This window comes from Nomascus leucogenys, chromosome 13 (assembly GCF_006542625.1).
Source record: "Nomascus leucogenys isolate Asia chromosome 13, Asia_NLE_v1, whole genome shotgun sequence".
Taxonomy (NCBI): Eukaryota; Metazoa; Chordata; class Mammalia; order Primates; family Hylobatidae; genus Nomascus; species Nomascus leucogenys.
This window is the reverse complement of record NC_044393.1, coordinates 55,292,778-55,364,866: the sequence shown is the minus strand read 5'-3', so window position 1 is coordinate 55,364,866 and position 72,089 is coordinate 55,292,778. Positions and strand designations below refer to the sequence as shown.

Sequence of the window (72,089 nt, the reverse complement as noted above, 5' to 3'; positions counted from 1 at the left end):
GAGTGGGTTTGAAACCCACCACCTCTTAACTGATTTTAAACAAGTATGTAGACTTTCTGTACCTCAATTTTATCACCTGTAAAATTAGGATAATAGAATCTATCTTGTATAACTACCAAGTATAAGTTACATACAACTTGTATACATAATATATAAATTAATAAATGTAAAGCACTGAGAAAATGCTAGCTATTACTGTGGTTTCACCTATTGGTAAAATAGGATTAAGGGTCATAGACTGGGCCACAACACCAGAGTGGTGCTGGGTAGAAATGGGCTCTTTAATTGCTTTAAATTGAGAAAGAGAATGGTGCTTTATCAGCAACCAGTAGTGGAGTCTGGGCACACCCACACTGGGCTAAGAACGGAGAGCGTATGACAGCACCATAACCACACCAAGTCCCACAGGCAAATTGTATGCATTTAATGTGAGGACTTATCCTTACTAGAATGGACCTTCAGATCAAATATAAATAATTGAAAAAAGCATCCTTTAGGTGGAATTGGTATGTTTCCAAACAAAAAGACCTTGGAAGCTTGATACGGGGGAGAAGCCAGAAAGAAAGGGGAAAATGACGCAGAATGGGGAGCCTGGAAATCTGTGTTGCCTGCTTCACAACTGAGCCACTAATTTAAATGTGCACTTGAAAGCAGGGTCAGAAGAAACTGATGTGTGCAGTGTGGCTACCCCAGGGCTAGGGGTGAGTCAGACATAGAAAAGCCTTGACGCTGACCAAGTGAGGGAAGGGATACCAACATGGAAGCGGGATCTGAGAGGGCAAGAGGCAAGAGTGGTCTTCAGCACCAAGAGAGGTGTTGATGTAGTTTTGGATATTTGTCACCTCCAAATCTCATGTTGAAATGTGAGCCCCAGTGTTGGAGGTAGGGCCTAGTTGGAGGTGTTTGGGTCATGAGAGTGGATCCCTCATTAATGGCTTGGGGCTGCCACATGGTAATGAGTGTGTTCTCACTCTTATTAGTTACCGTGAGATCTGATTGTCTAAAAGCCTGGCATTGCCCTTGCTCCCTGTCTCACTATGTGCCAAGCCTGCCCTCCCTTTGCCTTCCACCATGAGTAAAAGCTTCCCTGAGGTCTTCCCAGAAACCAAGCAGATGCTGGAGCCATGCTTGTACAGCTTACAGAACCATGAACCAAATAAACCCCTTTTCTTTATAAATTACCCAACCTCAAGTATTCCTTCTTAGCAATGCAAAATGGACAAACACAGGTGTTTTTATAAAAACTGGAAAATTCAATCATCAGTCAGTGAGCCTGGTGTCTGGATTGGGCTTTTGCTGAGATGTATTGGCATTGCATAGAAACATCTAACAAGTCCCTTCTCATAACCCAACATGAGAAGACAGATTTGGAAGGTTTGGCTGTGGTTCAACATTTTATTTTATCAGCCTATAAAGTTCAAGACTGAATAATTGCTCAGTAAGTCCAACATAACCAACTTTTCCTCTGGCACAGAGAGACACAGGACCATTGCATGTGGTGGGGGAGCCTGTGTGCAGCCTGCAGAAGGGCTCCAAGCTGGGGATGAACAGGGATGGATTTAGCCTCTGTTTGCCAAGATGTAGAAAAGGAGCTTTCTAGTAACTTGTATCACAGTACTAAATGCTTTAATTGTGATTATGAGGTTTGGCTCTGTGTCTTGTCTTCACCTAAATCTCATCTTGAATTGTAATACAGGAGGGACCTGGTAGGAGGTGATTAGATCATGGGGGCGGTTTTCTCCATGCTGTTTTTGTAATAGTGAGTGAGCGCTCACAAGAACTGATGGTTTAAAAGTGTAGCACTTCCCTTCGCTCTCCCTCTCCTGCCACCATGTAAGACATGCCTTGCTTCCCCTTCACCTTGTACCATGATTGTAAGTTTCCTGAGGCCTTCCCAGCCACACAGAACTGTAAGTTGATTAAACCTCTTTTCTTTATAAATTATCCAGTCTCAGGTAGTTGTTTATAGCAGTGTAAAAATGGACTAATACATCTGACTTTGAGAACTGCTTTCTGTTTATTCCCTTAAGTCTAAGGTAGTAATAGTATGTTTGTGTTTAGGAATCATTTGTACCTATAAACACACACATTGGAATCATATGTGCCACAATAAGATGAGCACACTATGAGAGGCCTAAGGACGCGGGGCCTGATGCATGTTTCTCATCTCCCATGACCTCATGGCCTGCAGTTATCACTGGGTGGAATTTAAAGCATTGTCTCACTTTCTTCCTCATGGTGTCAGTGTACTGACAGATACTCTCAAGAGAGGTGATTGAAGAGAGTTTCATGAAGGATGTTTTACAAAAGTGTGAGCAGGGTTAAGGGAAACCAGCAAGGTATGGTGATTCAGCCATGGTTGGCAAACTCTAGGCCAGAAGAAACTACAGAAAGAGTAGTTGCCAGAATTTCCAAGGTAAGCTTTGTGGAAAGGATGAGCTGCTCTTCAGGAGCAGTGACCTTCTATAGAGAAGAAGCACAGTCATGGTCAAGTGTGCCCTTTCTTTTGTATAGTGCCAACATCACAACCCCTGTGCCACTCAAAGAAGAATGTTTTGGAGTTGAGGTCAAATGGATTCTTCTTTCTTCTTCTCTCTCAATTATTGAAAGTCATTATGCATTTTAAAATTGCATATTTAGATTCTGACTTTTTTGTGTAAGTCTTTGTTTTTCTGATAGTTCTCACTGCATCTAGTTTTTGTTTGTTTTTTTATTTGTTTGCTTTGAGAAGAAATATCTTCCACTGGGTATGGTGGCTCACGCCTATAATTCTAGCACTTTGGGAGGTCAAGGTGGGAGGATCACTTGAGCCCAGGAGGTCCATACATCTGTGGTCCCAGCTACTCAGGAGTCTGAGGTCAGAGGATAGCTTGAGCCCAGGAGGTCAAGGCTGCAGTGAGCCATGATTGTGCCACTACACTCCAGCCTGGGCGACAGAGTGAGACCCTGTTACAAATGGAGTCAAGCATCTTACTCATGCTAGGTATTACATGAAATTCATTCCATTTTTCTTCTTCCTGAAGAACACTGAGTTTTAATTTGGATGTATTGCTTTCTAGGCCTGAGGTACAAATGTCATTCTGAGATTCCCTTTGTTAAAAAAAAAAAATTATAAGAATCATAAGTACTTTGTTACTGGGTTAGTTCAGTCTTTTATCTCACATTGTCTTTTTCTTAGGTTTTTCACCTTTGCTTAGCAGAATAATATTATTAAGCAACATGCAAAAAAAGATACAACAGCGCCTTTTTTTTTGAAATGGTACATTTTTCTACTTAATTGTAAAATGTCTTACCTGGTTAATGTTCAATGGGTCCTTGTATTTCTTGCTGGCTGATAAAAGATGAGATACCAATCTTCAGTTACAGATTAGCTCATCTTTAGATGTAATGTATTCTGAAAACTATGTTTTCAGTTACCTAGAAGTAGGATAAATTCTTGACAGCATGAGTATTACTTCAGTTGCTCAGATGCTGTTGTTTTTCACCATCTCAGTCTATGCAGAAACCATTGCCTTCAGGGTAACAGAGAAGTACTGGTAGTGCCAAATAAGGCAGCAGCAATGATGAAAAGGGAGAACTGCCTGTACCTCATCTTCCCCAACTGGGTGTGATCAAGACTTTAGCCAAAACATTTAATCCCACAAAGACATCTAGGGGAGATATAAAACGACATTGGCAAACAGTCCTTGACTTAAAGGACTCCATCCCCTAAAAAGCACATGCCACAAATGTATTTTAAAAAGAAAATGGCCTTGTACATAATGTTAGAATAATGATAGCAGGAGCAAATGACCTAAATGGTCCTGCTCCATTTTATTTTCGTTCACTGAGCCAAAAACAATAAACAAAAAAAAACAGTCATCAACATGCATCTACTGAACAAGGTTCCAGAACACCTAACTTTTCTGAGCATGGACAGGATGCTGAGAATATGGGAGGCCAAGTGGCTCTCCAAGGAGGAATGGAGAAGAAATGGTGGGTAGAGCTGACCAGGTCTTTTTCAAAAGTATCTGGGAAGAACTAGTTAACAAATATTTACTAGTAGCTACTCTAGGCCTAGCATTGTGCTAGGAGCTTTGAGGCACATATTAAATTAAAGGAGCTCCCTGACCAGTCAGCCAATTTTTCCTATCCAAACAGCTTACACTCAGCCAGAAGAGGTCTGCTAAAGGAAACCATGCTGCCCTGGTGAGTGGTGTGAAAGAACAATACAAGAGGTGCAATCACGTCTAAAAGGTGGTCCTGACCTAAAGTTGATTATCATACATTTGTAGCAATTGCTACAAATCTAGGCTGCTCAAAATTCAACACATGCCTCTGGTCAACTTCCTCTCCCATGCTCCACAAAATCGACTTCAATTCTCCATTCTCCTCACATCTGTTCCCTCCTTGCTCTCAGCAGATGACATTGATTCACAGATCATCAAGTAAAAGGAAGCCATTAAGTCTGGACCATTTCCCATTTCCTACCATAACTCCTAACATAATTTTACCCACACCCACTCTCTTTTCTCCTCTGGCATTTACAATACTGACTTTTAATTATTATTTAAATATGATCAACCATTTCCCAGCTTAAAAGCTTTTGCTGAATTTCAATTGCTGTAAAAAATAGGGCCAAAATTTACATCATGTATATGATGTGGCCACTGACCACTTTTCTAGCCTTTTTTTGTCCATACTTTTTCCTCATGGAAGTGACTGTCAGCCCTCTGGTCACTATCTTTCTTCTGGTCACTTTATCTTTCTGTCGTTTCTGTCCTGCCTCAGGACACTTGCATAAAGTGCTCATTCTCCCCAAATACTCTTTTTTCTTCTCCTTAAGTGTATCTAGTTGATTTCTACTCTTGCAGATTTCAGCTCCCACATCACTTTCTCAGGGAAGCAGTCTCAGACTAGGTCAGGATCACCCTTTAGACATTATTGCACCTCTCGTATCATTCTTTCATGCCACTCACCAAAGCTTGTAATTAATACTTAATCTCTACCTCACACACTAGACTGTAAGCTCAATGAGAGCGAGAACGGGGTCAGTTTTCTCATCACCATTGTAGCCCTAGCCCCTTGCACAGCACTTGTACTTGGCACGAAGTAGATGCTGAATACACAAACAAGTCAGTAATGATGTTTTACTGTGCAAGGCAGGCAGCCAATACAAGGGTAAGAATGATATTAATTCTATGCCTTGGCAATAAATACAAAAGGACTCAAGGAAAAAAATCAATATGAATACAATTTCTAGTGACATATTTATGAACCTTTTAGGAACTTGACAGGCGGGTGGTTGGGAAAGAATATATAACTCCATGCCATGTCTGCTGCAAAACTGTCAGATTTGCTCTGAAAAAGTAAAACTTCCAATAATAGATTCTACAGGAAAAGTTGTGGGGGTGGGGGGGTTGTTGAATGGAACAAGAAAAGAATAGCAGTTTAGATTAAAATGCTATCTTTTAGACTAAATTGTCATTAGATCTCTTTGTAAAATAGATCTACCATCCTCCTACCCAAAACATGTAGAAAAAAATGTATTTAAAAAACAATGGATCACAAATAAAAAGCATGTGAGAGAGAAAGCTGAAGGTAGGAAACTATGGTCTATACTTTGTACAAGAGAAAATTATCCCAGGAATGCAAACAATTGTGGTGATACTTTAAACCAGGTGTTGGGGAACAATTTCTGTTAAGGATCACATTGAAAGTATTTTGGGCAGAGTAGGGACTAGGCGTGAGGAAGCTGGTGAGTACAATTTAAGGCAGTGTTCATGCTCGGGGTCACGCAAGTTCAGGGCCAGCCTTAAAAAGGAGTGCCTCCATATTGCACCCTGGGCACCTCTCTTTCCTCACCTAGTCCCATCCCTGTGAGTCAGGCAGTCTCTGTAGCAATTAACTCTTCCAGGGCAGGAGAAGGCAGCACAGATGCATACATGAACAAACATTGATATGTTTCAACCAAACATCCTTTACAAAAATCTTTACAAAAATAGGCAGCAGTGTGGGTTTTGCCCAAAGGCCATAGTGGCTGACCCCTGCTCCACGCTCAAGATCCACAAATGCAAGGACATGCTTGGGCAAGAATATGAAAGACTGCAGTAAAAAGAAAGGGACCTCAGATGAGACTTCTGCCCTTTTAGCATGGCTTCCTCGACTCTATACTAAGCAGTAGACAGTATTGGCATGTTCAGCAATGTCATTTCCACCTCTCAAATTTGAATTCAATTGTGACTGACTAAAAATTCTAGTTTAAAATTTATTTTTCTTCAGAACTAGAGATACTGCTTGTTGTCCTCCAGTATTTCGCATTGCTGATGCAAAGTCCATTAACATTCTGCTTCTTATTCTTCAGTAAGCAACTTACCCTCTTTCCTCTGTCAACTTTTAGGATTTTCTCTTGATCTCCAGAGGAAAGAAAAAAAATTAACAAGGGAGAATATTAACTGGGGAGCATAAGAGAAAATGTCAGGATGTGCCCCAATAATATGAATGAATTAAGGTCTTCTATTGACAGGAAAAAAAACTCAGTATTTTTTTTAAAAAATCCAGTCATATGCTTTTTATTAGAGACATATCTAAAAATGACCCAGAACAATTGAAATAAAGTTTTGGAAAGAAAATAGCTAAAGTAAATGCCAATAAAAAGAAAATACCGTGATGTTAATTTTGCATGCAATAAAATTCAAGATGAAAAATCATTACATTAAAAAAGGGGAATGTTTTATATTAATGGAAGAAAAATCTATGAAAAAAGTAGAACAGTAAAAATGCTTAATCTGACAGTATGACAGCGAAAGCATAATATTGAAAATGTTATTAATACAGAAAGAAATTGATGGGGTTGCGGGCAAGATGGCTGAATAGGAACAGCTCTGGTCTGTAGCTCCCAACGAGATCAACGCAGAAGGTGGGTGATTCCTGCATTTCCAACTGAGGTACCTGGCTCATCTCATTGGGACTGCTTAGACAGTGGATGCAGCCCACAGAGGGCAAGCCGAAACAGGGTGGGGCATCACCATATCCAGGAAGTTCAACGGGTTGGGGAACTCCCTCCCTTAGCCAAGGGAAGCTGTGAGGGACTGTGCCATGAGGAATAGTGTACTCCGGCCCAGATATTATGCTTTTCCCAGGGTCTTCGCAACCTGCAGACTAGGAGATTCCCTCCAGTGCCTATGCCACCAGGGACCTGGTTTCAAGCACAAAACTGGACGGCCATTTGGGCAGACACCAAGCTAGCTACGGGAGTTGTTGTTTTTTTTTTCATACCCCAGTGGCACCTGGAATGCCAGTGAGACAGAACTGTTCACTCCCCTGGAAAGGGGGCTGAAGCCAGGGAGCCAAGTGGTCTAGCTCAGCAGATCCCACCCCCACGGAGACCAGCAAGCTAAGATCCACTGGCTTGAAATTCTCACTGCCAGCACAGCAGTCTGAAGTCAATCTGGGATGCTTGAGCTTGGTTAGGGGAGGCTACAGTAGGCGGTTTTCCCCTCACAGTGACAAAGCCACCGGGAAGTTTGAACTGGGCAAAGCCCACCACAGCTCAGCAAAGCCACTGTAGCCAGACTGTCTCTTTAGATTCCACCTCTCTGGGCAGGGCATCTCTGAAAGAAATGCAGCAGCCCTAGACAGGGACTTATAGATAAAACTCCCATCTCCCTGGGACAGAGCACCTGGGGGAAGGGGCAGCTGTGGGTACAGCTTCAGCAGACTTAAATGTTCCTGCCTGCCAGCTCTGAAGAGAGCAGCGGACTCCCAGCACAGTGCTCAAGCTCTGCCAAGGGACAGACTGCTTCCTCAAGTGGGTCCCTGACCTCTGTGCCTCCCCCAGTAGGAGCTGACAGACGCCTCATAAAGGAGAGCTCTGGCTGGCATCTGGCGGGTGCCCCCCTGGGACGAAGCTTTAAGAGGAAGGAACAGGCAGCAATCTTTGCTCTTCTGCAGCCTCCACTGGTGATACCCAGGCAAACAGGGTCTGGAGTGGACCACCAGCAAACTCCATCCGACCTGCAGCAGAGAGGCCTGACTATTAGAAGGAAAATTAACCAACAAAAAGGAATAGCATCAACATCAACAAAAAGGATGTCCACACAGAAACCCCATCTGAAGGTCACCAACATCAAAGACCAAAGGTAGATAAATCCACGAAGATGAGGAAAAATCAGCGCAAAAAGGCTGAAAATTCCAAAAACCAGAACTCCTCTTCCCCTCCAAAGGATTACAACTCCTCACCAGCAAGGGAACAAAACTGGATGGAGAATGAGTTTGATTAATTGACAGAAGTAGGCTTCATAAGGTGGGTAATGACAAACTCCTCCGACTAAAGGAGCATGTTCTAACCCAATGCAAGGAAGCTAAGAACTTGAAAAAAGGTTAGAGGAATTGCTAACTAGAATAATCAGTTTAGAGAAGAACAAAAATAACCTGATGGAGCTGAAAAACACAGCACGAGAACTTCATGAAGTATGCACAAGTATCAATCGCCGAATCGATCAAGTGGAAGAAAGGATATCAGAGATTGAAGATCAACTTAATGAAATAAAGCGTGAAGACAAGATTAGAGAAAAAAGAATGAAAAAGAATGAACAAATCCTTCAAGAAATATGGGACTATGTGAAAAGACCAAACCTACATTTGATTCGTAGCCTGAAAGTGACAGGGAGAATGGAACCAAGTTGGAACACATTCTTCAGGAAATTATCCAGGAGAACTTCCGCAACCTAGCAAGACAGGCCAACATTCAAATTCAGGAAATACAGAGAATACCACTAAGATACTCCTCAAGAAAAGCAACCCCAAGACACATAACTATCAGATTCACCAAGGTTGAAATAAAGGAAAAAATGTTAAGGGCAGCCAGAGAGAAAGGTCAGGTTACCCACCAAGGGAAGCCCCTCAGACTAACAGCGGATCTCTGCAGAAACCACACAAGCCAGAAGAGAGTGGGGGCCAATATTCAACTTTCTTAAAGAAAAGAATTTTCAACCCAGAACTTCATATCCAGCCAAACTAAGCATCATAAGTGAAGGAGAAATAAAATCCTTTACAGACAAACAAATGCTGACACATTTTGGCACCACCAGGCCGGCCTTACAAGAGCTCCTGAAGGAAGTACTAACTATGGAAAGAAAAAACCAGTACCAGCCACTGCAAAAACATACCAAATTGTAAAGACCATCAACACTATGAAGAAACAGCATCAATTGATGGGCAAAATAACCAGCTAACATCCTAATGACGGGATCAAAATCACACATAACAATATTAACCTTAAATGTAAATGGGCTAAATGCCCCAATTAAAAGACAAAGACTGGCAAATTGGATAGAGTCAAGACCCATGACTGTGCTGTATTCAGGAGACCCATCTCACATGCAAAGACATACATAGGCTCAAAATAAAGAGATGGAGGAATATTTACCAAGCAAATGGAAAGCAAAGAAAAGCAAGGGTTGCAATCCTAGTCTCTGATAAAACAGACTTTAAACCAACAAAGATCAAAAAAGACAAGGACATTACATAATGGTAAAGGGATCAATGCAACAAGAAGAGCTAACTATCCTAAAAATATATGCACTCAATACAGGAGCACCCAGATTCATAATGCAAGTTCTTTTTTTTTTTTTTTTTTTTTTTGATACAGAGTTTTGCTCTTGTTGCCCAGGCTGGAGTGCAATGGCTTGATCTCCGTTGACCGCAACCTCCCCGTCCTGGGTTCAAGCGATTCTCCTGCCTCTGCCTCCCATGTAGCTGCGATTACAGGCATTCGTGCCACCACACCTGGCTAATTTTGTATTTTTACTAGAGATGGGATTTCTCCATGTTGGTCAGGCTGGTCTCGAACTCCCAACCTCAGGTGATCCTCCCACCTCGGCCTCCCAATGTGCTGGGATTACAGGTGTAAGCCACCATGCCCAGCCAGTAATGCAAGTTCTTAAAGACCTACAAAGATACCTAGAGTCCCTGACAATAATAGTGGGAGACATTAATATCCCACTGTCAATATTAGACAGATCAACAAGACAGAAAATTAACAAGAATATCCAGGACTTGAACTCAGCTCTGGACCAAGCAGACCTAATAGACATCTATAGAACTCTCCACCCCAAATCAACAGAATATACATTCTTCTCAACACCACGTTGCACTTACTCTAAAATTGACCTTATAATTAGAAGTAAAACACTCCTCAACAAACACAAAAGGACAGAAATCATAACAAACAGTCTCTCAGGCCACAGTGCTACCAAATTAGAACTCAGGATTAAGAAACTCACTCAAAACCTCACCACTACATGCAAACTGAACAACCTGCTCCTGAATGACTACGGGGGAAATAACAAAATTAAGGCAGAAATAAATAAGTTCTTTGAAACCAATGAGAATAAAGACACAATGTACCAGAATCTCTAAGACACAGCTAAAGCAGTGTTTAGAGGGAAATTTATAGCACTAAATGCCCACAGGAGAAAGTGGGAAAGATCTAAAATCGACACCCTAACATCACAATTAAAAGAACTAAGGAAGCAAGAGCAAACAAATTCAAAACCTAGAGGAAGACAAGAAATAAATAAGATCAGAGCAGAACTGAGGGAGATAGAGACATAAAATACCCTTCAAAACATCAATGAATCTAGGACTTGGTTTTTGAAAAGATGAACAAAATAGACTGCTATCCAGACTAATAAGAAAAGAGAGAAGAATCAAATAGACACAATAAAAAATGATAAAGAGGATATCACCACTGATCCCACAGAAATACAAACTACCATCAGAGAATACTATAAACACCTCTACACAAATAAACTACAAAATCTAGAAAAAATGGATAAATTCCTGGACACATATACCCTCCCAAGTCTAAACCAGGAAGAATTCAAATCCCTGAATAGACCAATAACAAGTTCTGAAATTGAGGCAGTAATTAATAGCCTACCAACCAAACAAAGCCCAGGACCAGACGGGATCACAGCTGAATTCTACCAAAGGTACGAAGAGGAGCTGGTATCATTCCTTCTGACACTATCCCAAACAATAGAAAAAGAGGGAATCCTCCTTAACTCATTTTATGAGGGCAGCATCATCCTGATACCAAAACCTGGCAGAGAAACACACACACACACACAAAATTTCAGGCCAATATCCCTGGAACATAAATGCGAAAATCCTCAATAAAATACTGGCAAACTGAATCCAGCAACGCGTCAAAAACCTTATCCACCACAATCAAGTCGGCTTCATCCCTGGGATGCAAGGCTGGTTCAACATACACAAATCAATAAATGTAATCCATCACATAAACCACACCAATGACAAAAACCACATGATTATTTCAATAGATGCAGAAAAGGCATTCAACAAAATTCAACAGCCCTTCATGCTAAAAACTCTCAATAAACTGGATATTGATGAAATGTATCTCAAAATAATAAGAGCTATTTAGGACAAACCCAAAGCCAATATCATACTAAATGGGCAAAAACTGGAAGCATTCCCTTTGAAAACCAGCACAAGGCAAGGATGCCCTCTCTCAACACTCCTATTCAATATAGTATTGGAAGTTCTGGCCAGGGCAATCAGGCAAGAGAAAGAAATAAAGTGTATTCAAATAGGAAGAGAGGAAGTCAAATTGTCTCTGTTTGCAGATGACTTGATTTTATATTTAGAAAACCCCATCGTCTCAGCCCAAAATCTCTTTAAGGTGATAAGCAACTTCCGCAAAGTCTCAGGATACAAAATCAATGTGCAAAATCACAGGCATTCCTATACACCAATAGTAGACAAACAGAGAGCCAAATCATACTGAACTCCTATTCAAACTTGCTACAAAGAGAATAAAATACCTAAGAATACAACTTACAAGGGATGTGAAGGACCTCTTCAAAGAAAACTACAAACCACTGCTCAACAGTGCTAACCTTGACAGAAATATCCCTGAAATAAAGACAGCTAGTTTCCCAGACTTACAAGGGTTAATGAACATATCTTTTGAGGACATTTAACACTCTATATTACAACTTATTCTGCACCTATCAAGCAGATTATTGATATGTAAACTGGTTTTCAGAGGATACCGTCAGTACAGATAACAGGATCTCATTGTCAAGTCAGGTTTATTTTACATTACAATTTCCTTTTTTTTTTTTTTTTTTTTTTTTTTTGGAGATGGAGTTTCACTCTTGTCACCCAGCTGGAGTGCAATGGCGTGATCTCGGCTCACTGCAATCTCCACCTCCCGGGTTCAAGCCATTCCCCTGCCTCAGCCTCCCGAGTAGCTGAATTACAGGCATGCACCACCATGCCTGGCTAATTTTTTGTATTTTAGTAGAGACGGGGTTTCACCATGTTGGCCAGGATGGTCTCGATCTCCTGACCTTATGATCCGCTCGCCTCGGCCTCCCAAAGTGCTGGGATTACAGGCATGAGCCACTGTGCCCGGCCCACACTACAATTTCTTAAATTTTCCCTCAAAAAGACCAATCAGTTTCTTGCCAGTTTAGTTAGCATTTCTCAGACTTGATGAGCTTTGAGCAACCTGGTAGAACTACATCTGCATGCTCTAAGGCCATGAAGATGCCCTTAATATATTTTTTATATAAAGAACACAGTAGCTTCCCTTTTGTTTCTGCCTTCATTTGCAATAGATATTTATTGTCAAAATAGGAAATTATCAATAATAAATACCCAACTTATTAACATTTATTTACTGTTTGGCCATTTTCTAAAAATGTATTTATTTAATTTGCCTATACCCAATGAATGGACAATACCAAAAAAAAAAAGAAAATTATACAAGACGAAAATTTCCAAGATCTTCTTTCATTTGAAAAAGTCATTAGTCTATTCCCAAAAGCTTGACTTGTGTTGACTTGGTCCCAAGGCATCCTACGACTGCAGAAACACAAGCTCAAGAAGAAAGAGGGAAATGGGAACCCAGCACCATGTAGAATGGAGCTGGGGAAATTGAGAGCTACAAACTCTGGTCTGAAAACATATAGCCAGGAAATTCCAGCAACAAAACTGAAGAATGGATAGGGGCACAGATTTATTCCTAATTATGGAAGCCTTTGGGATTGAGCACCCATTCAGGCATTAGGACATAAGAAGGAGAAAATCCAGATAATAGTCAAAAACTCATTAGGCAAGCAGGTATTCTCATATTGTCTGATAGGAATCTCAAGCTTAAAATGCCTACACTGAACACTTGATTTGATCCCCTAAATCTCTCCTTTTCCACAACTCATTTAATGGAATCACCCAGTAGTTAAAGCCAGAACCTAAAAGTCATCATTGATTGCATTCTTCCCTCTGCACAACCCTCATGAATCTCCCCTCACAGTCCCACACACATCTTATGTCTCAACAAATCCAGTTGATGCTACTTCCAAATATCTTAGATCTGCCCATTTCTTTCTCTTTCCACATCTACCATCTTAATCTAAGCCACCATCCTCTCTCACATAGGCTACAATGATGACTTGACTCATTTCCATGCTTCCTCCCTTATCTGATTTATTCTATGCTGCACACAGCAGCCATATTCATGCAAAGTTTGGAGCAGCCAACTTAGACCACAGCATGAAGGCCTGGAGTTCAGAATGGCACAGGAAGAAGACACAGCATAGATTCCTGAACCATTGTGCCATTCTTGCACTGCTTGTTCTCTAAGTATATTAAATGTTATTGAAGCCACTGTGTTTTTGGGTTTTGTGACAGCCAACTAAGTATAACTGCATCTTAATCCATAATTTATGAGGCAGAATGCCATCTAAGGAGGGACATGGCCTTAAAAGAAGCAAAGCCTGTCCCATCTTTCCCTGCCAGAAGGCCCTTGCAAACATAGCATCATGACCTCAAAGGAAAATACAGCCTGTGCATCACAGGCTGCTAAAAGTGACAAAGTGAGCAATGGTTCATGATAAGATTTCAGCAGAGCAAGGCTAAAGTATACCTGAGGGGACAGAAACTCCTTTAGAAGGAGGAAAACTTATTATTGGGTAATATATGTTTCCCTGTAAGATTATTTGCCCCTAGAAGGCAGAGATTTTTATCACATCAATCCCTGTAGGCCCAACAGGGTCTTGAGCATAGTAAGTACTCAAGAGATATTAATGAAATTGCATAAAGGCCTTTCTGAGATGTGCCACCACTTTGAGATCAGCCTGAGCTTGCCCTCCCTCTTTGTCAGCTGATAATTATGAATTTTTAAGTCTATTAATTACTCTGTATACATTTGATATTAAACTCCTAGGCAATATTTGTTGCATTGCTTTGTTTTATATACCAGCCAGGATAGTACCACATGGAATTAGATGCCTAATAAATGCTTTCAGATGGTAGTAATGACAAAAAGAGCTCACATTAAGTTTTTTTGTTTGTTTGTTTGTTTTTTGAGACAGAGTCTCGCTCTGTCACCAGGCTGGAGTGCAGTGGCGCAATCTCGGCTCACTGCAACCTCTGCCTCCCAGTTTCAAGTGATTCTCCTGCCTCAGCCTCCCAAGTAGCTGGAATTACAGGCGCATGCCACCACGCCCAGCTAACTTTTTTTGGTATTTTTAGTAGAGACAGGGTTTCACCAACATTAAGTTTTTAAAATCTAGGCACGATATGTTAAAAAGGATTTAGATTGTACCTAACAACAGTTACTGACAACATGAGAGCTGATACTGTGTTAGATTCTGTATAATGATATAATGAGCACATGATTTAAGGTTATAAAGAAACGAGATTAGGTCAGTAAGTGTATGTGAGAGTAAGTCGTCTTTGTCATTACTCCTCAGAGATATTAATGATCACCCTGGAAAAAAGTACAAACATTTTTGCTAGCCCATACACATTTTTTCTGAGCCTGCATAAGGAGTAAACATGGCCTTCTGTTGCTTTAAATTAGCAAAAATTGGGTGGGGGGGATGGGAGGACAGAAGAATGAGGAAGTAGGATATTCATCTATATATCCTGCTCAGGTTGATTCTGGAGGACCAGGAAAGTCACTAAGAGTTCTATTTGCATTAAGACTGCCTTGGGCTGTGGGAAGAAATTATTAAGAGGTCTTTGGGAATGGTGGAACTGTCTGGAAAGGTGAAATTATTACTTCCTAACAAAGGAGACGTGGGAGGCCAAGTGTAGGGGCAGATTCCTTTATTTAGACATAGAATTCACTCTGAGGCAGGAGACACCCAAGGCACCTGGGATCCTAGTTGGCAGTGATGCAGTGATCACTCATGTTGCTCACACAATGGCCATTCCTAACTCCCTTCTTCCTTGCTGGCAGAGCTTTCCTCCCATTGTGGAAACTAAATATGCCAGCTTTCTCCCTGTTCAGCCTCCCTTGCAGATACAGCATGGGTGCATATCCAATACTGGCCAGAAGGGCCCAAGGGAAATATGCTAGAGGCTTCTGGGAAAGGTTTTCACACCTAATAAAAAGAGAGACGTACACAAAACAAAACACCACTTTCCCTTCTTGCTTCTGTGTTTTTGTGTGAGGCCATGATGCTTAGAGCTGTGGTAGGCATCTTGTGACCACACACAGACAAATCTTCAATACATTGAGGATAACAGGAAAAGAATAGGAAAGAGCCAAGAATCCTGGTATTTTTGAGTTACTGACCTAACCCTAGGAAAGCCTATCTCAAGACTTCCTGTTGTGGAGGAAATTAAATCTCTATTCCTTGAGCCACCTTTAATGTGTTATTGTGTCACAACCAAAAGCATCCTAACAGAAAAGTGAGGAGGGACCTTTTTATTAAAGCAGGATAGTACCATTCAAATATCCTCTAGGTAAACTCCTGAAAAGTTGTCCTAAGGGTATCTGAGGTGAGAGAACCATGAAAGCCAGAATACTTTTGAAATGTGTTTAAGAGTGACAATCACTGATGGACTAAGAGGCTTATTCGGCAGTACAATTTACAAAGCATGAAACTACCACATGAGCACAGCTGTAGGAAATGTGGCTGCAGAAGGATGGCAGTCAGGCTAGAAGAGGCCACCCTGTATCAGAATAAAGAGCAATGAGAATGACGCCAAAATCCAAAAGCAATCAATGCATTGAAATGAGTCTCAGAGAAGCAGCCCCCAACCTTTTTGGCATGAGGGACTGGTTTTGTGGAAGGCAATTTTTCCACAGTGGGCAGGGTGGGGTGGGGGTGGGGGTTGGATGGTTTCAGGATGAAACTGTTCTAGCTCAGATCATCAGGCATTAGATTCTCATAAGAAGCATGCATCCTAGAACCCTTGCATGCACAGTTCACAATAGAGGTCATGCTCCTAAGTGAATCTAATGCAGTTGATCTGACAGGAGGCGGAGCTCAGGCAGTAGTGCTTGCTTGCCCACTGCTCACCTCCTGCTGTGCACCCACCACAGGATCCCTAACAGGCCACTGACGGGTGCCAATCCATGGCTCAGGGACTGGGAACTCCTGTCTTTGAGACAGTGAGAAGGGAGGGTGTATTATTCCATTCTCACACTGCTATAAAGAACTACCTGAGACTGATGATTTATAAATAAAAGGTTTAATTGGCTCATGGTTCTGCAGGTTGTACAGGAAGCACAGCTGTGGAGGCCTCAGGAGACTTAGCATCACGGCAGAAGTCAAAGGGGAAGTAGGCAGGTCTTATGTGGCTGGAGCAGGAGGGAGAGAGAAGAGAGGAGGTGCTGCAAGCTTTTAAACAACCAGATCTTGTGAGAAGTCACTCACTATCACGAGAACAGCAAGGGGAAAATCCGCCCCCATGATCCAATCACCTCCCACCAGGCCCCTCCTCCAACACTGGGGATTATAATTCAACATGAAATTTGGGCAGAGACACAAATCCAAACCGTATCAGAGGGGCTGGGATAATTTGGAAGGGAAAGAGAGGACTTTACGTCCTAAACCATTGTGTTTGTTTCACAAATTGTTGATTATTCCACAAAGTTGGTATGACCTGGGGAGACAAAAGAAAATCTAGAATGATGACTATGTGTCTATAGCATCATAGGTGCAGTTCAGCAGAACAGAACATTTAAAAACCCTTGGCAAGAGCCAGGGGCTTTAATTATGTTGGGTTATTTTAATTAAACAGTATGCACAGACATGCTGTCAGTTTTTAGGATAGTGCCATGTTCATTCTTACTGAGTTTAAATAAATTTGAAGAGCAGATCAATTTCCTTACATGCAACTTATAGTGTAACATATCTGTGGAGAATCCAGTCCATGTGTCTAACTCCAAAATTCTGAATTTCAGAGCAGGCCACAGGCATTCTTCTTTGCATGAGGAGCCCCCCGACATTCCATGAATAATAGAGAAAAGTATTTTGGGACTGATACGTGGCCCCAGGACAGTATAATATGATTAACACCCCAGACAAATATGGGATATGCAATGTTCCCTAGCCTCTGATTAACAGATGTTATAGATGAATAGGAAACTCACCATCAGAAAAGAAAGAGGTGCATAGCCTAGGCCTAGGACTCCATGTTGTGTGTGTAAATTTTGAGGTAGGTAACAGTGATTTCTTCTGGAACCTACAGCCAAGCTCCATGCTATACTTCTGTGAAGTAATAGTAAGTTCAGGTTTTCTTTGGAGAAAATGCTCTCTTGCCCTGGTTTCAGAGGAAAAAAACAAGGAATAATGGTTAGAAGAAGCACAGACAACAAATTATTATTTTTTCCTGGTGTTACTAGCCAATATCTGCAAAATATAACCATTGGGTCTGCCAGCTTGTGTTGCAGGACTTTTCCTTAGTTCAGCTAAAGATGGCGTTCTTTGTCCCACGGCCATGAAAATTCAGGCTCTTAGACAATTTGAATGGTGAGTAAGACAGGGTTTTATTGGGTGAAAAGGAAGAAAAGGGGGAAACAGGTACACTCTCACAAGGCCAGAACCCCTGCTAGAGTGCTTCCCACCTGGCTGTTTGAATCACAGGTTCTACTCAAGAAGAGGAGGGGCCAGGCTTCTCCCCACTGCAAAGGGTGCGAACTTCTCAAGGCTCCCCCTCAGTGGGCAGTCTGGTTGGAGTTTCTCCAGGGACCCCCTCTCACCTGGGTGTCTCACTTGTATGGCCAAATTGTCAGTGCCACAGCCACATAGACCAGAATAGGTAAGAAAAGAAAGTACAGATGGGAGGTGGAAACCTCTTTTTTGGAAAAGTAGAGAGAAGTTGGGATAACTGGAAAAGGAAGTAGTGTCTAAGAAGAGTTTGATTATTCATTTGGTTTTGTTAAGATGGGAGATATTCAAATATGCCTATGTGCTAAGGTGAAGTCAACAGAAAGGGAGTGCTTGAAAGTTCAGAGGAAAGAAGTGACAACTGAGGGAAGGGACCCACTGAGACTGGTGGGGGTTGGGGAGATTAACCTAGGGCAAAGGGAGGAACACTTCGCTTCCTGAGCCAGGAGAAGAAAGAAAACAGTATGTGTGGAGCCCTGTACCTGTCAAGGTTAACCAGGTCATACTGTGGCAACAATCCCACAATCTCTGTGGCTTACAACAGAAAAGATTTATTTCTCCCTTATACCCATGTCCAGAACCAGTTGGCTCTGACTTGATTCCATGTTGTCCACATTTCAGGATTTAAGTGAGAGGATCAGCTCCTATCTGGAATACTGCAGTCTTGGTGGCAGAAGGAAAAGAATGCCAAACCATGCACAAGCTCTTAAAGCTGCTGCTGGGAAGGGAAACACACCATCTCGGTACACATTTCATGGCTGGAGCAACTCCCACGATCACGTCTGAGTTCACAAGAACAGGGACACAGAGAGGGGCTGTGAATATGGAGAACAACCCAGTAGACAGGGGCTTTGACTGTGGGCAAACAGTATAATCTACTACTGGGCCATCCTGCTTTTGCCAGTGAAAAAGTTGCTCCTTCATTCACTCAATAAATATTGAGTAAGCCCCTACTTCACGCCTGGTGCTACACTTTTCTCATAGACCTCTAAATAAGACCGACCTTTGGTCTTGTAGATATTACAGTTTAGAGAATTTCCACCTGATAGCCTTGGTTTTTCTTACTGGCATAGGGGACTACATCATCTGCCAAGAGAAAGTTGTTGGAAGGTAAGGAGCTTGAGGAGAGGTAAATATTTCAAATCACCACTAAACCAAAAGAGAAGGAAAGCTGAATGGGGGAAATAAATAGATTGCCTATCAGCATTACATGTGTCACTATGGTTGGCAACCTCATGGCTATGTTCCCTGTCAGTGCTCAGTCTCCTGGATACTCTAAGAGCAAAAAAGGTAAGGATCTGGGGGACCGGAGGGCTAGGAGACACAGGAGCCAGAAATGATGTTGACAATAAGAAGGAATAGGGTCTGGCTAGGTAATAAGAAAGGAAGGAAAGTCATGTGGGCAAATGCTGAGCAAGAGACAAAGGTCTTGGGAGCTAAAGTTAGGTGTATTGGGAGGGGAGTGAGTGACCTAGAAAGGCAGGATGAACTGATCAAGAAATGCATTGCTGCAGTTCAAGGTTTCACAGGTGGGGCAGTTCTTGATCTAGAAGAGTCCATGGTGTGGAAGCTGGGTGGGGACTGGTTTATGATTATTCAGGTCTTAATTGTTCCTGAGACACTGTCCCTCTAGTCAAGGGTTATGTCTATGTGCAGCTTTATATTAATTGACTCAAATGCTGAGTTTCCTGGGAATAATGAATTAACTACCTATACTGTTGTGTCTCCCCCTCCCCACTCCAGACCCCAGTCATTTCACACTTGCTTAGAAAAAAGAGCTGAGGAAAAGATAACATTTCTTTTTAAAGTCCTCCAGTGCTTCTTTGTATGGTACTGTCTGTATACTAGGTGTTCATACATTCCTCTTGAATTGAGTCATATTGAGATTGTTCCCTTTTCTGCCTCCTACTCAATAGCAGGATTTTTCAGACTCCTTTTGGCATCTGAAAACATTCAGCAACTTCAAGAACTATCCTTCCTTGGAGGAGGGCAAAAATGGTGCTCATCCCCTATCACGTAAAGCAACGTGGTAACAATGCAAGGTTAGAATGGCAACAGAGGAAACAAAATGGGAGAAGAGGGGAAAATATTTAAAATGATTACAAGAAAATCAGTCTTTTTTAGTTCAGTTTTATTAAGATCTGATTTATATGCTATTCACCAATTTTAAGCTTAGAATTCAGTGAATTTTGACAAATGTATACAGTCGTATAACCACATATATCATTCTCGTCACCCCAAAAAGTTTCCTCAGACCTGTTTGCAGTCATTCTGCTTCTCATAATCCCAGTCTCTGACAACCACTGATCTGCTCTCTTTCATTATAGCTTTGCCCTTTCCAGAATTTCAAATAAATGGAATCAGACATATAGCCTTTCATGTTCAGCTTCCTCAAGAAAACCAGTCTCATATGGAGGATGTGAAAACAGCATATAGGTTAGGGAAAGGTAAGGAAAAGAAATAGTAAAGTTCACCAGTCTGAGTGCCCACCACCTTCAGCTTCATCCTAAGTAATAATACCCCTCCCACAAAAAATCAGGTTTTATGTGCTAGTTACATTTTAAAATACTCATTAGAGACCAGAGGCAGTGGCTCATGCCTGTAATCCCAGCATTTTGGGAGGCCAAGGTGGGTGGATCCCTTGAGGTCAAGAGTTCAAGACCAGCCTGGCCAACATGGTGAAACCCCTTCTCTACTAAAAATATAAAAGTTAGCCAAGCATAGTGGTACGTGCCTGTAATCTCAGCTACTCAAGAGCCTGAGGCACGAGAATCACTTGAACCTGAGAAGTAGAGGTTGCAGTGAGCCGAGATCACACCACAGCACTCCAGCCTGGGTGACAGAGCGAGACTCTTCTCAAAAAACAAACAAAACAAAACTCATTTAAGATAAATACATAATTATTAAAGATAAAAACATGTATCTTAGTACCATTGATAGTTATTTCATGTACGTCAATGATAAGCAGACCTCACTTAGGAAAACGCTGATTTCAAAGCTCTTGACATTCCTATATACTTCGAACGGTCTTATTGTCTCAGTCATTGATTTGGGCTAGTGAATCTTAAATTTGGGCCATTAGCAAAATTTGTAAGTAATGATGACATCTGAATCCCCACATGTAGCATCATAATGTGCACATTTACCTTACTTTTAAAGGTGAATTTAAACCTTTTATTTTTGCTTATCTTTATTTCCCATTGAATTTGGTTAGAATTAGAAAAATGTATGCTTGAATATAATGGAAAACAAAAACACAACTAATAGAGACAGGAAAATCGAGACTTGCCATGCAGCAAACATAGATTGTGATAGACGTCCTGTGTGAGATTTGAAGACAGTTTCACGTCAGATAGATGATCGACTCAGCATTGCCGGTTAGGAGAGTGCAGCACAGTCAGACCACAAAGACACCATAGAAAGGGTATAATTACATTTTGCAATGAAATGTCTGTGGACAGTCTGTGTGCACTCATTCTTACTGTGTGTGGATGACAGTTGCTCTATCATTTTTGTACATTTAGACTAGGACTCCATAGTTTCCTGTGCCTCTCTTTGTGTGATTGTACAGGCTTAGCCGACTGAGTCATTACAGAATGTAGCACTGATAAATCATTGAATCTATGAAGACCATGTCTTTCTGTGGATGAGGCCTTTCCCTAGGAAATTAAAACTCTGGGAGGTTCCCAAATGGTCTTGGAAGTTTGAATAAGAAAAAAAGTCCAAGTTTAATTTTTAAAAGCTCTCTTTTTTACATTTGTCTTTGTGACAATTGTTGCTAATTGGTGAGTCGAGAGGAGATTATAAAGGGAAATGGATAAGACCATTGTCAGGGGTTGCAGGTAGGTGAGTTCCATATCTACTTCACCAGTGTTTTTTACTGGGGTCAAATCAGGTCAGATTGGAGTATCTGAGGCAACTTTGAAATATAAAGGTGCAGCCGAGGCTGTCTGCAAGGGTGTGTGGCAACAGCAGTGGCACAGATACACTCACTTTGCCTGAACGAATATATGAGCCCTAGGTCTTTCATAGCACTCTGAGGGAGACAGACAAGGAGCTGCATGCCCAATTGGCAGTGCCTGATCGCTATTTGGTAGGATGGTATAATAATCCAGGGCTTTGAATCAAGTGAGGGGGCCCATTTGAGTCTATGTGTTATTATTTGTCATGTTGTTGTGACCTATGAAAAACAGTTTCTCAGGTCCTCTACATGCTACAACCTCTCCGGGCTCAGGCAATCCTCCCACCTCAGCCTCCTTTCAGAGAAGCTGGGACTACAGGCACACGCCACCACGTCCAGCTAATTTTTGTACTTTTTGTAGAGACAGGTTTTCACCATGTTGCCCAGGCTGGTCTCGAAATCCCGGGCTCAAGCCATCAGCCCGCCTCAGCCTCCCAAAGTGCTGGGATTACAAGCGTGAGCCACCACGTCCAACCTTAATGCTAGCTGTTAAACTGTCTTTCAGGGGAGGCCATTTCAAAATGAAATCTTGGCTCTGTTTCCAGTGATAATTTCATAGTTCTAAACCTCGATTAATTCTGAATTGCTCCAGCTTAGGCATGTAGTTACATAGAGAATGTGCCTATTTCTATCTCAGGCAAATGGTGATTGTCCTATTGGTAACATGACTTCACTGTCATTTTTTTCCTCTGGAGACTACTGTGAGGATTCACATTACTAATACTTGTGCAGGCCTCACTCCTTAATTTAACAAGCAATGTCAATACAATAATATTTTTTCTTTGCACAGATATAAGACCTGTTTATTTTAATACTGCAAATTCAACTCAAAGATTGCAAGATCAAATTTTGCATCTTAAAAAAATACTACCATAAACAAAGCCCACATTATAATCAGAATCCTACTTTCTTTTTTGCATAAAGCAGCATAGAACAATGGTCATTTATAGATACATGAATTCCAGGAAGCTAAACAAATAAGAATTTGTACTATAAAGTACGTTATATAAATTTTAAATGAAGGAAAATACACCAAATTAAGGACAAAAATGACCTTTTTCCTTCTTTGAATTGCACTCCTTTAAGTAATATAAAAAAACTCCCAAAATCAAATATTAAAAAATAATTTGTTTAGGCCGGGTGCAGTGGCTCACGTCTGTTATCCCAGCACTTTGGGAGGCCAAGACGGGAGGATCACGAGGTCAGGAGATCAAGACCACTCTGGCTAATACAGTGAAACCCCATCTCTACTAAAAATACAAAAGAATAGCCGGGCGTGGTGGCGGGCGCCTGTAGTCCCAGCTACTTGGGAGACTGAGGCAGGAGGATGGCGTGAATCCGGGAGGCGGAGCTTGCAGTGAGCCGAGATCCGGCCACTGCACTCCAGCCTGGGCGACAGAGCGAGACTCCGTCTCAAAATAAAAATAATAATTTGTTTAAATGCGTTTACAAATAATTTTCCCCAGTAAAACACAGGGAAGATCAACCAATAAATAAATTAAGCCCTCTTGTTTCAAACCTCATTGCTGAAAATAATTCTAAGTGTATTAGTATTTACTACATTGGTGAGTGCCTGGGGATACCGTCCACTTCCATGATCTTTGCCCTGTATTGTATCTACGTGTAGATGAGGTGATTGTCAAAAATACGTACTGACTTCAAGACATAGTGTGAACTGAAGTTGTCTTTATTAGAAATCTCAGCCGTGCCTCCAGTTTCGAGATGAATCTCAATTCACAAGTTCCACTACCACCACCACCATCACTGCCCCCAGATAGAATGAGACTTCTAATAACTTGAAAGACAAGTCTATAAATATCTTGTAATCGTTTTCACTGTATCACTTTTTCCTGGCTACTTTTATCCGATAAAAATCTCAATTTATTTTTAAGCTATTAAACATGCGGACAAACGGAATCTTAGTTTTATGCAAAAACGCAACCATGCATGAGAACTGCGCAAGTCTTTCTTGGAATGGTCTGTATTTAGGTGAAGTCATCAGACGTCATTACACTTATTTTGGGGTTGCCAACTCGTTTCCCAGGATTTAAAGATTATAACGATGATAAAAGTCAGTTTCGCACCCTGTCAAAGTCTTGGCCCATTGCCTTTTCCTTCCCGGCAATACTCGGTTCAATTAGGTCTTGTCCCCTCATTATCTGTGAGGACTGAATTCCACCCCCTCTTTTCAACGCAGGCTCTTTGCTCGGGGAAAGTCAAACCATCCCTCAAAGGATCAAAGAGCTCAGCCATAGACAGAGCCGCCGGAGGAAAGCGGAGTCGCTGCGTCAGATGAAAGGGGCCCCTCAGCCTCACTCCTCACCGCAGCTCCTGGGATCTTAAAGACAGGGTCTGGTGGATCAGGAGGGACAAGAGGGATGGAGGCGAAAGGCTGGATCCTTAATCCAGGCCGGAGACAAAGGTGAGTAACTGCGCATGGTGGACGGGGAGATGGGTAGTAGGAGGCTCCTCGTCCCCCAGCCGGGTGGCGTGACTTCAGGAGGACCCAGAAAACCGGCCAGGACTGGGTAGGACTAAAGGTCCCAGGCGGGGCGGGCGAACCGGCTCCTCGTGGGAGGGGCGAGTCTGGGAACGCCCCCTCCAGGCCCCGCCCTCCCGCGCCTGGACTGGGAACTCCAACTTAGGCGAGCGCCCGGGTCACGCGCCGGGGCGGCCCCGCTGCCTCCAGCTTCCCGGGGCTGGCATCTCGGAGGAAGAGCGCGTGCCTCACGTCCTCCTCCCCGCCCCGCCTCCGGCGCATTGCGCACGCGCGGCCGCACCCCGCCCTTTCTCGGCCCCGCGAGGGTGACGGGGTGAGGGCGGGGGAACCGATGTGGGGAGGCAGCCAGAGCTCCCAGACTGCGAGCACGCGAGCCGCCGCAGCCGTCACCCGCGCCGCGTCACGGCTCCCGGGCCCGCCCTCCCCTGACCCCTCCCCTCTCTCCGTTTCCCCCTCCTCTCCCCCTCCTCCTCCTCCGACCGAGCAGTGACTTAAGCAACGGAGCGCGGTGAAGCCCATTTTTCTCCTTCCTCGCAGCCGCGCCGGGGAGCTCGCGGCGCGCGGCCCCTGCCCTCCGGCCCGAGATGAATCCTGCGGCAGAAGCCGAGTTCAACATCCTCCTGGCCACCGACTCCTACAAGGTAAAGCTCGGGGCGGGGGCAGATGACGAGGAGCGGGGCGCGCTGGGGACGAGCGCGCGGCTGGGGGGCGGGGGCGGCTGGGGCTGGGGCTAGGGCCAGGGCCAGGGCTAGGGCTAGGGCTAGGGCTAGGGTCGCGGCGCAGGGAGGCCCGGGGGAGGCGCGGGCGACGGCGGCTGGGGCAGGTGAGGAGGCGCCGCAGTGGGCAGGAGGTGGCTGGAGGAGGATGGAGAGCTGGGCGGTGGAGGCGGGGCCTGGGGGCGCGCGGCGGCGGGGGCGCGGCGAGGGGCTGAGGCGGGCCCCAGCGGACTCCCGGGCTCCGGTGTTCGGGGCTCGGGGTTTGGGCGTCGCCGGCGAGCGCATGCCCTTCCCTGAAACGCGGCCTCTTGGCCTGGAGCTGGGGCCAGTTAGGTAACGGCCCCGGGGGCCCGCAGTGGAGAGTGAGCGGGGCTTTCCCCGTCGAGCCAGCCCGGCGCGCTCGCCCCTGGCTGGGCAGGTAAGTCTCCAGGAGGGCGAGATGGGAGAGGTCCTGGCGCGGGCGCCGGAGCAACCGTGGTCCTCTGTCTGCGGCTCCGGCGCGGAGGACACTCGCCTGGCCCCGGTAGCCGTAGTGGATTCCCCTGTCCCACTCCGCCGGGCTCCGTTTCAAACTCCTTCGCACCTAGTGATTGCTGGTGCTCCTTATCCTTGGGTGTAGAGGCCGCTCTGCTCTTAACTGCTTTAGAGTCATTACAGGATTTCTGTGAAAAGGAAAGTGAAACACGAGGATTTAAAGGAACTGTAGTTTTAACCCTAGAGAACTTGTGGAGAGGGAAATGGCACAACATTGCGTTCACATGCCCATTGAGCACTTGGCGTGGGTAGCTGCCACATTCAGTTGATATGAAGCACGCAGTAGTAAAGAGAAGAGGTAAAGTAAATTTTACTTGAGCAGCATAGTGGTTTGGAATACAGTGGTAAAACATAGTACTCTCATGTTTTTGTTTTGATTCTTTTTTTCCTTTGTTTTTAGCCCTCCTCCGATATTCCGAGAAAGTATTTTAGAGAATTCCATTTTACTCAAGTTTTGTCTGTTTCTTTCCAATCAGCTTAAAATGCTGTTTATGATATTTAGATAGGTTATTGAAATCGAGCCAAGATCCATCAAGTTGTCTTTTAGATGCAAGTTTAAAGTATTGCAAAATCCAAACACTATCAAGTATGATTCTTGATAATATTGTCAAGTATACGTGATAATACCTTAAGTATGGTCCTTTACTTGGTCCTAAAACCTCCTCTTGTGTTCTCTTGGTTCAATCATGGTGTTTTCAAAATTTTGAATAGTGATTTAGAATAGCCTCATTCATAGTTTTGTGGAATTTTTTTAACTAAATCCAAAATAATTGTTTTTTTTTTACACGTTAGCCAAATGTAAAGGGAGGTTGATTAGTCTAAATTTTAAGAACAGGAGTGCAACTTCCTTTAGTTTGCAGTTCCTCTAACCATTATACATAAGGAATGTAAAATTACTTTAACATCAGTTTTCTGGGGTGCTTTTAGTTAGAATAGTGAATTACCTTAAAGGTTTCTAATCTAGTGAGCCATACTTAATTGCACTATTAGACTTTGCACCTATTTAATAAAGTTTACTTCTGTCAACTTTCAAGTCAGGCTGGTATATTTTATCTCCTTTATAATACGAAATTTCAGAATATTTTCATCTTAGATTTTTCATTTTTTTCCCCAAAAGTCACCTCTAGAGGATTCAATCAAGTCGATACGTTTTATACCAGTGGCTTACCGCAGTATGCTAAAATAGATTGTGTATTCCACAGTCACATTTAAGTCTTAAGTTTCATTTCCCTTATGATTTTAGGGGTCCTTATAACCTATTTTACATTTTTGTCTTTTTATCTTAGGAAAAAGGACAAAAATGATAATCTTGAGGTTAGAAGTAATGAAACTTACTTAGAAATTACACAAGAATGTTACATATCCTTATCAGTGCTTACAAACTATTGGCCAAAGTTGGGAACTCTAGTAGTTTCAGATGTGTTGATGAGGAGAGCAAAATATTGTTGATTTCTTCTTTCTAAAACTGAAGGAAGAATAATTGATTGCCAAAGCACTAGGATTTTGCAAGTAGATGGTATGGTAGCCAAGCACATGACAATGGGAGTTTTGTTTTGTATCCTGTCAAGAGAGTCCAGAACTATTTGGACCAAAGGAGCATTTGAAGTATATACACTCACTTCTGTAACCTCATACTTTATTGTACATAGTAAGGAATTAAGGACACAGACGAATGTGGTTCCTCTATTTTCATCGTGGTTCTTGTCAGAAGTAAGGACACAGTTTAAACCGCATTACCCATTAGTTATGAAATGTGCTGTCCAGTGTAGGTTGCTTCTCAAAGGGTCATCTGTAAGCTGGTTATCTAGAATTCAGCATAGTTTTAACCATTCATGTAATAAATATTGGTGACCTATTGAGTATTATAAAAGAAGACAAAGATTAGTATTTTGAAATCCAGGATGGACAGAAGTTGATTTTATAGAAGTTTCAAAGAGTTGTGTAATTTATATATGGTGATTAGGAATTCAAGGCAGCTTTTTTTCAAAAAAAGAAAATTTTGCTTCCTCTAATGGCCAAGTAACAAATTTTTGTTGCTTGTCTTTCACGGCTTCTGAGCGGATGCTTCGGTATTGTCACGGTGGCTCCTGACGCAACCTGAGCCTTATGGGTGGGGTACTGTTGCAGCTTGTACCCCAGAGACTGCCTATGCATTCATAAAGATATATGTGACATTGTACATATATTTCAATTTTTCCATTATGTTTTGTTATAAATTATAGGAAAAACTTGAGCAACATAAATAAAATATATAAATGATGAATATACTTCATAGGGAGATTAATTTAGGTCATTAATAATTGAGCTGCTATTCTCGTTGTGATTTAATGAAATCTGGTTTAAAGGTGTGGCAAAAGAGATACAAGTCATTAGAAACTCCATGCAAGAGGTTTTAAAGGAAGAGGCAGTATGATTATAGGTAATTTTGCAATTTCTCTCCTTCCCCAAAATAATATAACCCAAAATCCTTAAGTCATATTTATGAGTGAGTATTGCTTCAAAGCGAAATGGCAGTGAATTATTTTTGGGGGCAACAGACAGATTTCCAGGGTTTAAGAAATCTTAAATAATACTGAAAAGAAGAATCGGTTACGGTTTTTGCTGCTTCTAGCACATGAGCTTTGAAGCAGCAGAAAGTCTTAGCCAGTGTTGGGCAGAGTGTGTCCTCTTCTGATTGCCCTTAGATATAATATAGCTAACATAACTTGCCCTGTGACCTTGGGTATGTTATCCCATGTGATCTTACATATACAGCTTATATTTTAAATGTTGACTTGTGATTTTTTTAGCAGTTAAAAGTATAACTGAAAAAGTAAGATAGTAGTACTTGCATTTGGTCATGTGATCCCATTGTGGGAGGAAAGATCTTCAAATCAACCCTAAGACATCAAATCAGGCCTATGGGACATCTAGAGAAGCATCTAGAGAAAACTAGGCTTTCTTTTCCCAGAAGGATTCTGTTCAACTGAAATATATGTGTCATATCTCATACTTTTTTTTAAAAACTGTCATACTTGGAACAAGGATATTTAGCCTTGGGAATATAATTTTTTGATACAGTTGGTTGGCCAGTACTCCTTAATGGAAAAAGCTGTCCATCATTTGACTTAGGGCTAGACCCTTTTTGTTAGGCATTAAAATAATACCAGTTACTGTTATCTAGTATGTAATAATTTTTAGAAGTTTACCCTTTCATGAAGTAAATTAATCACACAACTGAATAGTTATGTTAAAAGAACTACATTTTTCTGTTTGTGCGTATGTTTTTTTTGTTTTTTTTTTTTTTTAAGATGGAGTCTTGCTCTGTCGCCCAGGCTAGAGTGCAGTGGCACGATCTCAGCTCACTGCAACCTCCACCTCCCAGGTTCAAGCGATTCTCCTGCCTCAGCCTCCTGAGTAGCTGGGACTACAGGCGCGTGCCACCACGCCCAGCTAGTTTTTTGTATTTTTAGTAGAGATGGGGTTTCACCATGTTAGCCAGGATGGTCTCCATCTCCCGACCTCGTGATCCACCCATCTTGGCCTCCCAAAGTGCTGGGATTACAGGCATGAGCCACTGTGCCCGGCCAGTTCTTTACCACATATATATTGATGTTCAGATGGTGTTCTTTTAGCAGCAGGAGGGCCATGCCAGTTTAGGAAGCATTTTCACTGGTAGGGTTTGCTGGGATCTCATTAGGTATTTTGTTTTGTTTACATCTACTGAATAATTTTGTATTTATTGTAGAACCATTTTCTTTAGTAATAGAAGTCAAGTCAGTGCTAAAAAAGTTAACATGATTTAAGAGCTTTCTGTGTTTACTTTAGAATACTGTGAAACTTTTTGTTAGTGTTACTTAACATTTAACATTGAGCACTTCATTTCCCTGCCATTTGATAGCCCTCCCCATCTCTATAAATGGCACTCTTATTAATGCAGTTGCTCAACCAAAAATGTGGGCGGTATTAATTCTTCCCCCTCATTGTCTTCCACGTCCAGTTTATCAGCCTAGTTCCCCTTTACCTCCAAAAACACTGGGCGAATTCTCCCATCTAACCTAATAGCCCCTAACTCCTGCACTCTTTGGTCACCCTATAATCCATTCTTATCCACCACCAGGCTAATCCTTTTAAAAGGTGAATCATGTCATATTCACCCCAGCTTAAAGCATAATGGCTTCTCATTGCACTTGATATAAAATCCAGGCTCCTTGGGGTAGTCTGTAAGCCTTACATGATCTCATTTCTGCCTACCTCTGACCTTATTGTGTTCTTACTGTCCCCACCCCGCCCCCATACTTTTAAGTACCTACCACATTGGCCTGCCCTCTATTCTGTCCCTTATGCCAAAGCATATCCTGTCTCCTTGTCATTTAGGTCTTGCTCACATGTCACTTTCTCAAAGAAGTCTTCCTGGCCCCCTCTAGCCCATCATTCTCTTAACATTTTCATAGCATCTATCTTGATCTGAAATTACTTGGTTTATGTATTTTTTTCTTCCTTCTTCAGCCCTTATTAGTCCTATGAAAATAGAGACCATGTCATTCTATTTACTTTCTCATCCTCAGTGTCTGAAGTAGGTACAGAGTATGTATTTGTGAATGAAGTATTTATAAAATAACAGTTGATTTGAATTTATGCTGTATCATCCCATTTTCTGGTGAAGGTTCAAAATGGCCTGTTTAGTAGAAAGTAAAATGAAGAGGACAGTAAACTAGCAAAACTAGAATCATTATAAATCCTTTTGACTATATTGTTAGAAATATTTTCTTAAAAAGCTCTGCTTTAAAAACATTTTCCCATTAAACAGCATGTACGTATGCCCCTATAAGTAGACCTAAACATGCTCTGTATTCTTCTATAAACTTGTTGGGTGTTAATAGATAGTTAATAAATGGTGTTTCTTGGCTAATTACCTGCAAGTTTGCCTAGATAACTTAGATTCGTTAGCTATATTCTAAAACGATACTCTTAAGGTTCTCCAAAGATTTTTAGAGTTCATACTTTGACAGTTTTGTATTTTAAATGGTATTTGCTTTCAGAGAAGGCATTCTAAGTAAAGGTAGGTTTTTAAAGTACTGTAATTAGAGAACATAGCTGAAGCTTTAAAATTATAAATATTTAATTATTGTCCAGACTGGAGCTGTATTTGTACAAAGAAAATTTTCAGTATACTTTTAGACCAAGATACGGAGTTAAATAGCTTAGAGACATTTCCATTTAGCTTTTGACTCATCGTCTTCTCAGAAAAAGAAAATAACTTGCCTTCTAGTAATTTTAAATCTGATATAGAATGCACCATTAAGTATCTGAACAGTAAGGGTCAAACTATGGAGAAATAAAACTATGAATCAGACTTATAAACTTGAGCTATAAGATCCACACCATTTTTCAAGTTTTACTTCACCGTGCGTGCTTTTCTTCTATCTCACTACTTAGTCCCACTAAAGTTGGAGTTATTTACATTGTAAACTGGACATTTTCATTTTTACATACATCTTGGGTGTGTTTTTAGGTAGAGGTGTCTTTTTCTTCAGTTTCATAAGTAGTTGAGGTAGTGGTCATATTTATTACTACAGACTCATTCATAAATATCTTTGTTTTTGCATTTTAGTGAATTGACATAAATTTCATTGCTGTAGATTCTATATTAGCTATCTAGCTTAGCTACTTCTTAAATTTTATTAAAGTGGGATCAGTCTCTGGATTCTAACCTTAATAAGCCCTGACATGTACTTCTAGCTTTTGATGAGACTTCCCTGTACCTTTTAGTATATCGCTATCTGTTGTGATGCGACTTCCCTGTACCTTTTAGTATATCGCTATCTGTTGTACCTGAGGAAAACAGAAAGCTCCAAGTTTCCTGCTTGACTTAAACTCCCAGATCACCTGTTACTATAAAGATTTACCTCCAAGGTTGTCTGTGTGCTGTATTAGGGGCTATTTTTATAGAGTTGCAAATATGCTACCATTGGCAAGGAAACAGCACATTCATTCAGAAACACCAATGGAAATATATTCATCTTAGGATTCTTGTACTAAGCTATGAAGATTCTTGAGGATAGAGCCAAGTTTTACTGAGATTGAGACTGTGTACCCAAAGACAGCATTGGCTTTCCTGAACTTGAGATCAAAGCTAAACAGGAAAAATGGTTTACGTTCACAGTGATCACTCATGAAAAATGGTCTGCAAAGATTTATTCCACCATTGCCATGATTCACCCTGTATCTTAAACCTTAAGGCAATATTATTCCTACTCTTGAAATTGGGCAAATACACATTTTTCTTCCACTTTATTTTTTATTGGTAAAATGTTTGAATTTATTTCCATGTTTTAACCATATTAAAAGTATAATGAACACTCACTTTTTTTCTTTCTTAAAAGCAGATAAATTTTTTACATGGTAGCTCTTACCCAAGTTCATGGAAAAGAAATTTGTGCTAAGGAAGACCTCTTCGTATTTTAAACTCATAAGGATTTGATGTTTCATTGTGTAAGAATTTATTTTCCAGTTAGGTGGGTGATTTGACAAAGAGAGATTACAAAACAGGATTTTTTTACTTTGCTGCCACCACTGTTGCTGTCATCCAAGTTTTCATAGTGTCACTATGAAGGCTAAAAGTGATCATCCTCAGTACCTCATTGTACAAGTAGTCATGATAAGTCATTGATTTTTGGAACGTATCACATTGAGATATTAGCAGTACCAAATTCTGCTGTCTTTCAGTTCATTCTTTTCTGTTGTGTGTGCCCATTAGGCAGCTGCTTCTCTCTCTCTGCCTGGATGAAGGACTGTTCCCCAAAACCAGATGAAATACTTTACTTTTCCAACCTAGAGTCCTTGTAGTAGATTTAGTGTGCTTGTATGTAAAATTTAACGCCCTCCTGTGGTTTTAAGATACTGAACTATGAAAATATCTTACTTATTTTTTTATTTGGTATAGCCAGGAAAAGTAACTGGTTAATAGCAAACAAGAAGTATAGTTTCTGTGGTTTTGAAATAACTTCAAGCCTTTTCTGTTGTGATTTATAGTCTACTCATCGGTGTTTTCTAACAGAAGTGTATTTCTTTACATAGGTTACTCACTATAAACAATATCCACCCAACACAAGCAAAGTTTATTCCTACTTTGAATGCCGTGAAAAGAAGACAGAAAACTCCAAATTAAGGAAGGTGAAATATGAGGAAACAGTATTTTATGGGTTGCAGTACATTCTTAATAAGTACTTAAAAGGTATTACTTTTCCTAGTATATTTTAAACACTGCTTATTACCCTTAACTCCTTTAGGAGTTCTTTTAGAATTTTTAACAAATCTGTTAATTTGGATTTATTAAATCATATAATTTGGTGTGTGTGTTTGATGTTCTGAGAAAAGTTTTCTGAAATAAAAGGTTTTTTTTTTTGTTTTTTTTTTTGTTTTTTTTTGGAAACCGAGTTTTGCTCTCGTTGCCCAGGCTGGAGTGCAATGGCATGATCTCAGCTCAGTGCAACCTCCGCCTCCTGGTTTCAGGCAATTCTTCTGCCTCTGCCTCCTGAGTAGATGGGATTACAGGCATGCACCACCACACCCGGCTAATTTTGTATTTTTAGTGAAGACGGGGTTTCTCCATGTTGGTCAGGCTGGTCTTGAACTCCCGACCTCAGGTGATCCACCTGCCTTGGCCTCCCAAAGTGCTGTGATTACAGGCGTGAGCCACTGCTCCTGGCCGAACTAAAAGTTTTGAAATAAGTTTAGGAAAGTCAGTAATTTTTGGAGGCTAATCTTGTTTGTTATACTTTAGTCATTAATTCAAAGTAAAGGATTTGTTAATGAACTGGAAACTCCTTTTGAATTATGGTAGCAATCAGAATATTTTTATATTAGCCAGTTTTACCTTAAAGACCTATTTTTAAAAACTACCTGTGTCTCTGGACTTAGTTGTAAATGCATATTAAAACAAAAATCTCCCAATTTCTGTGCTTTCTTATTTGAAAGGCCATTTCTAATCCATTTTTGTAATGGTGTTTCTAGGGGGAAAACAGTTCCCAAACACATTATACATGTTGGAAAAGTTTATCTCTAACCTTTTGAATTAAACAATTTCAGAATTGAAAACAGTAAGTTAAATTTTAGGCAAATAACTCTTTTCTATAATCTTGACTCTTTTAAGATCAGGCAGTTCAGGTAGTCTTACACTACTGAAAACCTAACTAGGTATCAGAAGTAATTATTAGTGGCAAGAATACCAAAGTTAATACCAAAGTTTTTTTGTTTTGTTTTGTTTTTAGATAGAGTCTCAGTCACCCGGGCTGGAGTGCAGTCTTGGCTCACTGCAACCTCTGCCTCCCAGGCTCCAGTGATCCTCCCTGCTCAGCCTCTCAAGTAACTGGGACCACAGGCTCGCACCACCATGCCTGGCTACTTTTTGTATTTTTTGTAGTGACAGGGTTTCACCATGTTGGCCAGGCTGGTCTCAAACTTTTGAGCTCTCAAGCGACCCGCCTGCCTTGGCCTCCCAAAATGCAGGGATTACAGACATGAGCCACCAAGCCTGGCCCCAAGATATTTTAAACGCGTTTACTAGTTACCTTGTATTAAGTTACCAGCAACTGATAGCACACTTTAATTTAGTCATACAACTTAAGAACTTTGTAAAATATTATTCATTATTAATTATAACTAAAATATATTGATTACCTATTCTAGGCCAGCATTATTGTAAGTGGTTCATATGTCTTAACTCATTTTGTCCTCACAAACATCGTATAAGTGGGTACTCGACTTTTCTCCTCATTTACGGATAAGAAAAGTTAATTAAAAGTGTGTTGTTTGGGGGGCCAGACATTTAGTAATTGTGGAAATTACTGGCTTATCAACCCTAAAGATGCCACGTTCTTTACGAACGAAGTGAGAAGGTTCATTTGGATGTAAGAAGCTTTTGAGTCATCTCAAAGTTGAAAAGTACCAAAATTAATCGAGAGAAAAAAATTAATGTAATTTTAAAAGCTATGCAAGTAATAATTTTTTCTATTACACATCTGCTTTTACAATAAATAAGCATTTATAGTTTGAGTTATTAAAAGTACAGATTTCTTTTCTGACTCTGCTGTTGACTCTGGGTGAGTCATTTAACCTCCTAGTTATATTTTTAATCCATAGAATGGGTGAAATAACCAAAGATATTAATGCTATGACAGTTAAGCAACTCACAGAATGCACCTTTAGAAATGTAAACAGGGCATGTATATTCTTTTAGGTAAAGTAGTAACCAAAGAGAAAATCCAGGAAGCCAAAGAGGTCTACAAAGAACATTTCCAAGATGATGTCTTTAATGAAAAGGGATGGAACTACATTCTTGAGGTAAAAGATCGTTTCACGTTTTGATGTTTTGGTTTTTCTTTTAGTTCAAAACTTCTTGCAAAAGAATTTGTTTTTGTTTTTTTTGAGACAAAGTCTCACTCTGTCACCCAGGCTGGAGTGCAGTGGCACAATCTTGGCTCACTGCAACCTCTGCTTCCTAGGTTCAAGCTATTCTCCTGCCTTAGCCTCCTGAGTAGCTGGGACTACAGGCACGCACCACCACGCCCGGCTAATTTTTGTATTTTTAGTAGAGATGGGGTTTTACTGTGTTGGCCAGGCTGGTCTCAAACTCCTGACTTCAAGTGATCTGCCCACCTTGGCCTCCCAAAGTGCTGGGATTACAGGTGTGAGCCACCATCCCCAGCCAGAATTTGAATAGGAGATTAGAGTATCATTCCAGTTCCTTTTTGTTTGTGATCTGAATATAATGGCTATTTCAGACATCCTTTTGAAAAGTTAAGGTTGACATTTTATCCCTCCTCCTGCATCCCCCATGTTAAATCATTAGCATATAGAATCTACAGCAAGTCTAAGTAATTAATAAAAATGAATTATAACTTAAATACATTTTTGAGAAAGATAATTCATTCTTGAAAATACACTATAGGTAAGAAAGGGCATGGTTATTTGGCAATTTCAAAATGTAGGTCTGTTTTCTTGACTAAAAATAGATGCTGTGAGTCTATCACTACACATAATTCTGGGAAGTTTCTCACTGAATAGTGAGAATGGCTTGGTGCTGATCCACAAAGTTGATTTTTAGTCTTGATTGTATTATATTTATATCTAGTATGTTTGAATTCATTGCTTAAATATTAAGGCACTTAAAGACATGGTAATAGAATTATAAGAGTTGAATATCCCGTGATGGTTTCCTTTTATTACATTGATCAGTTGGGAATGGAATCTGTTGGCATATCTTGATGTTGAGTGTTACTTTAAGTCTCACAAACGAAAGTTTCTTACATTGAACAGACTGTCAAACACGGAATAATTAGAAATACTTTAACTTTCATGCCTATACGACAATACTGAGCTATACTATTTGGTACTTATGGGTCTTGAAAAAGTCAGGTAAGCACTCTGTGCTGCACTTTTCCTGTATCTTAAATAAGGTCAGTAGAATCTGTGAGCTATCACCTGTACTTGCTCCATTTCTCTTCTGTGAGGTTTGTTGTAAGGATAAATACAGTAATAAGTTAGGCGCTATGCTTATTACTATACTGTCCAGTGGCCAGGGCAATAAGTCGTTTGATTATATGATCAGAAAATCTTGGGTAACTAAAGGTTCTCTAGAGATAATCCGGTTTAACCCCATTTTACAAACAGAATCTGAGACCTAGAGATGGCAAGTGACTTGTCCAAGGTCTCCCCGCTGCTTTTGAGTCCAAACTAGGACCTGTAGGGCAATGTTCTTTTTGCTATACACTGTGCCTCCAGTGCTTCTATTAAACAGATTTTTCTTTTATTTAATTACCTTGTCTCAAATCACATAAATAAATTATCAGGATTTTTGAAACAGCTTGCCTTCCTAGTGAAAAGTTAGGCACAGCTCTTAGCTTTAAAAGGGAGGTAACAGTGTCACATAACAACCTTCAGCCTAATTTTGGAGGCAATTATTGCATTAAGAGGAAGTCAGTTAAGTCAGACTTGAGTGTTAATTGCCAAGATTCTGTGTTTGGCCTGTCCCATAGTTTCAGGTCCACGACCAGAATAGAGGGAACCTGTTTCGGTTCTTCTCCAGGGATTTCCCTAGCTCTCCCTCTCTCTCGTTTTGTTTTCTTTTGTTCTTTAATAGCAATCCTTTATCTTTCAGTCTGCAGCCTTTATTTTGTGAAAATGACGAATTTAGAATACTTGGAATACTTTTAGAATATGTTGGAATAAACTCATCATTTCTCATTTTCTGAAAAAGCAGGGTAGAAGCAACAGTTTTGTTTTGATCAGTTTGGAATTTTCTGCCACTTGTGATAAATGTTCTTAGCAGAAGCACGTGGCAGCATTAAACTTAAAAATTAATATCAATACCTATGTTAATAATTTTAACTAGTTTTATTTTAGAAGGAGAAGGATATTCTGACTAGATTACAGTAGCATCTACAATTGCAATTTCTATGACAGTAAATTTAGCTTCTATAAAATGTAAAGAACCTTTAGTAAAACAGCAGGGAATTGAGTATCATCTGTTGAATAAATAAATTTATCATTTTCTCCTGCCAGAAATATGATGGGCATCTTCCAATAGAAGTAAAAGCTGTTCCTGAGGGCTTTGTCATTCCCAGAGGAAATGTTCTCTTCACGGTGGAAAACACAGATCCAGAGTGTTACTGGCTTACAAATTGGATTGAGGTAAATTGTTTTTTGTTTTTTTAATTCTTATTTAACATTAATTGAATAAAGACCATTGAACTGAGATTACAGTTTAGAATTTGTTACTAGTAAAGCTATATAATCTCCTGTAATTTACTTAACCTTTCCAGGCTTCAATTTCCTCATCTATAAAATGACAGACTAAATAATCTTTAAGGTTTCTTCTAGTAGAATAGAATATTCTGAGATTTTGTTTAAATCAAATTATTGAGAGTGATTGTTTTTAAAACTTAGTTGACTTCCATCTAATTAATTGCCATTTTAAATGTGTATTATCTTAGAGCAAACTTAGAAAAACAGCAGATTTCTAATAACTTACAACATTCAATGAATGCTAAATGTTCAAGTTAGACTAAAGGAACTTTATTCCAACTTTTAGTAACTACTTTGTTCATTTTTCTCTAATTGATCAGTTTAGGTCCTAGGATCTACCATCTGTTACTTTTCAGTTGCTCACCTAAACAAGATCTGGTATTCATATTGTTTAATTTCTCAGGAAGGGTACATTTCGGGCTTTGGGTTTATACTGCGAGCCTTTTTTTGTTTTTCTTGTATGTATACCTAAGTAGTCATATGTTTTCACATGGTCCAGAGTTTTGATAATAATACTCTACTTAGCTTCTGAACAGTTTAATAATAGATTTAATCTGTGAGAGGAAATACCCTCGAAAGTAACTATAGAAATAACACCTTACTATCTGGTGGCGTTTACTTAGTTCTTAGAACTGACTAATTAGTTTATTGGTTAAAGTAATTTGCTATTATATTGTAAAATAGTACATTTGAGGCTCACTTATAAAAATTGGAAAACATTGAAATATGAGTTCCAAGAGTGTGTTTGAAACACATTTTGCTAAGTTGACAGGAAATTAATAGACTTTTTATGGGCCATTAACTAATAATAGACTCAAAAAAAGGTATGGTTAAATAAAGGTTTTAAATAGTGTATACCATATACTAAAACTATCAGTTAACTGTGAACTGTAAAAGATAATGTATCTTACTAGTTTCTGTACAGCTGTAAATAGTATTTGTACTGGCAAATATTTGATTTTGAGGGGATGGTGTTACAAAAACACAAGAGTTGAAGTGTTGTTCATACCATCTAGGCTAGCCTTTTACCTTAAATGCCAAAGATACCAACCAGGTAAACCTAACTTAGAAAATTTGTTATCTGTGGATTAACCTTTTGCATATTGTTCTTTTTAGTTGTCTGGGGATTTAGTAAGTACTCTTCCTTATGTCTAATCAAACTTTCCTAAAGCATATATTTATGGAAGTAGAGAACTAGATACCATTCCACCTTGCTTCATTGCAGTTTTCTTTACCTTCCTCTGAAAGTGAAGAAACACTGGCCTTAAAAGTGAATTTTTTTAAATAAAATTTTTTAAAAATTTAAACAAATTTTTAATAAAAAACATTATTTTTGGTGTGTCCTACTAGGAAACCATAAAGTTAAAAAAAAAAAACAATTATTTTAAAGCAGTAGTTTAGCAAATATATAAAAGTTATTAAACATAAATCTAATGTGGGACTGTTTGATACAGTTTTTTAAGAAGTACGTAGACCCTTGCTTTTATTCGCTTATAACCTGAAACAATTTATATTGAGTTTACCTTTTTTAAACTAATATATATTATTTCAGTCCTAAATAGGCAATTATAGCTAAAGCATAAAAATTTATAGTCTGATACTGTCTATCCGTTATTGTAGTTTCTGACAGATCCTGTTTTTTTTTTAATGTGTTTATTCTGCATATCAGATCTCCAGAATAGACTTCTTCATAGATATTTTGCATCTCTTGTGGGGACAGAGGAAATTCATCCTACTCTTACCAGTCCCCAATGTTAAGTTTACCACCTTATATTTGAAATCTGTTCCCATCCCCAACAAACTTGTTATTTACAAATTTGAAAATACTCTTTAAACAGATCTTGACTTAAAACATTTTCAATAATAGCACTAAATAGTGTTTCTTTCAGTTCTCTTTCCCAGTATATGTTCACAGTTATTAATAACTATTGATTGTTACTCACCTGTTAGTAGCACACAAAATTTTTAAATACTGAAATTATTGAGTTGCTGTATTTCAGTATTGGTGCCAGAAGAAACCTTAGTCCTCTCACATTTCATAACAATTCTGCAAAAGTGTCTCAGTCTTACAAGGGGGCTGAGGAACAATCGTAGTGGGCTAAACTTACCCTCTCTTCCACCAAAAAACAACACAAGAGCTTTCTACTATTAAGAAGAAAAGGAAAGATGATTTTAAAAACGGTTGTACTGACCAAATGTCATTTCACAGATGGGGAAATTGAGTCCTGAGAGATGGACAGACTGGTGAACAGAGTAGGTGCAGTGCCTTTTCTGCTGTACCATACCATTTTTCATTCTTTAAAGCCTTTATCCTGCATCCTGCACGGTAGCATTGTAATAAACACTTCTGAAAGGAAATTTACAGGTTTAATTCCTTTAGTCTTAGTTTCAGCTAATCATTTTATTTTGATTTGTGTGGGCAAATTGCTATTTTGGAAAAGTTTCCAACAAGGCCTACTTTATTAGACCTTGGATTAACCCAAACTAACTTGCCTTTTTTTCCCTTGCTTACACCTACAGTGATCTTTTTAAAAGGGGAGTGATTTTATTAAGAGTATAATTTAAGCTGATTTTGTTGGACTATGGAAAGGAAACGGTGATGTGAAGGATCACTGTGTCTGATAGTTATTTCTCTCCTTCCCTGGCATTTTTCGAGGGGTAAGGTCAATCTTCTACCTTTATAACTCAACTAGAGTTTTTCACATTATGTTTTATATCTTTCTCATACTCCTAGATAATATCAATATTTGAGTTGAATTAAATGTTAGAGCTGATTGACTTAAATTCAACAAGTGAATATTAATTAAGTACCAGCTATGTACCCAAAAAATGCTGGACACAGAAGTTAGAGTAAGATGTTTCACTTAAAGGGCTTTTGAGTGAGAGGTGGCAATTCATTCTGAACTAACCACTAATATCATTAAGAATTAGTGCTAAGTTGGTAGCAGAAAATAGGTAATTCTATCTAAAGGAATCATGAAATGGAAAATAAGCTTTTAATAAGGAGAAGGAAGAGCTGAAGGAATGACAGGTAGTCCTATGGGGACTGCAGCATAAAAGTGAAAAATGTATAAGATAAACCTTTAGATGGTAAGCAAGGCAAAGATTCTCAAATTCTGTATGAATCAGCTCCACCCTTGCCCCATGGACAGTAGATGACCGTTAATGGCTTTTAAGGAAAGATGCAACCTGGAAAAAAAAAAGAAAAAAAAACTTCTTTTAGAATGATAACCACTGGCAATATGAAGAATAATTAGACTAAAGAATAGAGGTAGGATAATCAAGGGCATTGGCAGTGGAATTGAAAGAGTAATTTCAGAAGCAGAATGGTCAGATGTTGGAGGTGATTGGTTATAGAGTTTAAGAATTGTACTGATTTTCTGTTGTGTAACAAACTACCCCAAAATTTAATGGCTTAAAACAACTATTATTTCTCCTGATTCTGTGGTTGACTGGATGGTCGTCTGCTGGTCTTGCTTAGACTTAGGCATCTGCATTTAGCTGAGGGTTCAGCCAGGGCTGGACAGCCTTTAATGGCCTCATTCCCATGTCTGGGGCCTCAGGTCGGATAGCTGGGACTACCAGGTCTCACTGCAGAAGAGGCTTCTTCAGAGCATGTTAGTCTTGGGGTTCTAAGAGAATGAGAGTAGATGCTGCAAAACTTCTTGAAACTGGGGCTTGGGAATCACACATGATTTTCTCCACATTCTGTTGGTAAAAAGCAAATCATAAGGACAGCACAGAATCAAGGGATAAGAAAGTAGATTCCATCTCTTGATGAGAAGAGCTGCAAAGGCCATATTTAATCAGTCACAGGAGTCTAATGCTACAAAGTAGTTTTTTAAAAAGATGACTAGATTGGCAAGTTCAAGGTTAATCATTTTATTTATTTATATATCACTTAGCTGGTATTCAGTAAAAGCTTGCTTTTAAAATTTAGTTAATAAATATCTTTTTGGTTCAGCACAGACATTGCATCATCTTAGCAGCTCTTTTTCAAACAGATTTGAAGCTGCTTCTAATGACATACTATCTGGTTTATAAAATGAAAATAGAAAATTATGATCTTAGAATGAAGAAGTGAATTTCTAAGCCATGATCATTATTACGGTTGCTGTGATTAGACAGACTTTTCTGTGGAGCTTCCTGACAACCAAGAAAAAAGGGGAAATCAAGGAACTGCTCTTATCAGAAAGTAGGAAGCCAGCAATTCATTTTCTCATTGGGAACTTAATAGTCACTGAATTACAAAGTAGACAGTAACCTTGATTATACAACATCTGCGGAAGTGTTTCCTGTAACTTACGTGAGTATTTTATCAAATACTTATATATTTGATAAAAGCTAAGTACATAAAGCATAACTCAGCAAATAGAATCCTCTAGTAGTAAGCTAAAGTGCTTCAAGTATTAGTTGTCATATTAATCCAAGGGAAAATTAGATCTGAGACTACCTCGAGGAGTAAACGAACAACTTCCTTAGACCAATACTAGTCAAAATGCAATCCACGGAGCAGTGCTGGTCCATGCCCTATTTGATCCAAGTCCACATTAAATACAGAAATGAAGAGTAAGCCTTTAGAAACTTGGGGCAATTTGACATTGCCTCAACATCCAAGTTTCAGTGTACTTTATAAACTATTGATCCATGACAGATCATGAAACTTTTTAAAAATTGATCCTTTTATCACATAGTCTTTCAAAATATTATTTGCTTCTTTGAAGCTTTGGATAGAAACTTGATAATGTGAAGTTCTCTGCTATGTGGGCCTGGTGTGCTTATCTTCTTTGTTGCTGATTTGAGAGCTGAGCTATGTACTACATCTGGAATGCACACAGCAGGCATCCTGCTGTGCAGTTCTGTGTCTAGTTAATAGTATGGAAATTCAGGACGTACCTCCAAAAAAAAAAAAAAGCTAGGATTTTCCTCAGAAAGAATGCAGTATTTTATGTCTTAATATTTGTGGTTAATTTTGTTACTACAGACTATTCTTGTTCAGTCCTGGTATCCAATCACAGTGGCCACAAATTCTAGAGAGCAGAAGAAAATATTGGCCAAATATTTGTTAGAAACTTCTGGTAACTTAGATGGTCTGGAATACAAGTTACATGATTTTGGCTACAGAGGAGTCTCTTCCCAAGAGGTAAGTAACTGAAACCAAACTCATTTAATATAATGTGGATTGTTGGTTAGAGTACCACTGTAAACTTTTGGGGATGTTATTGAGATTGATCTTGGTTCTAAAATTCCAAAGATTCAACTAACAGATACGTATTCAGTACCTACTACTATGTTCAGGGTACATGGGATATGTCCTTCAACAGATGTCCCTGTCCTTTATATATTAGATGGATGGACAGATGGATAGCCAGAAACAGACATAATTTATCAGATGTGAAATAATGCCATAAAGAAGCTCAAGGCAGGGTAAGGGAAGAGAGAGTGATGAAAAGTGGGGGTGGGACACTGTTAAATAGGTCTCTTTGAGGAGATAATAGTTGATTTTTTTTAATATTTAGGAAAAACTGAATCTTTGTCATTAGGAACTGTTATGTCTGATAATAAATACTTTCCTAAGAAGAAAGACAATTCTCATGGGAGCTATGCCATATTCCTTAAATGTGGTTGACTGCATCCTGGTATTATTAATGTGGGTTTTTCTTTCTCTTTTTTGGATTTTGGTTTATGATTGATTTTCCAGACTGCTGGCATAGGAGCATCTGCTCATTTGGTTAACTTCAAAGGAACAGATACAGTAGCAGGAATTGCTCTAATTAAAAAATATTATGGAACGAAAGATCCTGTTCCAGGCTATTCTGTTCCAGCAGCAGAACACAGGTAAAAAATTCTGTTCATTTTCTAAAACTACTTATTTTTTCACTCTTGTATTTGTAACTCAGTGACATTTTACCTAACTGCAGAGCCAGGTACCTACAATAAATTTTCATGAACTTGAGCAACACAAATTCAGTATTTACACAAAAGTATAAACATTAGTCTTAGGCAGAGAAATTTTATCCATCCTAGAAGAAACAGTTTAAGATCTTTTTTCCAACACTTATATTGCCATAGAAGTTTTCTTTTAAGGAATTTTTTTTCAATTACTGTATTGTCATATGTAGGTAGATTTTATTCATTAAATTTAGAAGCACTCACTGTAAGTACCAGCCACTTTTTGCCTTTTCCCTGTCCTCCTACATGACCTTATCTATATTTGCCCTGGAAATTGTCATCTGTACTCTACCTTCAGTTGTAGATGAGAAAGCAGGACCTATTGAGGAAAGAAAGGGTGTTCAGATTCTTTTTACGCTTCCTTGTCTGCTCTCACTAAACCATCTCCAGTTACCCAAGAAGGAAATTATAATCTAAACTGCAGCTGCTGTGGTCCTAGAGCTAACTTCATTAAAAGTAAATCAGGTTTTTTAAATGTTTGTCAAACCTTATCACTGGCTTTTATAACAAAATTATTTACTATAATCATTAGGGAGTGTTTAAGTTCTGCTAATACTTAAAATTGCAGAGTGCTAAAACCAGCAGTGAGTTTAGAATCAAGCTAAGCTTTATTGTTGCTACTATTTGAGGCATATTAGTTGACTGGTGTTCATATGCAAGGCACTCTACTGGGTGCAACAAGGGTTAGAAGGATATTTTTAAAAAACTGACCCTATCCTCAGGATGAAAATAATACACTAGTAATAGTCTGCTCTATTAATTAACTCCTCGTAAGGAGGTACAATTAAAATGCTGTAGTGTTGCAAGGGAAGGAGAGGAAGAATCCTATTCCAATAGGAAAGGAAGGATCATATTTCACTAGCAGGATCAAGAAAGCTTTTATAGAAATATACAAAATCTTCACTTCTTGAAGGATTGGTAAAATTTAATAGCCAATATTGGGCACTTATCCATTCTCTGAGTAAATATTTATTGCATGCTTATCTTGTATCAAGCATTGTGATGAAAGCGCAAGAATGAAAGAGGAAGGAGAATGTGTTTAGAGAATAACGGCTGAAACACAAATTGTGTAGGGAGCATAGGGGAGACTGAGAAGACAGGTTCAGGTTAGTAAGGGCCCTCATATTTTGACACTGAATGTTAACTATGTGCACATCATGCTAGGTATTCTAAATTAGGCATTTTCAAATGGAAGCAGGCACTGACATTTTTGAGCAAAGACGTGATGTTATGAGATAAATATCTTAGGGGACTTTTTTATAGCAGGATGTCTATCCTATGGATTGAAAAAAGGAAAAACCAGAAGGTAGCCTTTATAGGAAGCTATTCCAACAGTCTTAAGGTAATGAAGTCCAGACCAAGGTGCTAAATAAATAGAAAGAAATAGGTAAACGTGAGCAATGGCTTGGGAGATAAAATTGCTCAAAGTTGGTGATTTGAGTTGGGACTCAGTAGAAAATAGATTCAGCTGACGTTTATGAGCATTGTTATTAGTGAGGCCTTGTTGAACACTTTTAAAAACATACAACTTTCAAGACTAGGAAACTGGGAAAATAAGAGTGTCTTTAACAAAGTTTTAAGAGTTATTTTTAGTTTGGCCTTAGATGTACATACATCTTTTAAAAATCTAACATAGTATGCATATATTAGACTCTTCGTTGATAGTTATTTCAAAGTAGTAACATCATGATACGGAGAACAAGGATAATATCTTCTTTAGGATTATCTTCTTCAGGACTTTCTTGTTAAAATGAAAAGGATACTGTATGTGGGCATGGGATAAAAATCCATTTTATTTTTATGGTCTCATTCATTGCATTTGTAAAATTTGACTCCTTATATATTCGGATGCCTCACATGTTCTTAATAGAATGTCTTTTAAACAACAGCATAGTATAGCAAAAAGAGGATTGGACTGAAAGTTGGGAAACCTGGGTGACCTTCCGGCTGACATAGTGGGTGGCCTTGGGCAAGTCCCTTATCTCTCTGTTCTTCATTTCCTCCATCCAACCAAACAAAAGGAGGAGCTAAAGTTTTACATCTCCAGCATAACAAGGTCATTGATGATAAATGAGCCACTATCTAAAATAACTTTAAAATAAGAGAACTCTATAAATTTAGAGGTTTACCATTATTGTATGTATCTTAATAGATGAATCTGCACCTAGAAATATTTAATTACAGAAGCTTTTTTTCTCACACTTTGGAAAGGTATCAAATTTAATTTGGTGCTTGAAATTAGGATTTATGGCATTGGTAGAATTCATTGATTATTTATGATCTTCATATATCACATACTGTACTAGAAGAATAGAGGTTGTGATTGGACTAGGCAGAAAGTGCCAGAGCAAGTATCTGTGGGATGCTGAGATGAAGATATTCGACTTTCTATCTAACAAAGTAGATCCAGAGCCTGGAAGAAAAACAGAGGCTAAGATACAGATACTGGAAGCCCTCATGCAGGGACTCTTTTTTTTTTTTTTTTTTTTTTTTTTTTAAGCTTGAGTGTTTCACACAAGGTGTTACAGAAGACAAGTGCCTAAGTCAGAACCATGAGAAATATTGCCATTTGACAGGTTAGATTGAAGAAGGAGAGCACAGCATCTGGGAAGACTGAAAAGGGAACCATAGAAATAGGGAAAAAAAGGTGAAACATGGGAGATGACATTGAAGTCAAGAGAAAGCATCAGGAAAATTCAGTTGTCTTGGAGAAAGCAAGTAAGATGGGGACAGTGAAGTCTGCTAGACATGATACAAGTAGATCATTAGGTGACGTATTGATACAACGTTGTAAGTAGTGACCCCTTAACTGTAGGAGTTAATTCATACGTTGTAAAGTTCTCCAGTATTGGTATTCATTGATCTTAATTCTCTCCTTTTTAAAGAGGAAAGTTGCAGACCTGAATATGAAGAGGAGCTTCTCTTCAGTCATACCTTAATTTTCCATTTGGCCTACAGATGCATGAAGTAGAGAATTGACATCATAGCTACTGGCAGCCTCTGTAGCTGTTAAGAAGAGTGTTCACTAATGAATTTTATATAAATAGGTTCTCTCTCAATTTTGGATTCTGGGTGGTAGTCTTTACAATCTTGAAATGTACATGCTGCACTACCCCAGGTATACTATTGACAGTATGGGAAAAGGTTATAACTCTAGTCCTTTAAAAAAACACACACACACATTGATTATTTCAGACCTAAAGTCTGACTCAACAGTTATGAGTTGAACTTATACCTACTTGGGCTTTATAATAAATGAATGTGCTATCTTTTTATTATTTACTGAGGAGAACAGATTAGAGACAGACTAGAAAATTAGGGAGAATGACCAGTCGCTTGGCATAATTAAATGGTAATTTTCAAAATTAAGTTGTTTGAGACCTTTTAAAATTATTTACATTATATATTAACAAATATTTACACAGGTTGAGCATCCCAAATCCAAAATGCTCCAAAATCTGAAACTTTTTGCTCAAAAGAAATGCTCATTGGAGCATTTCAGATTTCAGAACTGGGGATGCTTAAGTGATAAGTATAATGTACATATTCCAAAATCTGAAAAAATTTGAAATTCAGAATACTTCTGGTCCCAAGCATTACAAATAAGCGATACCCAATCTATAATTACATATTAAATACAAATCTATCCCGTAAGCACTGATATTAAGGACATTGTAAAAATCACTATAACCATTCTTATCCAATAGAAACTCTCATACTTTATTTTCTGTCTTAATTATGTTTTGCTTAAACTATTTGAATTCTTATTCCCTGGGCATATATTAATTCATAGTAGATAATCTACAAACAAAATACTTGACTTCCTATTACTAGCCACTTGAAAATATAACAGGTAGTTGACTATATGTATGTATGGTATAGTATAAATAATTGCCTCTATAAGATTTTGAAAGGTAAAAAAACAAAATGTATGTCTGTACTATTACTGGTATATAGTTTCAAAAATTCACAGAAGGGAGCCAGGTGCTCTCATTGCCTAACAAAATAATGGAAGTATGTATTCATTCTAACATCTTGACATACAGTAATAAAGGGCACTCAGCAAGTACTTTTTAGTTAGACTGATTTTAAATGAGTAGATTCAGGAATACCAGAACACACACACACACACACACACGCACAGATAATTGGTTGAAAATACGAGGTTAGAAACTTAATCGTTGAAGAGGAGTAAGGCTACTTACAGTGTTAAAAACTAATTGGGTAAGGTATGGTTGACCCAGCTACTTCATTTGCCTTATGATGTATGTTCGTTAAACTAAGTCACTCACCTTCTCTGTGATGTTGATGGTTTGGTATAGTAAACATGAGATATGATTAAAGGTGATTCAGGGATAGATCATGTGTCTGCCTAAGTAAATCTGTGTTTTCATTTTTTTTTCTAGTACCATAACAGCTTGGGGGAAAGACCATGAAAAAGATGCTTTTGAACACATTGTAACACAGTTTTCATCAGTGCCTGTATCTGTGGTCAGCGATAGCTATGACATTTATAATGCGTGTGAGAAAATATGGGGTGAAGATCTAAGACATTTAATAGTATCGAGAAGTACAGAGGCACCACTAATAATCAGACCTGATTCTGGAAACCCTCTTGACACTGTGTTAAAGGTAAATTTTCATATGTAATTTTGTCATTAGAATCCCTGTGTAGCGCAGCTGCATTGATACTACTTTTCATTTACATACACACAATTTCAGAGCTGTGTGGACCAGTCCCCTTTATTTTAGAGTTGCAGCCCAGAGAGAGTAATAGATTTGCCTGAGATCACACAGTAATAGCACAGAAGGATACCAAGACTTATGGATTATTTTACTGTCAATTAGGCAGTTGAATAGATATTTTCTTTTCTGCTTACCTGCAAAATTAATTAACAGCATTGCCATTTTAATTAATCCTATAATTTGGGCACCAAACTTATTTGCACTTTGTTTCTTTTTCAGCATAAGTCACTGCTAGACCTTTGAAGTTGTTAGCACAGAAGAAATAGGAACAGGGTGATGTTAAATAAAAATAATTCAAAAATACTCTTCAAGTGGAGGTTCTTTAAAAATACTGTTGATTCATAATGTAGCAGTGTTGCTTTTTGTTGTTAATGTTCAAGGACTTGGTTTATCTTCTTCAAAAAGTAGTAATAGCAGGCTTATTTGATGTCTACTACTGGAAAAATATTTTAGGTGATTTACATAAGATACGCCATTTAATCTCTACAAAAAAAAGTGATAAATATTACTGTCTCTGTTACAGAAGAAAAAAACAGGCTTAAAAAGGTTAAAGTAACTTGCTCAAGGTCACACAACATGAAAGATGAGGAGCCAGATATCCAGTGTAGGTCTTTTGGCTGCAGCCTTGCTACTTGACCACACCGTTTCTCAGTTAATGAGCAGATGATACTTACCCCTTAAGAAAGGGAAACACAGAATTAAGGAGGTCTTTTCTTATTCTATTAAATGATAGGCCAATCTGAAAGTCTTGTCTTAGCCTGCAATATTTGATTTTAGCAAACTTGATAGGTTTCATGTTTTTACTGTTACCTAATAAAAAATGTACACAGCTAGTTATGAGAAACTGATTTCATCAATGGGGAATTTTTCGTTGTTAGAATCTTTAATCAGTTTATTTAGGAAAAAGAAATGATTGTTGTAGGAAGAGAATGTCAGTATTTCTTTTGTTTATATGACCAAGCTTTCTGAGAAATTTTAAATTGGTGTACAAAACTTTTAGTAGTTAGTGAATGAGTAAGATGGTCTGTGTATTGTGCAATTTGGCTTTAAGAGCAGAGGAGAACTTAGAGACTATGGGTTCTAGATGCTGTGTCTGCCTATCACAGTTTCTCTGAACTTTGTAATTGAACTGGATTCATGTTGGAGTTATATCAGACAAAAACCAAAGTCATTGGGCACAAGCAGAATAAGTCCAAATTAAAAGTATAATCATGAGTTTGTTAAATAATGCTTTATATACTTCTTTAAAATATACTTATTTAATATTAAGGATTTTTTTTTGAATCCATGTAATTTGAAAGGTCTAAGGGGAAAAACTTTTGAGCCACTTTATGATGTGAATTCACTTCATAGGAAATAACATGCTTGTTTTTAATGTACTTTAAAGGGTTTGGACCAAATTTTAGAAGGCATATACATAGTGTTATAAAATTTTTAAAGTAGTTAATTTTTACATTCTCGATTATCAAAGCAAAATCATTTAACTTTGAAAAGCTCTTATACTTGTTTTCAGCTTTAGTTATTTGTGTTGCATGTGTATTTTTCCATATAGGTTTTGGAGATTTTAGGTAAGAAGTTTCCTGTTACTGAGAACTCAAAGGGTTACAAGTTGCTGCCACCTTATCTTAGAGTTATTCAAGGGGATGGAGTAGATATTAATACCTTACAAGAGGTATGTGTTTTATATTAAAAGTTTCAATATGGCATTTCTTATAAAGTTTGTTTATATTTGATAAAGAACACAATATAAATACAATTTTAAGTCTTTGTGTTTATGTTGGTATAAATCTCTGTGCGTTGCTTAAAGTTTAGAAATAATAGTAGTTTAAAATACAGAAGTGACAGCCAAGCCGTACTTACTCTTCCAGTTGTCGTTGGTCACCCTGAATGATGAATCTAAAGAAGTATCATTGTGAAACAAGAAAATGTCAGTCAAGAAATATTCCTTGGAATATAAAACAAAGCCTTGACTCTGCTGGCGTAGGTCTGAGTTTTCATAGATTGGAGCTTCACAAATCTGTAAAACTCATAATATTAATGGGTGCTTTTTCAGAAATTATAGAATAGCTGTCACCTCTTCTAAATTAAGCATTGACTGTCATCAGTATTAGATTTAACCAAATAGTGTAAGTGTTATGCAGTCGTACCTCATTTTATTGTGCTTTGCAAACATTGCATTTTTTACGAATTGAAGGTTGTGGCAACCCTGTGTTGAGCAAGTCTGTTGGTGCTATTTTTCCAACATGTATTCACTTCATGTCTGTGTGACACATACTGGTAAATTTGCACAATATTTCAGACTTTGTCTTTATATCTGTTATGGTGATCTGTGATTAGTGATCTTCGATGTTACTACTACTGTAATTGTTTTAGGGCACCACAGAGCACACCCAGATAAGACAGTGAACTTAATTGATAAATACTGTGTGTGTTGTGACTCCTTCACCAGCTACCCATTCCCTTTCTCTCTCTGCTCACTTCAAGTCTCCCTATGCCCTGAGACACAACAGTATTTAAATTAGGTCAATTAATAACCCCACAATGGCCTCTGAGTATTCAAGTGAATGGAAAAGTCACATCCCTCTCATTTTAAATCAAAAGCTAGACATGATTAAGTTTAGTGAGGAAGGCATGCTGAAAGCTAAAATAGGCCTCTTAAGGCAAACAGGCCAAGTTGTGAATGCAAAGGAAAAGTTCTTGAAGAAAAATAAAAGTGCTACTCCACTAAGCATATGAATAAGAAAGTGAAACAGCTTTATTGCTGATAGGGAGAAAGTTTGAGTGGTCTGAGTAGAAGATAAAAGCAGCCACATTTCCTTAGGCTAAAGCCTAATCCAGAGCAAGGCCTTCGTTTCAATTCTGTGAAGGCTAAGAGAGGTGATGAAGCTGCGGAAGAAAAATTGGAAGCTAGCAGAGGTTGGTTCCTGTGGTTTAGGGAAAGAAGCCATCTCCATGAGTGCAGAAGGAAGCAGCAAGTGCTGATGTAGAAGCTGCTGCAAGTTACCCAGAAGATCTAGCTAAGATCGTTGATGCAGGTGACTACACTAAACAACAGATTGTCAATGTAGAGGAAACAGTCTTCCATTGGAAGAAGGTACTGTCTGGGACTTTCATAACTAGAGAGAAGTCAACGCCTGCTTTGAAAGGACACACTCTCATTAGTGGATAATGCAGCTGGTCACTTTTAAGTGGAAGCCAGTGCTCATTTATCATTCTGAAAATCCTAGGACCCTTAGAATTTGCTGAATCTACTCTGCCTGTGCTTTATAAGTGGAACAACAAAGGCTGGATGACAGCATGTCCGTTTACATCATAGTGTACTGAGTATTTTAAGCCCACTGTTGGGACCGACTGCTCAGGAAAAAAAAAAAAAAAAGATTGTTTCAGAATATTATTGCAGATGGCATCTGAGATCTGATGGAGATGTACAAAGAGGTTAATGTTGTTTTTCATGCCTGCTAACACAACGTCCATTCGATAGCCTATCGATCAAAGAGTAATTTCAGGTGCTATTATTTAGGAGATATATTCTTGGCTGGGTGTGGTGGCTCACGCCTGTAATCTCAGCACTTTGGGAGACTGAGGCAGGCAGATCATGAGATCAGGAGAGCAAGACCATCCTGGCCAACATGGTGAAACCCCGTCTCTATTAAAAATACAAAAATTAGCTGGGTGGAGTGAGGCATGCCTGTAGTCCCAGCTACTGAGGAGGCTGAGGCAGGAGAATTGCTTGAACCTGGGAGGCAGAGGCTTCAGTGTGCCAAGATCACGCCACTGCACTCCAGCCTGGGCAACAGAGTGAAACTCCATCTCAAAAAAAAAAAAGAAAAAAGAAATATATTCTTAAGTGTAGCTGAAAGGATTCACCATTCTAGGTGCCATCTAAGAACATCATGCTTCATGGAAGGATGTTAAAATGTCAGCATTAACAAGAGTTTGGAAGAAATTGATTCCAACCTTCACAGATAACTGAGTCTTGATTTGACTTCAAGACTTCAGTGGAGGAAGTAACTACAAATGTGGTAGAAATAGCTAGATAACTAGAAGTGGTGGAACCTGAAGATCTGACTGAATTGCTGCAGTCTCATGATTAAACTTGAACAGATGAGGATTTGCTTCATATGGGTGGATACAGAAAGTGGTTTCTTGAGATGAAATCTACTTCTGGCAAAGATGCTGTGAACATCGTTGAAATGACAACAAAGGACTTCGAATATCAGTAAAACCAGTTGATAAAACCAAAGCAGGGTTTGAGAGGATGCACTCCCAATTTTGAAAGAAGTTCTTGTGTGGGTGAACGCTATCATACCAAACAGCATCGCATGCTACAGATAAATCTTTCGTGATAGAGTCAATTGACGTGACAAACTTCATTGTTGTCATTTTAAGGCATTGCCACAGTCACCCCAAAACCTTCAGCAACCCTGATCAGTCAGCAGCCATCAACAACAGGGCAAGACCCTCCACCAACAAAAAGATGACTTACTGAAGGCTCAAGTGACCATTAGCATTATTTAGCAATAAAGTATTTTTAATTAAGGTATGTTTAATTAAGGTATGTATTAAGACATAATGCTATTGCACACTTAATAGACTACAATGTAATGTAAACATAACTTTTATATGCAGTGGGAAACCAAAAAATTCCCGTGACTTGCTTTATTGCAGTGGTCTGGAAGCAAGCCCACAGTATTTTCAAAGTATGCCTGTATTGTCTTAAAGTTTTTGCCTCGTTTACTAAATAAGGTTCTTAAGGGCCATAATTTCATCATAACACCTAAAATACTCTGTAGAATATCAGTAACATAATGTATGCCATTTGCATTCAGAAACCACTGACATTTTGATGTATACCAATTTCAGATGGTATCTACAGCTATGAAACACAAGTTTTTTTTTGTTTGAAAGAGTTTGTTGGAGTTAGAGTAAGGTCAGTACCCGAATTATAGCAGTTTTCCAAAGATTGTTGTACATAATACTTCTCACTTCCAAATCAAACAGTATTTCTGCGGTGATGTGTATTTAGAGTTCCAATATGAGGTGTCTGGAAAAGATCTCTTGTAATAACAGAGATGAGGTTTCTTCCACTACCTCTTCCAAACTGCCTTGCTTAAGAGAAGTGGGAATTCCTTCAGCTAAGACATTTGGTGTTGGGACATAGGGGCTTTCATGTGGAAAGGAAAAAAGAAATAGAAGAAAAGTCTGCAGGGAGAAGGGGGAGGACCTTACACATAGCAATCTCAGCTGGCACACCTAATTGCCGTTTTCCCCTTAGCTCAGCTGAACTGACAGTCTCTTACCTTGGTGTCAGTTAAGTACTGTTCCCAGGTGCCTTTCAGGCACTTTAGCACTTAGGTGTATACACACACACACCCCTCCCCCTTGCAGGTGAAAGAACATGGCAGGGTACTGTATCTGTTTCAGAAATCCCATTAGCCTGCCTGTTGCTATGTCTACCTTTCCTTGTTCCAGCAGTCAGCTGTTGGATTGTTCATGCAAGTTGAATGGAGTTCAAGTTGAGTTGTTCAGTCGGGTACTCAAACTTTCCTTTCAAAAATCAAAGCTCTTCGGCTTTCTTTTCCTTTTTTTCTTTCCTTGTTTATATAAACTTTAGGAATGTTTGTGCGATTTTTTTTTTTTTTTTTTTTGACAGAGTCTCAGTCTGTCACACAGGCTTAGTGCAGTGGTGCGATCACAGCTCACTGCAGCCTCAACCTCCCAGGGTCAGGTGATCCTCCCACCTCAGCCTCCTGAGGAGCTGGGACTGCAAGTGTCTGCCACCATACCTGACTAATTTTTTTTTTTTAATGTTTTGTAGAGATGGGGGTCTCGCTGTTTCCCAGTCTGGGAAACAGTCTCAACTGTTTGGCCTCAAACTCCTTGACTCAGGCCTCCTAAAGTGCTGAGATTACAGGTGTGAGCCACCGTTCCCAGCCTGTATGTGCATCTTTATAGTTGAGAATCAGCCCAAAACTGTACTGAATAAAAACTACATAAACAAGAATATTGAGATAAATACCCTTTGGCATTAGTGAAACTTAAACAATTAGAGGATTGAATCGTTTTGTGTTAATGCAGATGTACTCAGGAAGGAAAAATATCTTTTTCTTTTTTTTTTTTTTTTTTTTTTTTGAGATGGAGTTTTGCTCTTGTTGCCCAAGCTGGAGTGCAGTGGCACAATCTCGGCTCACTGCAACCTCTGCTTCTCGGGTAGCTGGGATTACAAGCGTGTGCCACCACACCCGGCTAATTTTTTGTATTTTTAGTAGAAATAGGGTTTCACCATGTTCGCCAGGCTGGTCTCGAACTGCTGACCTCAGGTGATCTACCTGCCTCGGCCTCCCAGAGTGCTGGGATTACAGGCGTGAGCCATCGCGCCTGGCCAGAAAAATACCTTTAAAAAGCTGGGCCTGTTGGTGTACCTAAAGGATAATACAGATGTTCCTCTCAACTTAGCATGGGGTTGCGTCTCAATAAACCCATTTTTAATTGGAAAATGCATTTATTATACCTAACCTACCAGACCTCGTAGTTTAGCCTCCTTTACCCTACAGGTGCTCAGAACACTTAGTAGCCTACAGTTGAGCAGTCATCTAACACAAAACCTATTTTATAGTAAAGTGTTGAATATCTCAAGTAATTTATTGGTGTTCCACTGAATGCGAATCACTTTTGCACCGTTGTTAAGTTGAACCATTGTATGTTTGTGACCATCTGTACTTGTAATTTCTTTACATTCATTGGTATGAAAAATATGTTCTTAGAAGCAGGAAAAAGAATTCAGTTTTGCTATGTATACTAAATTAGATGCTGTAATTTTGATAAAATGAAAAATTTCCTTTATTTGGAACAATGGTTTTCTTTCTTGACGTCAGCCTCACTCTTGGACTTTGCTACTCAGCCTGTCACCCCTGTGACATCCCATGAGGTTTACAGTGTAACCCTGCTCTAGGTTTTCACTTTGTACCAAAATGAAACTGCTTATTTAGGAAAGTATCTTTTGTGTTGGACAAAATACAGAGTGTCTATCTTCTTTTACTATTGTGTTTCAGTTATGGATTCAGTCTTCTTGGGTATCATTGAAACTTCTATTGGAGTGATTTATTAAAACATTAACATAGTAGTGCATTATCAGAGTTGGCAAGAGGAAGCTTTCTTTGATGTCTCACATGTATTAAATGTTTTTCTTCCCAGACTCAAAATTCACTTTAACTCCAAATTGTCTAAATTTTAAAACTTTTGGTAAAGAAACTTGGCCTGAAATACAGTGATACGATATTAGACGATAATGTTCTTTGTTATTTCATTTTGTTGTTGCCTCTGAAGCATATCTAAAATGAGGTGACAGGTCAGAAACTATTTTCTCTATATTTTACCTTACCCTCCACCTACCTGTTTCCCTTTCCTGTTCTACTCTTTGCATTTCTTCTGTATTGAAATTCACTTTGTTCACAATTATTTAAAGGAAAACCTGAACTCAGGGGCCTTGGGTACCTTTAGGTTCAGGTACAATAAAGACATGACACTGGATTTGCGTGCATCCTAAAAGAATCACTTTTAAATAAGTTTTTTGTTTTCATCTTGATTCTTCTAGATTCATCTTGATTCAAATTAGATGGTTGGCTTTTAAAAAAAATGTAGATTTGTTTAAAAATGAAGTTGCTTGGGATTTATTGGGTTTTTTCCTTTGCAGTGTTGAAAACAAAGAAAAAAAGTCAATTTGAGACTATTTGGTGAGAATGTGGTAACTTTGATACACATAAGGCTGTTACACTTATGATTTTCTAATAACTTCTGAAAGTTCTGTTTAAAACAGAGCCAGCCTTTCCAATTGCATTCTGTTTGACTATTCTCATGAAATAAATGGTTACCAAACTTCACTTGCCACATTCTATCATCAAAGTGATTGAATATATTAAGAAGGCAGATGCTAGGTAAATAAACTTGACTTTGGTGAAATAAATACAAATGACATTGGTAATAAACACATCTTTAAAGTTGTATGTCCCTTGAAAGAATTCTTTTAGAACTGTTCATACAGGTCTCTCTAGCTGGTTTATAACTAATCATTCTCCCAAAAATGATACAGTAATAAATCTTAACACCCACAGCATCTGTGCATAATTTTGTTTCTGGCACTGGTGCACCAGCCAGAGTAAAATGACTCTACCAGTATACCAACTATTGTATAGGAGAAGTATTTTATACTCTTTTGCCACCAATATCTTTTGATTCTTACATGTTCCATTATATATGACGTGTAATTATATGGTGTATTGTGACTTACTAGTGATGATTACAGTCATTCCTAGAGTTTAGTAAATTGGCTCCCATTGCTTGTGTTGCTGAGATCTGGACAATAACTTAAAGAGGTGAATGAGAGAAGTTGACTCAAGTAATCTTAGATATTTATAGCTAGTTTTTTCTCACTTTCTCTCACTCCCCGAATCCTACCAGAACCACAGTGACAGCAATGCAGATTCAGGAACTGTGCATGAAATCCTCTCCTTCCACACATATCCATCTTCTGGGGGTGGGTGGGTCTTTAAAAACAAAATGCGGGCTATAATTAATTTATTGACTGTGTGTGTTATAAAACAGCTCTTGGATGCTTCATTCATCAATATTGTCCCTTGAAAATAATCTCCATTCTCTTCCAAATTAAGGTTTTGTTTTGTTTTGTTTTGTTTTGTTTTAATCTTCTAGATTGTAGAAGGCATGAAACAAAAAAAGTGGAGTATTGAAAATATTGCCTTCGGTTCTGGTGGAGCTTTGCTACAGAAGTTAACAAGAGATCTCTTGAATTGTTCCTTCAAGTGTAGTTATGTTGTAACTAATGGCCTTGGGGTATGTCACCTTTTAATTACTTCTGTGTTAGTACCTTCCTGATGTATCTAGGTAGAATGTGGTTATTGAGTGCATTTGTCAAAGATTGATGTAGCCCTGGACTGTTAAGGAAAGAAGGGAGATATTAGGTAATAACAGACCTAAGGAGACAGAGATTTGGAAAAAGGAAGAACAATAAGGAAAAATGATTTGAGAGAGATAATACAGGTCAGTCATTTCCCACTGCCTCCATTTATACCTTTAGATCAAAAAGTAATATTTGAGTGGGAATGTCAGCTTACCTAGCCATCATATATTAAAGACAAGCAAGTATATAATCACTGACCAAACTGTTACAGGAAGGTAGAATATGAGGTTTGGATTGTTATACCACAGTCATGTTCTAGTAGCCATAGAACAGCTAGGCAACTGAACAACAACCTCCCTTGCTTCTTTGTAACGTCTTGAGAGCTGGAGATTCTATAGAGCCAAGGGACAGAGGCAGAAGGATGCTAAGAATTGAGAACACCTGAGTTGATTCCCTGCTTTACTCTTTGATCTTTCTTTGGGAAGTTCTGGGATTGACTCATTTGTTGCTGCTTGTTCCATTGCGACTTGTTTCTGTTTCTTTGCTGCCTACCTTTCTGATGCAGAAACACTCTGCTGTTTTCAGGTTCTCCAAGTCTTTTGCTTCTGACAATAACAAGGCAAAAGTAAAAAGTACCAAAAGAGGGATACGTTATGAAATAGGAAAGCTTTTACCTTAGTAATATTCTTATTCCCTCTCCGAAGATTGTGTGTGTGGTTTTGACATAGTTGGTATAGTTGGGCTTTTCTTCAACAGCATGTACATGCTGTGCTGTCAGTTTAAAGGCAGTTTGTAATATAAAAAGAGATACCTTAAGGGTCACATGTTAGAATCCTCACAGACTTCCTACAAATGGAGTATTAGGTGTTCTTCAGTGGCAAAAAGGATATCCAAGATGTCATACTTTTTCTTTATTACAAATGACTATCCTTCAAAACAGGCTAAAGTGTTACGTTTCTGAAAGCCAGATGTGGATTGGTTCAGTTATACCTATTTAGTGCTTAAAACTTAAATGTAAATTATGTATATGCTTTTTTGTAAGGGAGTGTTTAGACATTTCTGATGATTAGTCTTCTATTTGTCTAACTTTCTTAATTTGGATTTCAGATTAACGTGTTCAAGGACCCAGTTGCTGATCCCAACAAAAGGTCCAAAAAGGGCCGATTATCTTTACATAGGACGCCAGCAGGGAATTTTGTTACACTGGAGGAAGGAAAAGGAGACCTTGAGGAATATGGTCATGTATGTATCTATGCTGATTGGTTTTTTTAAGCAATAGTAGGTTGGCTCACCAAATTAATAAGAAAGGAGGTTTTTATGTTATTGTTTTTGTGGAAGACAGAGTATTATATTTTGTTATAAAATGTCCAATTGCTGACCTGGCCTACCAAAATAAGATACAAAACAAGTTTCTACGTCATAAACACGGGGCCTGTGTATACATAGGGAGAAATATTACATAAGTATAGTGATTGACAGCAAGTTTGTATACACTTTATCCAAAAGCAAACTATGTTGTTTTAATATAAAATGTGAAAACAAGGTGACTTGATTTGGATTACATAATAAATGGTGAAACCTTGATTTAACCAAGTTTTCTGATTCAAGTCAACCAAACTAGAAAAATTTACAGTATACTGGGCTGGGCGCGGTGGCTCACGCTTGTAATCCCAGCACTTTGGGAGGCCGAGGCGGGCGGATCACAAGGTCAGGAGATCGAGACCACGATGAAACCCCGTCTCTACTAAAAATACAAAAAATTAGCCGGGCATGGTGGCGGGCACCTGTAGTCCCAGCTACTCGGAGAGGCTGAGGCAGGAGAATGGCGTGAACCCGGGAGGCGGAGCTTGCAGTGAGCCGAGATTGCGCCACTGCACTCCAGCCTGGGCAACAGAGCAAGACTCTGTCTCAAAAAAGAAAAAAAAAAAAAGAAAAATTTACAGTATACTAAAGTAGTTCATATGATCTAATTGTCTTTAGCATACAAAAGTACATTTATATTTGTGAACTCAAAAAATTTTTCGTTTTTAAGCCACTTGATCAAAAAAAAACTTTAGACAGAACTATTCATGAATATTCATATTATCAGAAAAAATTACACTAAACAGTGCACTATTACTTCCTATTTTGATTCTTTACACTACATCACAATTACTGCTTATAACATGTTACATTTATATTTTTTAAGGTTTTGAGCCAGAATTGAAGTAACTTTGTTACCGTTAATGAAAAAATATGTTTGTAAATCAAACTTTTAGAATTAGATCCCTTTATATAGCCTGTTAGGCAATTCTTTGAGTAAGCTTTGTGTAACTCTTGTACCTACTAAGATTTTGGCAGATTTAGTTTATCCTAGATGAGCTAAAGTCACTTCAAACTAAAAGTAAAAATCTAAGTGTGATTTTTAAAAGACACTGATTTAAGAGTATGTGAATGATACTAGAATGAACTAGAAAATCAATTCCTAATCATCTAGGCAATTTGATTTAAGAGTAGGAACTAGTATTCCCTTAAATTTAAATTTATGAAAGAAAATGCTACAGCTAAAGCACTGTGGTTTGAAGCAACACAGTGACAAAAATATTAGATAATGTCATATGCACCTCAATCTTCAGACTAGGTGGAAAATTGAGATTACTTCTGTGGATTTTTCAGAGAGAAACCAGAAGCAGGTATCTCCTTAGTGAGACAGGAGTGGCTTTACCAGACCCAAAGGGAATTTAATTTCTTCAGTCTGTCTTTGCTACTCTTGTATGGATTAAGTGGATTACCTTTATCATCGACTTTTGGAGTATAAACAGAATCTTTAACCCAGTCACTATGCATTAGTCAAGAACGCAATACTTGTTTTTCTTTGTTTCTGTTTTGGGATTGGTTTTTGGCTTTTTGTGGGTTTTCTAGACCCAAATTTAGTACTAGCAAATTTATTAAACTTCCATTTGATAAGTTTAATCACTGTTGAGTTTGTTGGCCAGGAACAAGGCAGGGTTTACCAGGCTTTTTTGCTGCACGGTCACAATGATTGTCAGTGACAGCTACAGTTCTCCTAGGCACCCAGGCATCTTCCTTCAAACCTGAGGGGAAAAAGGTTTCTTGGTTTTCCTTTAAGAAAACTGGTTTAAGAATGTAGTATTGAGGTCATTCCTTTTCATAGAAGTTAAATATTTCTACATACCAGGCAATTCAGTGATTGGCCATTTTAGATAGTACCTTGTTCCACTAGCATTTTTTATGCATCAAATCATCTCACAATTTGAACACCATTGGCATCTCTGTATTTGACTGGTTGGTTATTCTAATTCATCAAACCCAGATTCAGGTATTTTGCTTAATAATGTAATATAATCGTGAAATTTCCATTTATGCAGGATCTTCTCCATACTGTCTTCAAGAATGGCAAGGTGACAAAAAGCTATTCATTTGATGAAATAAGAAAAAATGCACAGCTGAATATTGAACTGGAAGCAGCACCTCATTAGGCTTTATGACTGGGTGTGTGTTGTGTGTGTGTGTATGTGCATGCACACACACACCTGTGTGTATGTAATACATAATGTTTATTGTACAGATGTGTGGGGTTTGTGTTTTATGATACATTGCAGCCAAATTATTTGTTGGTTTATGGACATACTGCCCTTTCATTTTTTTTCTTTTCCAGTGTTTAGGTGATCTCAAATTAGGAAATGCACTTAACCATGTAAAAGATTAGTGCTAAAGTAAGCTTTTTAGGGCCCTTTGCCAATAGGTAGTCATTCAATCTGATATTGATCTTTTCACAAATAACAGAACTGAGAAACTTTTATATATAACTGATGATCACATAAAACAGATTTGCATAAAATTACCATGATTGCTTTATGTTTATATTTAACTTGTATTTTTGTACAAACAAGATTGTGTAAGATATATTTAAAGTTTCAGTGATTTGTCTTTCCAACTTTTCATGATTTTTATGAGCACAGACTTTCAAGAAAATACTTGAAAATAAATTACATTGCCTTTTGTCCATTAATCAGCAAATAAAACATGGCCTTAACAAAGTTGTTTGTGTTATTGTACAATTTGAAAATTATGTCAGGACATACCCTATAGAATTACTAACCTCGCTGCCCCTTGTACAATATATATTAATCATTCTACATTAAAGAAAATAATGGTTCTTACTGGAATGTCTAGGCACTGTACAGTTATTATATATCTTGGTTGTTGTATTGTACCAGTGAAATGCCAAATTTGAAAGGCCTGTACTGCAATTTTATATGTCAGAGATTGCCTGTGGCTCTAATATGCACCTCAAGATTTTAAGGAGATAATGTTTTTAGAGAGAATTTCTGCTTCCACTATAGAATATATACAGAAATGTAAAATACTTAAAAAAGTGGAAGTAGTGTATTTTAAAGTAATTACACTTCTGAATTTATTTTTCATATTCTATAGTTGGTATGACTTAAATGAATTACTGGAGTGGGTAGTGAGTGTACTTATCTTAAATGTTTCAATTCTGTTATATTTTTTATTAAGTTTTTTAAAAATTAAATTGGATATTAAATTGTATGGACATCATTTATTAATTTTAAACTGAATGCCCTCAATAAGTAATACTGAAGCACATTCTTAAATGAAGATAAATTATCTCCAATGAAAAGCATGACATGTGTTTCAATAGAAGAATCTTAAGTTGGCTAAATTCAAAGTGCTTGACAGCAAAATGTTCTAGAGTGATTAGCTACTAGATTCTGAATCAGACATCACATCTGACTAGAGACCAGTTTCTTTCGAATGATTCTTTTATATATGTAGATCTGTTCTTCTGAGGCAGCGGTTGGCCAACTATGGCCCAAAGGCCAAATTTGGACTCCTTTTTATAAATGCAGATTGTCTATGGATGCTTTCCCACTACTCCAGCCGAAGGTAAACAGCTGCAATAGAAGCCAAATGAGAATCACAAAGCCCAAAATGTTTATTAACCTGCCCTTTACACAAAATCACACAAAAAGTTTCCTGATCTCTGTTCTAAGAAAAGGAGTGTGCCTTGCATTTAAAGGGAAATGTTGGTTTCTAGGGAAGGGAGGAGGCTAAATAATTGATAAGGAATTTTCCTCTTTTGTCTTCTTTTTTCTCACTTAAGAATCTGATACTGGAAGACTGATTTAGAAAAGTTTTTAACATGACATTAAATGTGAAATTTTAAAAATTGAAAAGCCATAAATCTGTTTTAAATAGTTACATGAGAAAATGTTTTATCACTGGAATAACCTAATTAGAAGTGAGTTATCTTCATTAAATGTTTTTTGTAAGTGGTATTAGAAAGAATATGTTTTTCAGATGATTCTTTAAACATTTAGTGAGAATAATAAGCATTGTTCACTTTTAGTAAGAGTCTTCTGTAATCCATGGTATAAAATAATTTTAAAATGATTTTTTAATGTATTTGAGTAAAGAGTAGTATTAAGAAAAACACATTTCTTCACAAAATGTGCTAAGGGGCGTGTAAAGAATCAAACTATTACCAATAATAGTTTTGATAATCACCTGTAATTTTGTGTTTAAACATTGAAATTATATACTACAGACAGTATTCTCTGTGTTCTGTGAATTTCAGCAGCTTCAGAATAGAGTTTAATTTAGAAACTTGCAGTTGAAGAAAGCTATCCATTTGTTCACAACCATAAATCAGGAGATGGAGATTAATTCTATTGGCTGTTAGTCACTTGGAACTGATTAATTCTGACTTTCTGTCACTAAGCACTTGGTATTTGGCCATCTCCATTCTGAGAACCAAACGGTTAACACGAATGTCCACTAGAACTCTGCTGTGCGTCACCCTTAAATCAGTCTAACTCTTCCAGACAAAAGCAAATGGCATTTATGGATTTAAGTCATTAGATTTTCAATTGACAATAATTAATCCCTCTTGATTGATTATATCAAGTATTTATATTTTAAATAGGAGGTAGGATTTCTGTGTTAAGACTCTTATTTGTACCCTATAATTAAAGTAAAATGGTTTTTATGAGCATCCCTTGTTTTCCCTTCTTAAATTGTTTATCAATTTTTATAATGAAATCTATCTTGGAAAATTAGAAAGAAAAATGGCAAGGTATTTGTTGTTCTGTTTGCCATAATTTAGAACTCACACTTAAGTATTTTTGTAGTTTTACATTCCTTTTTAATCCATTCAGTGGAGAATGTCAGCTTTTCTCCCAAGTTGTATGTTAAGTCTATTCTAATATGTACTCAACATCAACTTATAAACATGTAATAAACATGGAAATAAAGTTTAGCTCTATTAGTGAAGTGTTAAATTTGTGTGCTTCAAGTAATGCCATTTTCAGGCCTACCTGTTTTAAGTATTCCTCCAGTTCAAAGAATTAGAAGATGAGAGAAGGGCAAGTGTCAAAGTTGACTCCTTTTCTGCTTTGTGCAACTGTGTAGATGACAGTGCCTTTTACTAAGGAAGAACACTGGAGGGACACCAGATTTGAGAGGAAAGAGCATGATTCCTGTGTTAAGGCTTGAGATGCCTTTGACATACCTAAATGTAGGTATTAAGTAGGCAATTGATACAGGTTTGTGGACAGAAGGGCCTCAAGGTATGACTGATGTATACCTTGGAAGGTATACATCTTTGGAAGCACACAGTAAAGGATACTTCTCTAGGGAGAGTATAGAGCAGGAGTTGGCAAACCCCAGGCCGTGGGCCAAATCCAGCCCACCATCTGTTTTTGTAAATAATTGTATTGGAACATAGCCACACCCATTTATTTAGTTATTGCCTTTGGCTGTTTTCATGCCACAGTGGCAACACTGATTAGTTGCAACAGAGAAATTACGGCTGTAAAAACTGAAATAGTTTACTGTGAGGCCCTTCACAGGAAAAGTGTGCTGATCTCTGCTACAGACTATAAAGAGAATCTAGGGCTAAACCATGAGTAACTCTTGAAGGTTAAGTGGCAGAACATGAGCAGACCAAATGACAAGCATATCTAAAGAGATGAAAGTTCCAACCAGAAGGAGTGAAGTCACAAAAGCCAGAGGAAACATTTTTCAGCCCAGGTGTTGAATGCTGCTGAGAGATCAAATAGGATGAAGAATTTAAAACAGCTACTGGATTTAGCCACCTGGAAATAATTGGTGCCCTAGACACGTTCTTTTACAGGTAGTAGAAGAGGCTTATTTCTGAAAGAAGCTCCCTTATATACCTCTTTGAATGTGGGTTGTGAAAAGGGAGGAGAGAATGAGGCAATAGTATCTTTGTCCCTCTGGCTATAGCTTACACCTGAAAAAGGTCCAGGAAAGAGGGAGGAGTTGAAAATAAAAGCAAAAAGAGAACATTGATGATTTGGGGTTCCAGAGAAGGTGGAGAAAGGTAAGATCCAAAGCACTTGGTAGGATATTGGCCTTGAATGATAGGGGTCCTTCTAGAAGAAAGAAGATGGAAGCAGGTGTGTACTTTGGTTTTCTACAAAGTCAGAGGCCAGATTCCACTTGTATGTGGTTTATTACTCATTCATTTATATTCACCCCAGAGAAGCACCATTTTTCATGGTAAGCAGCAGAATTCAGTTAGAAACACAGTTATCCTGACCTGCTTTATATATTTTAAATTCTGTAATTGGCTACTGAGCTGTTATTTCTTTGACATAAACTAGGGAATGCATTTTGTAATTTTTATAGAGACAGATTAACGATCTCGCTTACAAACTCTCTTGAATTGGCTACACATTTAATTCTGATTAGGTCTTCCTGACTCACCAGAGGAGTTCTACCAGATCTCTGAGCCTCTCGCTTTCTAGCCCTTCGTCTGCAGCTAACAAACATGTTCCTTTTTCTCACACCTTTTTTAGAGAACTCCGTTGATAACACCAGCTCTAGCCTCCCTTCTCCCATTTACATCAGACTTCTCTCCATTTACTGCCTCACCTCCCATTCAGTTATCTTCCATCTGGTTCTCACCTCTTATTGGACAAAGCAGTGACCTTCTAATTGCCAATGAATAAATTTCGTTATTACATTATCTGAGGGCTCTGCTGCATTTGCCACTACTAATAATTCATTTCTTTACTACTTTGTTCTATGATGTTTTGGGGTCTTCTAATCCCTGTGGACTGTCCCTTCTCTCTAGGTCTGTTTTTCACACACTTTTAAATGTTGGCACATCCCATTTATCTCCATGTTCATCTTGGCTGATGTCAGCCATTCACGTGGTGTCAGCTATGAGCTATCTATTACAGCCTCCATACATTTATGTCTCCAGCCCAGACTTCTAAATCATTCTGTCAGTGATACGTTTCCACTCAGATGCAACAAATCCAAGCTTACCATATTCCCCCAGAACTTACTGTATTTATTTTGATTCTCCCATTTGGCAGCTCAGCCAGCCCCCAACATGAAACTTCCCTCTCCATTACCCTATACATTTAATCGGCCACATAATCCTATTGACTTACCTACTAAATAACGTTATAATCTGTGCCTTCTCTCCATCTCTTATTTCAGGATCTCAAATTTCTTCCTGTACTTCAGGAAGTCTTGTATGCCTACATGACACTCAAATGTCCTTAGAAGCATTTTGGATTTCAGATTTTCAAATTAGGGATGCTCAGCCAGTAAGTAAATGCAAATATTCCAAAATCTGAAATCTAAAACACTTTTGGTCCCAAGCATTTCAGAAAGTAATTTCTGTATTACTCAACTTGTAATACAGAAATTACCTAATTAGTTTTCCTAACTCCAATCCAGCCTCCCTCCACTCTGCCACCAGAGTATTCTAACAAAATCAGAGTGTCAGTCCCCTGCTGAAAGCACCTCAGTGTTTCTTTACCCTGCAGGATGCTGCTCGGAATCCAGCCTGACCCTCCCCGATCTGGCCTGTGCTGCATGTATAGCCTCATGTCCACTCCTCATTTCCTGTCCAGCATCACTGATTTGCTCTACCTTAGACGCACACATGCACACATGCTGTACACCATTTTCTCCATTTATCTGCCTTTGTGTATTCTAAGTCCTTGGCCAGGAATGCCTTCCCTGTAGGTGGTACTTATTTTAGGTGACAATGCCTTAAGGTGGACTCAATTTAGTGATAACACCTCCAAGAGGCCTTCAACAACTCACCTGCCATCCCCACCTCACATTCAACACCTACAGAGGCCAGAGGAAGGGCATGTATCTCTGAATTAGCATTTACAATCCAAAGGTCTGTGTCCTATATGAGACATTCATCTATATTTCATCAGCACATAGTAGACATTGAAATGTCTGCTGAGTAAATGAATGTCATTAAAATAAACACTTTTAAGGTGTTTCGATAACTTCTCTGTAACACTAGTACCCTGAACATGTGTTTTTAAAAAGTGAAAATTGACACTTTTAAAGTACTTTTTTAAAAAGGTGGATAATTTTTTAAAAGTATATTCACATATTACTGTCTTTTTTAATTCTTAAATTCATGAAGTATAGGTGTTTCATCAAAACAGATTAGAAAGCTATGGTATAAAGGAATTAAATTATTTGCCTAAGGTTACCTTGTATGTAGTTCAGTAGTTCATAACTTTTCTTGGGTCTTAGACTTCTAAGAATTTGATGAGAGCTATGGACTCTCCTCTCAGAAAAATTCTCACTTGTGAATAAACAACAAGTTTGCCTAAAATTTGAGGAGGTTCGTTTCACAGGCACCACATTGAGAACTCTAAGTTAATTAGAGAGCAGAGATTAGATTTCAGGGCTGTTTCTAGCAAATGTTCCTCTGTTTGAACTTCTAGTAGTACTCTTAGTAATTTTAAGGTTTTAATTACCTTAAATTGTTTTTGGAACAAGTCAACATAAATATAATTTTAGTTCCACTCTCAAAGATTCTACAGACTTCACTAATGCAGATTTCAAAATTAGTGGCTATTTTAAATGCCCCTTTTTATAGGTGGAGAAACAAGCTTAGGAAGTGAAATTAAGAAATCTGGCCATATGATGAAAGAAGATTAAGAATAAAACCCAGGAATCTTCTGTACAAACCAGCAATGCCAAGCTTTTGACAAAAACTTTCTCTGTATTTTTATAACTAGGAGGTTCTCTTTCTTATAACTAGAAAATCCTGTTTCCAGAAATATAAACAGGCTAGGTCAAATCCAAGTGAAAATGGGACCCCAAGAGGTAACAAAGCATTGAAGGTGCTTTTGCCCTAGAGTATTTACCAAATCTGGGGACTTTGAGCTTCACTTTTTAGGGCCTGAAAGGACATGATGAACAGAAATCAAAGACCCTCCTGCCATAAAGCAGGTCTCCCAAAAGGCTCCACTTCAGGATGAGGATGAACCAGTGATACTCTATCCCCACACCTATAAGGAACTGCAAGAAAAGTTGCTTTAGCTTGAGCAAATCAAGAAAAATCTAAGCAACTGACATTGCAAGCTGGCCCTTGCAGTCCAAATTCACCTCCCCTACATATTACAGACACCTTAAAACTATAAACTTAGATTAAACAGGACTGGCAGAGTCCAGAGTTCCCTAAATGCCGGACAGAAGTAAATGCAAATTCCCCCTGAAGGGATACTTTCATCCTACATCTCAAAGAATTCTCAAAATAATTTTCTAAGGAAAATGAACGGCTCACAAAATAATCACATAGACAACAAGACATCATGAATGAGAGCAGCAGAAAAATGATTCACAAAGGGTTCAGATACTGAAATTATGAAACATAAAATTTTTATGCTTATTTTTTAAAAATGAGGCCAGCTGCCGTGGCTCACGTCCGTAATCCCAGCACTCTGGGAGGCTGAGGCGGGATGCTCACTTGCAGTCAGAAGTTTGAGGACAACATGGTGAGACCCCATCTCTACTAAAAATACAAAAATTAGCTGGATGTGGTAACTCATACCTGTAATCCCAGCTACTGGAAAGGCTGAGGCAGGAGAATCACTTGAACCCGTGAGGTGGAGGTTGCAGTGAGCCAAGATTGCCCCAATGCACTCCAGCCTGGGCAAGAGAGTGAAACTCTGCCTCAAAAAAAAAAAGAAAAAAGAAATGAAGCGTACACTTAAATATCTATCTGCAGCTAATAGGAAAATTTTTAAAAGGCCTTACAAATTTGCTACAGGGATTAAAAGAACTTGTGAAAATAAAAAGTTCAGTAATTGAAATTAACAATCGGATTAGACAGCTATAAAGGCACCAATGACTTGGAAGGCAAGTCATAAGAAATTCAGAATGCAACACAAAGCAAATGTAATGAAAGTTAAGCAACATGAAACAGAAGGCCTCACATATGTCTAATCAGAGCAATGGAAGAAGAGGAAAGAGAACATGGAGTGAAGGCTATATTTTAAGAGAGAAGGGTTCAGGATTTACCTGAACTGATGAGAAGCAACAATCTAAAGATTAAAGGTCAATGAATCCCAAGCAAGATGATTTAAATCCAGACACATTATGGTGAAACTGCAAATCACAAGTAACAAATAAAGTATCCTAAAGGCAGCCAGAGGAAAAAAAATTGTAATCTGAGGAAGGAGACTGACTGCTCAACTCTCAACAGCAACACTGGGAGCCAGAAGACAGTGCAATGTCCTGAAAGGAAATAACTGCCAACAGAGAACCCTGTTCCCCTAAAAAGGAGGATGAAATAAAGACACTTTCAGACCACCACGACCTGAGAGTTCAACACTAGCATGCTATCACTAAAGGGAATTCTAAAGGATGAAAGAATAAAGAGCAACCCAAGTAGTAAGTATGTATGGGCAAACTAAAACATTGTGAACCAATGTCTTATGGATTCAAGTTAAACAATATTTAAAATATACAAGAATAGCATATATTAGAAGCAGGGTAAATTGAATTAAAAGTGTTCTGAGACATATCAATTGTCAGGAGGAAGTTAAAGTGATTAATTTTACTCTATTGCACTAGTAGACGTAGAAGTATGTTACTTTCAAACTAACAGGAAAAGGTGGTGGAATGGTTAAAATATTTCAAAATAAAATGACGGGCAAAAAAACAACAGGTGGGACAAATACCAAAACAATAAAGATAATGATACATAAATTCTGTATACTTAATGTGAATGATCCACATATCCCCCCCACACACATAAAATCAGTTAAGGCCAGGAACGGTGGCTCATGCCTGTAACCCCAGCACTTTGCGTGGCTGAGGCGGGCAGATCACCTGAGGTCGGGAGTTCGAGACCAGCCTGACCAACATGGAGAAACCCCATTTCTACTAAAAATACAAAATTAGCCAGGCCTGGTGGTGCATGCCTGTAATCCCCGCTACTCAGGAGGCTGAAGCAAGAAAATTGCTCGAACCTGGGAGGCAGAGGTTGTGGTGAGGTGAGATCATGCCACTGCACTCCAGCCTGGGCGACAAGAGTGAAACTCTGTCTCAAAAAAAAAAAAAAAAAAAAAATCAGTTAAAAGAAATTTTAAAATCTATTTGCTACTCACAAGAGACACATCTAAAACAAGATGCGAAAACATTGGAAATATTTTTAAATTTGCAATTTACTGGAAATAATTGCTACCATTTTCCTTTCAGTCAGATGACTTGTTTGCTCAGGGTTTCTGACCGGGGCTGGCTGAAACAATGCATTGTATCACTGGGCTCCAGAACAGTGTGCCAACAACGCGCGGCACTCTAAAAGGACAGAGCATTCCAGCACGATGCTGTGGCTTTATTTACCAAGCTTTTGGGATAATATGTGCCTCGGGCAAAGAGCTCTGTCTGCCCTCAGATCACAATGCTGCACAGGATGCCACATTTAGAACTGTCAGAGGACTGTTCAGTGCAGGGAAAGATGCATTCTGAGAAATAGTACCTGCTGTGGAGTGTTCCAGTTTTTATATTTTTCACACCCTTTCTCTGTATCTTTTATCAGGGTTTAGGTGCTTTATCTTTTATATCAGTAGGTAGAGGAGGGAGGGAGAGGATCAGAATTACCCGTGGGGCTTTTTTGAACCACATACACGTACTCCTGAAAATTTGATAGATGCCAGGATATATGACCATGGAAAGGGCCTGTGTAGTTCAGATAAACCACCAGAGAATTTTTAAACACGTATCATCTCCAGTAGAGAACCGCTGCTGTATATAAACCACTACCCAAATATGGATGCAAGACTTCATCCCTAAGTGCCTTCTAAACCATATGACCTCCATTCTAAACTTCATTAATAGTGTTCTCCCTTCTGCTTAGCAAGGCACAACGGATGGCCAACAATGGTTCTGTGAAGTTTATACAACTTGTCATCACCCTAGCCTGCCTGGGGAAGGAAAGGTCTCTGTATTTTTCCTACAGGAGCAAAAAGGAGAATGATTTAGCTGTGGGAAAAGGAGACAGCTGTGTATCATTTCCAGGCTCTGCAAATTTATTAACCTGTCCAAACACTTTATAATGTGCATGTATTTTATTATCAAGTAATCACAACAAGCATTTTCTATAAACAAAATCACAAATCCTGGTCTTGTAAGTCAGAGAGTGGGGTGTCCACGACTCCTGAGAATGAGGGGGTTTTCTCAATCCTGGAGTGGGCAAGGAGAGCTTTCTGTTATTAAGGACCACTGGCCCATTGAAAAAACAGGGCCACAGAACCAAAAAGCAATTGAATTTAGCATTTTGTGTGAGAATATGTGTATCTGTATGCATGATTGTGTATGTATGGGTGTATTCATAGGTGTGTATGTAGAAGAGAGAAATACCTCTTTCTTTCTCAACTAGTTTTTAAACCAGAGGCAGAGAATAAAACAATGATATACAGCACAAATAGTTTAAAAGCATATGGCAGTCCCATATTATGCCCAGGGACACTTAAAATCTTTTTTTTCGCTCTGTCACCCAGACTGGAGTGCAGTGGTGCCATCTCAGCTCACTGCAGCCTCCACCTCCTGGGTTCCAGTGATTCTCCTGCCTCAGCCTCCTGAGTAGCTGGGATTACAGGCACATGCCACCATGCCTAGCTAATTTGTGTATGTTTAACAGAGATGGTGTTTCACCATGTTGGCCAGGCTGGTCTCAAACTCCTGACCTCAGGTGATCGACTAGCCTTGGTCTCCCAATGTGCTGGGATTATAGGCATGAGCCACCGCACCCAGCCTAAAATCTTGATAAGCAAAAATTTTAACTCACTGGATAAAACTATTTCTTTGGCAGGCCCTTATTGGTTTCTACCACTAAATACTATGAGGGCAAGAAGAATGCCTGACCTATTTAAGTGTATATTCCCAGGGCCTGAGCACAGGCCTGGCCCATGGTAAACACTCAGCAGTTATGTGCTGAGCAAAGGAAGTTTCATAAACCTACAAGTCTCACTTCTACCTTTCGCCACCCCCACTGTCAAGCTACATGTCATTCTCCACCCGCTTCCACTCCATACCTCCACCTCCTTATTACATAGAGCCAAATGCTGGTGCTTTTTACAGCTAAAAGTGATCAGTGGGAACTCCTCAACGAATCAAGCAGCTCTCAGTCATCTGCACCTTGTGAGGAATTCTGGACCAACATTTCCATCTGCTTTACCCAGAAAAGGTCCAAATAGATAATTCCCCGACAGGCCTTCAAAACTGCTACAAGCAGCATGAAACTGTCTTCAGGAATTTACCATTTAGAAGGCCTGGATTTCACACATTTAGAACTCCCTCAACAAAAGCTTTCATCCTCTAGACCACAATTTTTGTTTGTTTTTTTGTTTGTTTGTTACTTTTTTGACCGCAAGCCTCAGTAAGAAACATGGTTCACATTGCAACCCAGGACACACACACACATACACACACGTGTATTAGTGAAACTCTGTGCCATGTAGTCTGATACTGCTGGATCTCTTCTGTGCAGTTCTACCTATTCTATTTTTTTCTTAATGCTGATTTCAGCTCATAAAATTGATTTCTTGAACCACTAATGGTTATGACCTGCAGTCCAAAAACCCTGACCTAAACTGACCTAGTATAGTATCACCTACCTTGATATATTCACAAGATCATAGTTCTTCAGGAAGCCCCAAGTCAAGCTGGTGCCTAAGCCAAACTTAGGGGCTCCACCTACAACCAGATGAGCTTCAGAATGCAGTGAATAAAC

At 38.8% G+C, this 72,089-nt stretch overlaps 1 protein-coding gene across 1 annotated transcript; it reads left to right on the top strand.

Moving 5' to 3' along the window:
- The first annotated feature begins 23,473 nt into the window (after positions 1-23,473).
- NAMPT (nicotinamide phosphoribosyltransferase) lies at positions 23,474-63,323 on the top strand. Its single transcript, XM_003268147.3, has 12 exons — positions 23,474-24,304; positions 24,870-25,023; positions 32,692-32,848; positions 34,853-34,956; positions 37,177-37,305; positions 42,404-42,562; positions 43,121-43,257; positions 47,778-48,003; positions 49,670-49,789; positions 56,824-56,964; positions 58,139-58,273; positions 60,400-63,323. Exons 2-12 carry the CDS (start codon positions 24,967-24,969, stop codon positions 60,508-60,510), a joined length of 1,476 nt encoding a protein of 491 aa, XP_003268195.2. The 5' UTR covers positions 23,474-24,304; positions 24,870-24,966; the 3' UTR covers positions 60,511-63,323.
- Positions 63,324-72,089: the final 8,766 nt, after the last annotated feature.

What these genes read in the sequence shown, in the direction of transcription:
- NAMPT (XM_003268147.3), top strand. Translation starts at nt 24,967, where the DNA reads ATGAATCCTGCGGCAGAAGCCGAGTTCAACATCCTCCTGGCCACCGAC. An exon ending in GGCTTACAAATTGGATTGAG is followed by an intron (nt 37,306 to 42,403) that starts GTAAATTGTTTT and finishes TTGTTACTACAG; the next exon opens with ACTATTCTTGTTCAGTCCTG. An exon ending in ACCTTGAGGAATATGGTCAT is followed by an intron (nt 58,274 to 60,399) that starts GTATGTATCTAT and finishes CCATTTATGCAG; the next exon opens with GATCTTCTCCATACTGTCTT.